Source organism: Nicotiana tomentosiformis, chromosome 3 (assembly GCF_000390325.3).
Source record: "Nicotiana tomentosiformis chromosome 3, ASM39032v3, whole genome shotgun sequence".
In the NCBI taxonomy this organism is placed as follows: domain Eukaryota; kingdom Viridiplantae; phylum Streptophyta; class Magnoliopsida; order Solanales; family Solanaceae; genus Nicotiana; species Nicotiana tomentosiformis.
Window position 1 is genome coordinate 80,070,872 of NC_090814.1, and position 72,089 is coordinate 80,142,960.

The 72,089-nt window shown below is 40.1% G+C and overlaps 1 protein-coding gene across 1 annotated transcript; it reads left to right on the top strand.

Annotated features, from left to right (window-relative positions):
- The first annotated feature begins 29,890 nt into the window (after positions 1–29,890).
- On the top strand, positions 29,891–31,123 carry LOC138908069 (uncharacterized). The gene is made up of 2 exons (XM_070198707.1): positions 29,891–30,401; positions 30,675–31,123. Exons 1-2 carry the CDS (start codon positions 29,891–29,893, stop codon positions 31,121–31,123), a joined length of 960 nt encoding a protein of 319 aa, XP_070054808.1.
- Positions 31,124–72,089: the final 40,966 nt, after the last annotated feature.

Here is a 72,089-nt window from a genome sequence, read left to right on the forward strand (position 1 = left end):
TACATCCGACGTCAAAACCTATCAAATCAAGTCCGATTGACCTTAAATTTTGCAGACAAGTCATAATTGACATTATGGACCTATTCCAATTTTCGGAATCAGAATCCGACCCTGATATCAAAAAGTCCACTCCCGGTCAAACTTCTCAAAAATTATCCTATTTTCTAACTTTCGCCAATTGACGCTAAAATGACCTACGGAACTCTAATTCAATATCCGAACACGCTCCTAAGACCAAAATCACCCTACGGAGCTATTGGAACCGTGAAAACTCCATTCTAGAGTTGTCTTCACATAGTTCAAACTACGGTCAATTCCTATGACTTAAATCTCCATTTTAGGGACTATGTGTTCCATTTCACTCCGACACCAAAAATAAATCCTCGCGGCAAGTTACATAACCACTAACTAAAGTAGAGGGAGAAATAAACAGGGGTTCGGGGCTAATTCTCTCAAAATGACAGGCCGGGTCGTTACATCCCCCCATCTTAAAGCATATATCCGTCCTCGAACGAGTATAGAGACATACCTGAAGTGGTAAAACATTGGGGGTAACTGTTGTGCATATCCTGCTCGGTCTACCAAGTCGCCTCCTCGACCGGATGACCCCTCTACTGAACTTTCATTAAAGCAATGTTCTTCGACCTCAACTTTCAAACCTGCCTGTCCAAAATGGCCACTGGCTCCTCCCTATAAGATAGGTTCTTGTCCAACTGGATTGAGCTGAAGTCTAACACATGAGACGGATCGTCGTAATACTTCCGGAGCATGGAAACATGGAATAATAGATGAACTGCAGAGAGACTAGGTGGTAGTGCAAGTCTGTAAGCCAACTTGCCTTCTTTCCGAACCTCATAACACCCTTCATGGGCGAAACCCAGAGAAAAACCTGCTCCCCAACCATGAATGCAATGTCGCAAACCTTCCGATCTGCATAACTCTTCTGCCTAGACTGGGCTGTACGAAGTCAATCCTAAATCAATTTAACTTTCTCCAAAGCATCCTGAACCAAGTCTGTACCCAATAGCCTAGCCTCGCCCGGCTCGAACCAACCCACTGGAGACCGGCACCGTCTACCATACAAAGCCTCATACGGGGCCATCTGAATGCTCGTCTGATAACTGTTGTTGTAGGCAAACTCCCCAAGTGGCAAGAACTGAACCCAAACACCCCCAAAATCAATCACACACACACGAAGCATATCCTCTAATATATGAATAGTGCGCTCGGACTGTCCATCTGTCTGAGGGTGAAATGATGTACTCAACTCCACACGAGTACCCAACTCACGCTGTACGGCTCTCCAAAACCGTGATGTAAATTGTGTACCCCGGTCAGAGATGATAGATACTGGTACTCTATGAAGCCTGACAATCTCGCGGATGTAAATCTAAGCCAACTGCTCCGAAGAGTAGGTAGTAACCACAGAAATGAAATGAGCTGACTTAGTCAATCTATCCATAATCACCCAAACCGCATCGAGCTTCCTCTGAGTCCGTGGGAGCCCAACATCAAAATCCATGGTGATCCGCTCCTATTTCCACTCTAGAATCTCTATCTTTTGAAGAAATCCACCTGGTCGCTGATGCTCATACTTCGCCTGCTGACAATTTAGGCACCGAGCGACATATTCCACTATGTCTTTCTTCATCCGCCTCCACTAATAGTGCTACTTTAAATCCTGATATATCTTCGCGGTACCTAGAAGAATGGAATACCATGAATTGTGAGCCTCCTGGAGAATCAACTCATGCAAACCATCTACATTAGGCACACATAACCTGCCCTGTATTCGTAATACACCGTCATCTCCAATAGTGACTTCCTTGGCATCACCGTGCTGAACCGTGTCCTTAAGGACAAGCAGATATGGTCATCATACTAACGCTCCATGATATGATCATAAAGAGAAGACTGAGAAACCATACAAGCCAAAACTCGGCTCTGCTCGAAAATATCCAATCTAACAAACTAGTTGGCCAAGGCTTGAACATCCAAGGCTAAAGGCCTCTCCGCTACTGGTAGATATGCTAAACCTCCCAAACTCTCCGCCTTGCGACTCAAGGTATCGGCCACCATATTGGCCTTCCCGGGATGATAGAGAATAGTGATGTCATAATCCTTAAGCAACTCCAACCATCTCTGTTGCCGCAAGTTAAGAGCAATCTGTTTAAACAGATGCTGTAGACTCCGGTGATCGGTGAAAACCTCACAAGGAACACCATACATATAGTGCCTCCAGAACTTCAAGGCATGAACAATAGCTGCTAACTCGAGGTCGTGGACAGGATAATTCTTCTCATGCACCTTCAATTGTCTAGACGCGTAGGCAATCACCCTACTGTCCTGCATCAATACCGCACCGAGACCAACATGAGACGCATCACAATACACCGTATAGGACCACGATCCAGTAGGAAACACTAACACTGGGGTTGTAGTCAAAGCAGTCTTGAGCTTTTGAAAGCTCTCCTCACACTCCTCGGTCTGGGTCAACCTGGTCATGGGTGCTGCAATAGACGAAAAGCCCTCTACACATCAACGGTAATACCCCGCCAAGCCAAGAAAACTCTGGATCTCTGTAGTTGAGGATGGTCTGGGCCAACTCTGCACTACTTCAATCTTCTTCAGGTCTACCTTGATCCCCTCACTCGATACTACATGACCTAAAAATGCCACTATGTCTAGCCAGAACTCATACTTCGAAAATTTTGCATATAACTTCTTCGCTCTTAAGGTCTGAAGCACAGTCCTCAGGTGCTGCTCATGATCCTCCCGGCTCCTGGAGTACAACAGAATGTCGTCAATAAACACGATGACGAAGGAGTCGATATAGGGCTGAAATACATTGTTCATCAAGTGCATAAATGCTACTGGGGCATTGGTCAGCCCAAAAGACATCACAAGGAACTCGTAATGACCATATCAAGTCCTGAAAGCAGTCTTCAGGATATCTGGCTCCCGAATCTTCAACTGATGATAGCCTGAATGTAAGTCGATCTTAGAGAACACTCTGCACCTTGAAGCTGATCAAATAGGTCATCAATACGTGGCAATGGATACATGTTCTTCACAGTAACCTTGTTCAACTGGCAATAATCAATACACATTCGCATAGAACAATTTTTATTCTTTACAAACAAGACAGGAGCACCCCATGGCGACAGACAGGGCCGAATGAATCCTTTATCGATGAACTCTTGCAACTCTTCCTTTAACTCCTTCAACTCGGACGGGGCCATACGATAAGGTGGAATAGAAATGGACTGAGTTCCCGGTAACAAATCAATGCCAAAGTCAATATCTCTGTCGAGCAGCATGCCCGGAAGGTCCGCTGGACATATGTCTACAAAATCCCTCACTACCGGAACTTACTCGACAGTAGGAGTATCAACACTAACATCTCTCACGTAGGCCAGATACGCATCACACCACTTCTCAACCATTCACTGAGCTTTAAGAAATGAAACAACCCTGCTAGGAACATAATCCAAGGTACCTCTCCACTCTAGTTACGGTAAACCTGGCATAGCCAACATCACTATCTTGGAATGATAATCAAGGATAGCGTGATAGGGTGACAATCAGTCCATGCCCAAAACAACATCAAAATCCACCATACTAAGTGATAATAAATCGGATCTGATCTCAAAACCACTAAGAACAATCAAACACAACCGATACACTCGGTCAACAACAATGAAATCACCCACATATGTAGATACATAAACAGGTGAACTTAGAGAATCAAGGGATACACCCAAATACGAAGCAAAATAAGATGACACATAGGAATAAGTGGATCCTGGATCAAATAAGACTGATGCATCTCTATGACAGACCGGAACAATACCTGTGATAACAGAATCTGATGCAACTGCCTTCGTCCTAGCAGGAAGGGCATAATATCTGGTCTGACCTCGCCCTCTAGGGCGACATCTACAGTCTGACCTCCACCTCTAGCTGGCTGAGCAGGTGGGGTGGTAGCTAGTGTTATAATCATAGCCTAAGGACCCGGTGGAGCATGCAGTGCCTGTGAAATCTATGGAGGTGCACCCCTCCTAAATCTGGGGCAATCCCTCACCAAATGACGAGTGTCACCACACTCAAAACAAGCTCTCAGAGGACGTGGCTGCTGCGACTGGTTCTGGACAGATCGACTAGACTGGCCACTGGAAGCACCCTGTACAGGAAGTATACTAGACACTGGCGGTGCATAATAAGGATCCTGGGCCTAGTGGTGGCCGGAGCACCGCTGGCAGCTGGAAGTGCTGAATGAACAGGACGACCCATATAACCTCTACCCCGACTAGCTATAGCTAGGGCACGAGTACCACTATAAGTGCCAGACTCTCGAGACCTCTCTATCCTGAGTCAGCATACCCTCCAACCTCCTAACAATCCCTACTACCTGCTAGTACGTAAGATCCATCTCCAACTTGCGGGCCATGCTCAATCTGAGACTGGGGTTGAACCCATCAATGAATCGACGAACCCGCTCTCGAAAAGTAGCGACCAGGGTTGTTGCATGCTTGGCCAAATCACTAAATCGGACTGCATACTCTGACACGGTCATAGTACCCTAGCGCAAATGCTCAAACTCCACTCGCCAAGCATCCCTGAGACTCTGGGAAACATACTCCCTCAGGAACATATCTAAGAACTGCGTCTAGGTGAGTGAAGCTACCTTAGCCGGACTATCCAACTTTTATGTGCACCACCACTGGTAGGCCACTTCTCTAAGCTGGAACGCAGTGAAAGAAACCCTACTAGTCTTCGCAACACCCATAGTACGGAGGATACGGTGGCACTCTTCAAGAAAACCCCAGGCATCATCTGATGCCAGGACACTGAAAGTAGGTGGGTGGTACATCTTGTACCTCTCGAGCCTGAGCTGCTCTGCCTCAGAAGCTGCTGCCCTAACCTCGAGCTGAACTAAAGCTACTGGTTGTATCAGTATGATCTTTGGATCCTGATCTACCTGAACCCACTGCTCTGGGGTACCGGCGACGGGAGTCTGTGCTCCTCCCCCGGCCTGAGATATGGCAGGAGCAAGAGGTATCAATCATGCTTGAGCCAAGATGCTGAACATACTCAGAAACTGGGCTAGAGTCTCCTGGAGAGCTTGTGCAGTAACGAGCGTCTCGGGTGCATGTCCTCCAACTGGAGCTACTGGTGGCTCCTCTGTAGTAGCTCGTGCGGGTGCTCTGGCTGCACCATATGGACGTCCTCAGCCTCTACCCCGGCCCCGGCCTATCGTGGCTCTAGCATGGGGCGCGAGTGTCTGATCGTCCAATTCAGTTGTACCTTACCTCACCATCAGTGAGAGAATAGAAAGGTAGATGTTTAGAGTCCGAAGTCAAAACCTTGCACGATAAGGAATCAAAGAAAGTGAAACTTTTCCTAATAGTTCCATAGCCTCCCATAGATAAGTACAGACATCTCCGTACCGATCCGCGAGAATCTACTAAACATGATTGTGACTCATAACACCTATGAACCTAGAGCTTTGATACCAACTTGTCATGACCCCATTTTCCCCTCCGTAGGATGTCGTGATGGCACATAGTCTCTAAGACTAGGTAAGCCTAAATATTTGCGGAATCAATGAATAACAAACTGAACTCCAATCTCAACACATGAAATATAAATATAAAACTGCCATTCAATAACTAAAACTCCCAAAACCCGGTGGAAATAAGTCACAAGCTTCTAAGAGCAAATACTAAGTGTCTCTATATATCAGAGTCTAAAGAAAAATAAGGAAAATAACATATTAAGAATAGAGGGGGACTCCGAGGTTTGTGGATGCTGGAAGATATACCTTGAAGTCTCCCGTGCGGTCCAACTCACTGGTATCTGGTCTGGTGGAAAGAACCTGGATCTGCACAAAATGATATGCAGAAGTGTAGTAGGAGTACACCACAACAATACCCAGTAAGTGTCAAGCCTAACCTCGGTACGGTAGTGATAAGGTCAGGTCAGGACTGTCACGTTCCGAACTCGGGGAGCGCGACCGGCGCTCAACCAAGATAATCCTGGCCGAGCAAGGCTATTAGATTTCCTTCTACCCAAATTCAACAATGAATAAAGAAAAAATATATCTCATTAATCAAACACTGAGGGGATTTCATTAACAAACCCAATTTCCATTAGCAGTTTCATTTATAATTTTTAAATTATTACAAGTTTATATATATAATGAAAAACATGATTGCCAAAATACCAACACATCTAGTTTAATTCCCAACATCAAACACCACCCACAACCTGTCTACGGAGCCTCTAAGTATGACAGAAGAATAGCATGAAAGTGTCGGCAACAAGGCCCCGGCTATACCTCAAGATACAAAGTGTAACATCAAGTGACATCGGGCCCGGAATAGAGTAGGGCCCACCAAAACCTGCTGAATAGGGAGTAACTACTAACGAGTACCAAAGTTGCCCGCTGCTGAATCACCTGCATCTATTGAAGATGCATCGCCCCCGGCAAAAGGGACGTTAGTACATATGGAATAGTACTAGTATGTAAAGTTAACTGTCCTCTTTCAAAATAGAATGCCAACATAAAAGGGAAAATAATGGAAACAACAATCAACAATGAATGATATCCAATTTCCAAGTTAAAACATAATAATTTCCAAAATACGAAGATAATATTATTTTTGGTTAGGAGATCTTTAACACCAATATACCACCATTCACGATACCAATACAACTGTACTTTTAGCAAGGAGTCCGATCACGACCCGATCGGCTAGGCCGTCTCATCCGAGACATAAACCACAATCATAATTTCAATTACAATTTTCAGCACAATCACCACCATGTGTGCGACATGGTGTCCGATCACGACCCGATCGGCTAGGCCATCTGACCTATATGTCGTGTGGATCGACATCATCCTTTTCTATCAATCATCTCATCCCAATTAAGGGGAATAATTGTATCACATGGATCTCATCCCAAATAAGGGGAATAATTACAATCCACTCCTACACCGGCACGTGTAGTTTCGAGGTTAGGTTATTTTAACCTACCCTTCCTCGGTGACTATCTATACTCCCAAAAATATTACTGATTTGCTTACAAAGGAAACAACAATACAAATGCATTTACCTCGTCACCTTTCATACCATATATAGCCTCACTGGCACTTTCAACAACTTTTAACATCATTATTTCATTGGCTCTCTTGGCCATACATATGATTCTTTATTCATGGCATAATGGCCGTATTTCATATTCCACACTTTCATTTATTCCCTTTCATGGATCATCATCATAAATATCAACAAATAGAATATTCCGGAAATTACAACTTTAGGTTCACTAGTAATGAAGACTTTAAACACAATGGATTTCTTTCCAAGAAATGGAGTAAAATGATTGGCAATCGAAGCACAAGTTAAAATCATAAATGAGTAACACATTATTTATTCTTGAAATACTTTTCCCCAAAAAGAGCAATACACAATTTCAGCTTACAAATGTGTAAGAACGCAAAACACATCGAAACTACTTACAAAGCATAGCATTAGTTAAAACAGTCGCATATGGGCATCACTTGAGTTCATAAGCTTTTAGGAAATTCTATTTTCGAAGTTTTGGAACAGTTGAATCAAAGCTCATTTCATAATCTTTCTCACGTCATCTCATTTCATTGGAACCATTGGCCACAAGTATAACTTTCACTCTTGGCACGTTGGCCATACTTTATATCCCCAATTCACCTATTTCACTTCCAACCATCTTTATAGATTATCAACAATAATAAATTTCCAATCAAGAATTTAGGTACACATATGAGTAATTAAGAGTCTTAAGCATATTGAGATTTTCTCACACAATTTGGCATCATAGTCTTCATTTGAAACATGACTCAAAGACATAGCATTTTAATACACATATCATTGTTGAACACATTCCCAAAGGATAACATAATGTGGTAGGAACATTCGTGACACGTTTTGAATACATAATTCTCGACACTTTGCTTATTTGGGACAATCAAATTTATTGAGAACAATCAAATTTATTGAGGCAACCATACTTGAAACTTACGGGAACATCATGAAATTCAATTCTAAGAGAGTAATTTAGCCAACATACCTCGCTTTGAGCTTTTCTTAAATTACTACAACGTCCCGAAAATTCTAGCACTCCCAATCTATTTTGAGACATAACAAAATTGAACACAAATTAGGAAGGTATTCATGGTTTCAGCTCATTTGAGTATTTTATCAAACACTAGGTGTGCAAATTTGGCTACAAGGTTCTTCTGCAAGATTTTCTTCACTCCACAACCCAATCCTTACTTATTTGAGCTCAACAATCTTCCCACAAACCTTATTAGTACAAGCATGTATAAATAATACTATGTTAATTACCCAACATCATCAAGTCACTATTCATTGCTTTCTCTAACAAAACTCTAGGTTCAAGAATATCTATTTCAAGAACTAGTGTTGTATCTTATCCAAATGGTGATTCCCAATTAAATTAGTTCATCAATTAAGTTATCAAGTCTATTGGAATCATTAGAAACTCAAGACATATGTATTTATATCAATTCATCACTATTCATCTTCTTTTTTACCCAAAAATGACATTCTCAAGACCCACCCTTAGGGTTCATACAATATCCCATTATAACTTCAAACAAACTCATAACGATGATACTCGTACTCCAATATGACATATATATGAAGCTCAAGTGAAGGGATTACCTCTTGGTGGAAGAATCTCACTTTTTCTCTTTTTGGTGTTCTTGAAGGTTCAACCTATTTCCTATGGATTTGATCCATAATAATGTTAGTGTTATCACTAATTGATGTTATATAATCATCCTTGTGCCAAAACAACTTACCTTGAAGTGTATACATGGTGGAAGAGCTCCTCTTTCTCTATAGAAATCAATTCCAAGTTGAAGAACTAATGTTTTCTCTCTCTAAACCCCTTGTTTCAGCCCCTTTAAAATGGCCCCTAAAACTGCGTAGCCTCCCTGCGTAGGCTACGCACAAAGGATACGCAGGGTGGACTTCTATCCCCCTTCAGTTGGAAGCTTCTGGATTTGCCTACGCAATAGTATGTAGGCTACGCTGCTATGCTGTGTAGGCTACGCTACTATGCTGCGTAGGCTACATAAGACTCACATAGCTGTTCTGCCACCCTTTAGTATAAATATCATAACTTCTTGTAGGAATCTCCAAAGTATAAACTGTTTGTAGCATTAGAAAGTAGACACATAGACCTTTCTTTTGATAGGTTATACACCATATAAATCTTCATATCTTGATATTTATTCTTGTTTGAAGTTAGGTCTTGTGCGAACTCACTTGAAACTTTATCCCATCATATAATTTTCAACTTGACTTAGCCTTAGGGTTCTTCTTAGACCATAAACCATTCTTAATGAATCTCATACATATATTATCATGATCAATTGATATCATTCAAATTATCAGTCTTGCTCATACCCGAATTAATATAATTAGTACCTGCCAATTTTCTTAATGGTCTTAAAACACTTCAAAATTTTCTAGGGTGTTACAAGGACCCTACTGGTTTAAAACAAAAGTAAGACAGAAGATATAATAATATTTTGAAATGACTGAGTGTTTAAACAATAAAAAGTTGAGAAAATATCAGCATAGTAAATAGTTATAAATAACAGAGACACTCCTGAGGTACCGCCTCGTAGTCCCAAATGTAAATATGCACGACAGGGGGATCTCCTGAGGTACTGCCTCGTAGTCCCAAAGTAAATATGCAAGACAGGGGAATCTCCCAAGTAAACTTCTCGTAGTCCCAAAGTAAATATGCAGTACATGGGGATCTCCCGAATAATTTCCTCGTAATCCCAAAATACAAACACCCACTCGACCATGAGTTCACCCATACCGAAATTACCAAAATCCGACACCAAATCGTCACTCAATTCCTCAAATTATCTCTCCAAATCCCTAACCTCAAACTCCCAATTTTTACCTTAAATACACACTAACTAGGTGGGAAATCAATGGGAAAACAAGATTATTGATAAAAAATAAGAACAAGAGAATTATCACAAAAAATCCCTCAAACCTGCTCTTGAGAATCGCCAACTCCCGAGCTCAAAATGTCCAACAATGATAAAAATCCCGATCCCTTAACTTAATAGAGTCTGCCCACTGTTTTCGCTTCTGTGGATCACTTGACCACATCTGTGGTTTTGCCCAGGCATCCTTACCTATGCTTCTGCGATTTCCTATCCGCTTCTGCGGACACGCTTCTGCGAGAAGTTGTCAGCTTCTGCGGTTCCAGCGCACCTGCGACCTCCTTGTCCGCATCTGTGGTCTCGCAGATGCGAAATTTTCCTCGCATCTGCAACTTTTGCCCACACTGCTCCAGCACGCTTCTGCACCCAAATGCCCGCTTCTGCAGGCTCGCACCTATGGTAAATCTTGTGCAGGTACGATTACACAAGAGCTGGTGCCTTCAGCCATTCTCCCAAGTCCAAATTTCATATGTTAACCATCCTGAATCCACCCGAGGCCCCCGGAACCTCAACCAAACTTACCAACAAGTCCTAAAATATCATACGGACTTAGTCGAGCCTTTAAATCACATTAAACAACGCTAAAAATATGAATTGCACATCGATTCAAGCCTAATGAACTATAAAACTTCAAACTTCTACATCTGACACCGAGACCTATCAAATCAAGTCCGATTGACCTCAAATTTTGCACACAAGTCATAATTGACATTATGGACCTATTACAACTTCCGGAATTTGAATTCGATCCCAATATCAAAAATTCCACTCACAGTCAAACTTCTGAAAAATTATCCCATTTTCTAACTTTCGCCAATTGACGCTAAAATGATCTATGAACCTCCAATTCAACATCCGAACATGCTCCTAAGACCAAAATCACATTACGGAGCTATTGGAACCATCAATACTCCATTCCATAGTTGTCTTCACATAGTTCAAACTACGGTCAATTCTTATGACTTAAACCTCTATTTTAGGGACTATGTGTCCCGTTTCACTCTGAAACCAAAAATAAATCCTCCCGGCAATTTACATTACCACTAACTGAAGTAGAGGGAGCAATCAATATGGGTTCAGTGTGAATTCTCTCAAAGTGACCGGCCAGGTCGTTACAAAGGAGACTTCTGATCTGAGCTTCCATACCAAGGAATTGAGCATCTCTAAGTCTTTTTTTTCCTTGGCCGCTTCTAGCTCGGATGTAATCTTTGTGATTATCTCCTACATATCCGAGAGGCTCTCCCTATTAAGTGCCTCGCTCTGTGAGGAAGTCCCTATTCTTTGCATTCCACATCTGTAACGATGGAATTTTTTATAACGACCCGACCGGTTGTTTCGAGAGTTATAGCCCTGTTTTCACCATTTATGCTTCTTTTGTGCTTTATAGCTGTATTATCTCTTACCGGGTTAGTTGGTTCGAGTCCGGACTGGTTTTGTAGTGAATTGAGACACTTAGTCTCTTAATTGGGAGCTTAAGTTGGAAAAAATTGATCGGATATTGACATGAGGAAAAATGACCTCAGGTTTGAATTTTTATTGTTTTGTTAGCTCCGTTAGGTGATTTTGGACTTAGGAGCACATCCGGAATGTGATTTGGAGGTCCGTAGTAGAATTAGGCTTGAATTGGCGAAAGTTAGAATTTTGGCAATTTTGGCCGGCAGTGGAAATTTTGATATCGGGGTCGGATTGGATTTCCGGAAGTTGGAATAATTTTTTGGTGTAATTTTTGACTTGTGTGTAAAATTTGAGTTCAATCGACCGTGGTTTGGTAGGTTTCGGCGTCGTTTGTGGAATTTGAAACTTTAGAAGTTCTTTAGGCTTGAATCCGGGTGTAATTGGTGTTTTGATGTTGTCTTGAGTGATTCGAAGGTTCTACTAAGTTCGCATGGGGTTATATGATTTGTTGGTATGATTGGTTGAGGTCCCAGAGGCCTCGGGGTGATTTCGGGTGGTCAACGGCTTGATGGGAGTTGAGGAATTGCAACTGAAGCTGCTGCTACTGGTGTAACCGCACCTGCGGAGTTGGAAGCGCAGGTGTGAGCCCGCAGAAGCGAAAGAGGAGCTGCAGATGCGGCTAAGGAGGATCTGGGTAGAGGATGCAGGTGCGATGGAATTCCCGCACCTGCGATGGTCGCAGAAGCAGATTTAGGGGGGCACGTGCGAGTTTGGACTGCAGGTGCGATGTAGTTCCCGCACCCGCGAAGAGTGTAGATGCGGTCACTTGATCGCAGGAGTAGAGGCAGTGTGTAGGTACTTTTCCGCAAAAACGGGTCTTTGCCCGCAAACGCATCTCCGCAGATGCGGAAATGGAGCCGCTGGTGCGAGAAGTCTGGGCAGAACCTATAAATAGAACACCTCGAGATTCTTCACCATTTTCATCATTTTTGAGCTCGGATTTTGGGGAATTTGAGAGAGATCTCGATGTAATCACTGAGGTAAGTTCCTTGTACCTATTTATCTTCAAAATTGGTATTTCTCCACTGATTTTACACCTAATTGGTGAGTGTTTGAGGTGAGATTTGGGAAATTAGGGCTTGGGAATTAGAGACTGAATTTTGGGGTTTTGGAGGAGCAATTGAGGTCGAATTTTGATAAATTTGGTATGGTTAGACTCGTGAGTGAATGGGCTTTCGGATTTTGTGACTTTGGTCGGGTTTTGAGAGGTGGGCCCGGGGGCGGGTTGAGCCTATTTCGGATTTTGGACTATATTTTAGTAGTTTTCTTGTGGAATTGATCCTTTTAGCCAATATTGATTATCTCGTACTGTTTGTGGCTAGATTCGGGGTAGTACGCCGCAACAATATTAGATCGAGTTGCACGCCGCAACAATATTGGATTGAGTTGCACGCCGCAACAATATTGGATCGGACTGCGCGCTGCAGCATTATAGCGCTTGGGCTGAAGGAGCCCCTCCGGAGTCTGTACACCCCCAGTGAGTGCAGGTACCTATTGAGAGTGTGTAATGAAGGCTGAGAGCCGAGAGTATGAGCTGTTGAGATAAGTTGAGTGACTGCTGCCTTGAGAGGTTGTACTTGCTTTTATTTATTGTTGCACTTAGTTGTTATTCATTGTTGTTGTGAAATTTCTAGAAGATTCATATCTGTTTTACTTGAGCTCGAACTGATTTGACTTATACCACCGGATTTAAAAGCATGTTCACTCTTTACTGAAAACTTTTGAAATGATCTGTATTTTTATAGTTCGTCACTGCTTCTCGGTCCCTTATTTTATTTTGTTACTTGCTGAGTTGGTTGTACTCATGCTACACTCTACACTTCATGTGCAGATCTAGGTGTGTACGGATCTGGCGGTCGCTGAATTTGTGCACGGGCTGATAATTAGAGACTTACGAGGTAGTTGTCGGCGTCTGCAGTCCTTGTTTCTCCTTTCTTATTATCGTTTCTCTCTTATATTGGCATTTGGCACAGGCTGTAGTAGACTCTGGTTTCTAGATTGGTTGTTAGATGCTCATGACTTAGTGACACCCCGATCTCGGGCTATCATTCCGTACTTGTCTTTTGGGTTTTTACACCGTTATTATGTAAACCTTTAGTTAGTTTAATTGCTTTAGCTCACTTCAGTTATATATTGAAAGCATATTGAGAATGTCGGCTTGCCTAGTTCCACAATAGGCACTATAACTACTGGTTAGGTATTTGGGTCGTGACAAGTTGGTATCGGAGCCTAGGTTATATATGTCTCACAAGTCATGAGCAGGTTTAGTAGAGTCTTGCGGATCGGTACGGAGATATCTGTACTTATCTTCGAGAGGCTGCAGAACCCTTAGGAAACTCCACATTCTTGAATTCTTGTCGTGTGAATTTGTTGATTCTAGTAACTAAACATTTGTTGTTTCATTCTCTCACAGATGGTGAGGACTCGTACTATCGGGCATGATGGACAACTACCAGTACCACCAGCCAGGGCCGCGAGAGGCCGAGGTCGCGGTAGAGGTCGCGATAGGGGCAGAGGTGCAGCCCGCACAACAACTGGGGCAGTACCTGCAGATCCACCAGTTGCCCCAGATCAGGACCAGATTCCAGTTGTTGATGCACCAGCTCAGGCACCACCTGTGCCTATTGTGATTACATGCCTTCAGGAGGCCTTAGCTCAGATTCTGACTGCGTGTACCAATCTTGCTCAGGCGGTCTCTGTCCCAGCCACAGCAGCCACTTCTCAGGCCGGGGGAGGTTCTCAGACTCCCGCTGCCCGCACACCAGAGCAGGTGGTACAGGCATTCCAGACACCGGGGGCACCACCAAACCAGCCGGCTGCAGCTGCTCAGGACTATGTGGTTCCTGCTATGCCTGAGGATGAGAAGCGTAGATTAGAGAGGTTTGGGAGACTCCAGCCTCCATCTTTCAGTGGTGCAGAGGGAGAGGATGCACAGAGTTTCTTGGATAGGTGTCAGAGGATACTCTATACAGCAGGTATTCTGGAGACCAGTGAGGTCTCGTTCACTACCTTTTAGTTCTCTGGGGCTGCATTCAGTTGGTGGGAGGCTTACGAGAGTCGTAGGCCGGTCGGCACAGCGCCCCTTACCTGGCAGCAGTTCTCCGTTATCTTTCTGGAGAAGTTCGTGCCTCATTCCCGCAGAGAGGAGCTGCACAGACAGTTTGAGCAGCTTCATCAACGTGATATGTCTGTGATGCAGTATGAGATGCGATTCTTGGAGTTGGCCCGTCATGCTATCTGGTTAGTTCCCATATACAAGGAGAGGATTGGGAGGTTTATAGATAGCCTCACTTATCATTTGCGATTGCTTATGACCAGAGAGAGAGAGTGTCTGGTTCTACTTTTGATGAGGTTGTCGACATTGCTCGTCAGATTGAGATGGTTCACAGTTAGGAGAGGATTGAGATAGAGGCGAAGAGGCCTCCTGGACAAGGAGGATTTAGCGGTGCTCCTTTTGGGGGTCAGTTCCAGCATGGCAGAGGTTGTCCTTTCAGACATGCTCAGACGGCTCGTCCAGTTCACCATGGTGCATCATCTGGCCATGGTTCTCAAATTTATCAGTAGGGTCGTTCATCTCTCGGTGCCCTCCCAGTGCATAGTTCATCCCGTGCTCTATCGGGTCAGGGTTCGCCTATACCAGGTCCTTCTGCTAGTTATCCCGGTGCTCGGGGCTCCCTTCAGTCCCCTGCACTAGCACCGGGGAGTTTCTATGAGTGTTAGGAGTTTGGTCACATGAGGAGAGAGTGTCCCGTATAGTGGGAGGTCTTGCTCCGTAGAGGAGCCAGTCTATGTCATCAGCACCAACCCCTCCACCACCAGCTCAACCAGCCCGGGGTGGAGCCCAGTCAGCTAGGGGTGGCCCGAGAGGGGGGCAGATCAGGGGGTGGTCAGGCCCATTTCTATGCCCTCCCTGCCAAACCAGATGCTATTGCTTCAGATGTTGTGATTATAATTATTGTCTCAATTTGTCACAGAGATGCCTCTGTATTATTTGACCCTGGTTCCACTTATTCATATGTTTCCTCGTATTTTGCTCATTTTATGGATATGCCCTGTGTGTCTTTAGTTTTATCTGTTTATGTATTTACTCCTGTGGGTGATACTATTATTGTGGATCGCGTATATCGGTCATGTGTGGTGACTATTGGGGGTCTGGAGACCAGAGTGGATCTTTTGCTGCTCAGTATGGTCGATTTTGATGTGATATTGGGTATGGATTGGTTGTCTCCATGTCATGATGTTCTAGATTGTCACGCTAAGACTGTGACGTTGGCGATGCTGGGGTTGCTGCGGGTTGAGTGGAGCGGTTCTATAGACTATGTTCCCAGTAGAGTGATTTCATACTTGAAGGCTCAGCAGATGGTTGAGAAGGGTTGTCTATCATATTTGGCTTTTGTGAGAGATGTTAGTGCAGAGACTCCTGCCATTGATTCTTTTCCGATGGTACGTGATTTTTCGGATGTGTTTCCTGCATACCTGCCGGGCATGATACTTGACAGGGATATTAACTTCGGTATTGATTTAGTATTGGGCACTCAGCCCATTTCTATTCCACCGTATCGTATGGCACTGGCGGAGTTGAAGGAGTTGAAGGAACAGCTTCAGGAACTCCTTGATAAGGCGTTTATTCGGCCTAGCATGTCACCTTGGGGTGCACCATTTCTATTTGTAAAGAAAAAAGATAGTTCTATGAGGATGTGCATTGACTGCAGGCAGTTGAACAAGGTCACAGTCAAGAACAAGTATCCTTTTCCACGTACTGATGATCTATTTGACCAACTTTAGGGGGCGAGGGTGATCTCCAAGATTGATTTGAGGTCAGGGTATCACCAGCTGAATATTATGGATTTGGATATTCTTAAGACAACTTTTAGGACCAGATATGGCCATTATGAGTTCCTTGTGATGCCTTTTGGGCTGACTAACGCCTCAGCAGCATTCATGCATTTGATGAACAGTGTGTTTCATCCTTATTTGGACTTGTTCATTATTGTATTCATTGATGATATCCTGGTGTACTCCCGTAGCTAGGAGGAACATACCCAGCATCTTAGGATTGTGTTACACAGATTGAGGGAGGAGAAGCTTTATGCAAAGTTCTCCAAGTGTGAGTTTTGGCTCGGTTCAATGGCGTTCTTGGGGCACATGGTGTCCAATGAGGGTATTCAGGTGGATCCGAAGAAGATAGAGGCAGTGCAGAGTTGGCCCAGGCCGTCCTCAGCCACGGAGATTGTGAGCTTTCTTGGTTTGGTGGGCTATTACCATCATTTTATGGAGGGTTTTTCATCTATTGCATCTCCCTTGACCAAATTGACCCAAAAGAGTGCTCCATTAAGGTGGTTGGATGAGTGCGAGGAGAGCTTTCAGAAGCTCAAGACTGCCTTGACCACGGCCCTAGTTCTAGTTCTGCCATCAGCTTCTGGTTCTTACACAGTATATTTTGATGCCTCGCGGATAGGTATTGGATGTGTTCTGATGCAGGAGGGTAGAGTGATTGCTTATGTTTTGCGCCAGTTGAAGACCCATGAGAAGAACTATCCTATCCATGATCTTGAGTTAGCAGCTATTGTTCACGCCTTGAAGATTTGGCGGCACTATCTCTACGGGGTTCATTGTGAGATCTACACTGATCACCGGAGTTTGCAGCATCTGTTCAAGCAGAAAGATCTTAACCTGCGTCAGCGGAGGTGGTTGGAGCTTCTCAAGGACTATGATATCACCATTTTGTATCATCCCGGGAAGGCCAATGTGGTGGTCGATGCCTTAAGTCATCGGGCGGAGAGTTTTGGGAGTTTAGCGTATCTTCTAGTAGCAGAGAGAACCTTGGCATTGGATGTTTAGGCCTTAGCTAGCCAGCTTGTCAGATTGGATATTTCGTAGCCGAGTCGGGTATTGGCCTTTGTGGTCTCTAGGTCTTCTCTTTATGATCGTATCAGGGAGTGTCAGTATGATGACCCCTATCTGCTCATCCTCCAGGATAGGGTTCGGCGAGGTGATGCCAGAGATGTAACTATTGGTGATGATGGCGTGTTGAGGATGCAGGGCCGGATATGTTTTCCCAATGTGGATGAGCTTCGGGAGTTGATTCTTGTAGAGGACCACAGCTCGCGGTATTCCATTTATACAGGTGCCGCGAAGATGTACCAGGATTTGAGACAGCACTATTGATGAAGGAGGATGAAGAAGGATATAGTTGGGTTTGTGGCTAGGGGTCTCAACTGTCAGCAGGTTAAGTATGAGCATCGGAGACCGGGTGGCTTGCTTCAGAGGTTAGAGATCCCAGAGTGGAAGTGGGAGCGGATCACCATGAATTTCGTAGTTGGGCTCCCATAGACTTCGAGGAAGTTTGATGCTATTTGGGTGATTGTGGATCGGCTGACCAAGTCTGTGCACTTCTTTCCAGTTGGTACTACTTATTCTTCAGAGCGGTTGGTTGAGATTTACATCCGAGAGATTGTCTGCCTTCATGGTGTCCCAGTTTCCATTATTTCAGATAGAGGCACACAGTTTACATTTCAGTTTTGGAGGTCCGTGCAGCGAGAGTTGGGTACGCAGGTTGAGTTGAGCATAGCCTTTAACCCTCAGACAAACGGACAGTCCGAGTGCACTATTCAGATATTGGAGGACTTGTTACGTGCTTGTGTCATTGATTTTGGGGGTTCATAGGACCAGTTTCTGCCGCTCGCAGAGTTTGCGTATAACAACAGTTATCAGTCGAGCATTCAGATGGATCCGTACAAGGCTTTATATGGGAGACGGTGTAGATCTTCGGTGGGATGGTTTGAGCCGGGTGAGGCTAGGCCCTTGGGTATAGACTTGGTCCAGGATGCATTAGACAAGGTGAAATTAATTCAGGAGTGGCTTCACATGGCGCAGTCTGGGCAGAAGAGTTATGCTGACAGGAAGGTCCGTGATGTGTCTTACATGGTCGGGGAGAAAGTCCTGCTGAAGGTATGACCCATGAAGGGTGTTATGAGGTTTGGGAAGAGGTTCAAGTTGAGCCATCGGTTCATTAGGCCTTTTGAGGTACTTCAGAGGATCAGGGAGGTGGCTTACAAGCTTGCCTTGCCACTTAGCTTGTCGAGTATGCATCCAGTATTTCATGTTTCTATGCTACGGAAGTATATCAGCGATCCCTCCCATGTTTTGTATTTCAGCACGGTTCAGTTGGATGGTGATATGACTTATGATGTGGAGTCGGTGGCCATTTTGGAATGGCAGGTTCGGAAGTTAAGGTCAAAGAATATAGCTTTAGTGAAGGTGCAGTGGAGAGGTCAGCCTATGGAGGAGGCCACTTGGGAGACCGAGCGGGAGATGCGGGGCAGATATCCACACCTATTTGAAACTCCAGGTATGTTTCTGGACTCGTTTGAGGACGAACGTTTGTTAAAGAGGGGGAGGATGTAATGACCCGTCCGGTCGTTTCGAGAGTTATAGCCATGTTTTCCCCATTTCTGCTTCTTTTGTGTTTTACAACTGTATCATGTCTTACCGGGTTGCTTGGTTCGGGTCCGGTGTGGTTTTGGAGTGAATTGAGACACTTAGTCTCTTAATTGGGAGCTTAAGTTGGAAAAAGTCAACCGGATGTCGACTTGTGGGAAAATGACCTAGGATTTGGATTTTTATGGTTTCGTTCGGTGATTTTTGGACTTACGAGCACTTTCAGAATGTGATTTGGAGGTCCGTAGTAGAATTAGGGTTGAATTGGCGAAAGTTGGAATTTTGGCAATTTTGACCGGTAGTGGAAATTTTGATATCGGGGTCAGATTGGATTTCCAGAAGTTGGAATAGGTTCGTGGTGTCATTTTTGACTTGTGTGTAAAATTTGATGTTAATCAGACGTGGTTTGGTAGGTTTCGGCATCGTTTGTGGAATTTGAAAGTTTAAAAGTTCTTTAGGCTTGAATCCGAGTGTAGTTCGTGTTTTGATGTTGTCTTGAGTGATTCGAAGGTTCGACTAAGTTCGCATGGGGTTATATGAATTGTTGGTATGATTGGTTGAGGTCCCGGAGGCCTCGGGGTGATTTTGGGTGGTTAACGGCTTGATGGGAGTTGAGGAATTGCAGCTGAAGCGGTGTAACTGCACCTGCGAAGTGGGAACCACAGGTGTAAACCCGCAGAAGTGAAGGAGGAGCCACAGATGCGGCTAAGGAGGATATGTGCAGTGGACGCAGGTGCGATGGAATTCCCGCACCTACGATGGTCGCAGAAGCGGATTTAGGGGAGTAGGTGCGAGTTTGGACCGCAGGTGCGATGTAGTTCCCGCACCCGCGAAGAGCGCAAATGCGGTCACTTGACCGCAGGAGCGGAGGCAGTGTATAGGTATTTATCCGCATAAGCGGGTCTTTGCCCGCAGATGTGTCTCCGCAGATGCAGAAATGGAGCCGCAGGTGGGAGAAGTCTGGGCAGAACCTATAAATAGAACACATCGAGATTTTTCACCATTTTGATCAATTTTTAGCTCGGATTTTGGGGATTTTGAGAGAGATTTCGGAGTAATCACTGAGGTAAGTTCCTTGTGCCTATTTATCTTCAATAATGGTGTTTTTCCAAAGATTTTACACCTAGTTGGTGAATGTTTGAGGTGAGATTTGGGAAATTTGGGCTTGGGAATTGGAAAGTGAATTTTGGGGTTTTGGAGGGGCAATTGAGGTCGGATTTTGATAAATTTGGTATGGTTAGACTCCTGAGTGAATGGACTTTCGGGTTTTATGAATTTCGTCGGGTTTGGAGATGTGGTCCCGAGGGGGCGTGTTGAGCCGATTTTGGATTTTGCACTATACTTTAGTAGTTTTCTTGTGGAATTGATCCTTTCAGCCAATATTGTTTATCTCGTACTGTTTGTGGCTAGATTTGGGGCAGTTGGAGGCCGATTCGAGAGGCAAGGGCATTTTGGATTAGGATTTCTGTGTGGTTGAGGTAAGTAACAGTCTTAAATATGGTTTTGAGGGTATGAAACCCCGAGAATTGATATAATGTGAATATTTGGAGGTGACACACATGCTAGGTGACGGGCGTGCAAGCATGTATCGTAAGGGATTGTGACTTGGTCCGTCCCGTGAGACTGCAAAGTCGAATAGCCATTATTATTACTTGCTTTTCCTTGTCTTTGAGCAATTGACTGCCTTTCATGTTAGAAACCATGCTTAGGCCATATGATATCAATGTTGGGACCCGCATTGGTCGTATACTTGTTGAATTGACTGCTAATTGTTGTCTTGTGCTCAGTCACAGTCTTACTTGTGTGTTATATCTCTGTTTCCTCTTATTTCTTGTTGATACTTGTTGTATTCTCTGTTTGGGCTAATTATTATGATATTCTGTGAGCCCAAGGGGCTTGAGAGGTTAGTGACTGAGATTAGGCCTGAGTGCCGAGCTGCGAGCTGTGAGGTATATGGATCGGGTTGCACGCCGATATATATATATATATATATATATATATATATATATATATATATATATATATATATATATATTATTGGATCGGGTTGCACGCCGCAGCAATATTGGATCGGGTTGCATGCCGCAAAAATATTGGATCGGATTGCACGTCGCAACAATATTGGATCGGGTTGCACGTCGCAACAATATTGGATCGGGCTGCGCGCCATAGCAATATAGCGCTTGGGCTGAAGGAGCCCCTCCGGAGTCTTTACACCCCCAGTGAGCGCAGGTACCTATTGAAAGTGTGTAATGAGGGCTGAGAGCCGAGAGCATGAGCTGTTGAGATGAGTTGAGTGACTGCTGCCTTGAGAGGCTGTACTTGCTTTTATTTATTGTTGCACTTAGTTGTTATCCGTTGTTGTTGTGAAATTTCTGGAAGATTCATATCTGTTTTACTTGAGCTCGAACTGATTTGACTTATACCACCGGATTTGAAAGCATGTTCACTCTTTACTGAAAACTTTTGAAATGATCTGTATTTTTATAGTTCGTCACTACTTCTCAGTCCCTTATTTAATTCTTTACTTACTGAGTTGGTTGTACTCATGCTACACCGTGCACTTCATGTGCAAATCCAAGTGTGTACGGATCTGACGGTCGATGAGTTCGTGCGCAGTCTGATTATTGGAGACTTACGAGGTAGCTGCCAGCATCCGCAGTCCTTGTTTCTCCTTTCTTATTATCATTTCTCTTTTGTATTGGCATTTGGCACAGACTGTAGTAGACTCTATTTTCTAGATTGGTTGTTAGATGCTCATGACTTAGTGACACCCTGATGTCCGGCTATCATTCCGCACTTGTGTTTTGCGTTTTTACCCCGTTATTATGTAAACCTTCAGTTAGTTTAATCGCTTTAGCTCACTTTTGTTATATATTGAAAGCATATTGAGAATGTCGGCTTGCCTAGTTCCCCAATAGGTGCCATCACGACTGGTTAGGTATTTGGGTCGTGACAGTTTTTCTCAAGAAGCCCATATACCTTCCCTTTTTTTTGGACCGCCAACAACCTCCAACCATATTCTTTCAGCATCCTCGTCCGAAGGTTGGGTTGGCTCGCCCGATTCACCAGCTCGCTGACTACGAATGAAGTCCTCCATGGTAATTTGGTAGCAACCCTACGTTATTTTAAATTACATTAGTATGTAAAAGTCTTATAAGTAAATTATAATACTTATGAAAAATTGAAAGCTTACATATGAAGTCTCTACCCGGTCCTTGACCCACTTATCTGTATCCCTCTCTTTCTTCTTCTTTAAAATATGTGTCTCCTTGAATAGGTTATCTTGGTGCATTGGACGCCCATACTTTTTTTCCTGAAAATAAATTAATTTGGTTAATAAATAGAATTGATATACTTAGAAAAGTAAAGACGTAATAATTTAAGCAATTACCAATCTTCTTATTATTGTCCCGATGCTGATAGCACCCCCAGTGTGTAAGGAGCCTCCTTTCTTGGATGAGCAAGCTTTCTTTCCCAGTTCGCTCTTCTTTAAGAAGTCCTCGGTCTGCCATTGCCTTAACAAATCATCTCATAAATGCTGCAGACACCAGTCAAGCCTCTTGTTCTTCTTTCTACCATCCGAGAAATGATCCTTCAATCTCTTGCGGGTTTTAAGATAAAAATTTGTAGCCACTTCCTTGCTATAGCGGTCTTCCCATACACACTTACTATGCATTTGAAAAGTTAAATATTAGATGGAAACATCATAAATATAAATTATTAAACTGCTTAAAAGAAAATTTATACATTAAACTGATTGAAAATTTGCTCCTTCTATAATAAAGTCATCAACCCCTTCTACAAAATCTTCCCTTAATCCCCGCCGATTAGGATAATTCCTATTGTACATCCAAGTATGATGTTACATCTATACAAATAAAACAAAAATAAATTGAGATATTTCCATAAGTATTAGAACTACTTAATTTATTGTACAATTATAAATTAATTAAATTATTTTTAGTTAATTAAGATAATTAATTTTTACTAATTACACCAATATTAAATTATAGTAAATATAATTAATTAGATTCATTCAATTTAAACATAAACTATAAGTTCACTTCATACCCAAAAAGTTCAACACTTGTCCCTAAAAGTTTAATTCATATCCAAAACGTTTAACCATTACCCCTAAAAGTTCAATCAATATCCTAAAAGTTCAACCAATACCCTAAATAATTCAATTAATACCCTAAACAATTCAATTAACCTCACAAAACATAAGCTCTATCCAAAAAGTTCAACACTTACCCCTAAACCAATTCAATCCATATCCAAAAAGTTCAACCGATACCCTAAACCAATTCAATTCATACCCTAAAAGTTCAATTCATACACTAAAAGTTCAATTCACAATGACCAAACCCTAAAACTCAATTCAATTCAAAGTTAAACATGCAATTCCTAACTAAACTACTCAAGTCAGTACAAACTTAAACATTCAATTTACACCCTAGGTAATCAATTCAATGCAATTCAATTTTAACAAGACCTAAACCCTAGATTTCAATAAAATTCGAAGTTAAACAATCAATTTAAGCAATAATTAACTAATTCATAACTAATTAATAAAATATTAAAATTATACAAACAATATAAGTTCAAATCAAAACCTGAAATTTTTAGGAGGTGGAGGAGGAGGGGCAGTGGGGGCAGTAGCAGCCGCTGGGGCAGTGGCGACTTGGGGTGGCACGGAGAAGTGGGGAATGGGATGTGTGAGAGGGAGAAAGTCTGTGGGTGTGAGGGAGAAGAGACAAGAGTTAGAAAACTTGGAGGGGAGAAGAAGAGAAATGAAGGGGAAACCAGCATTTCAAATCTGAAATTAAAAAATACCGACTGAAGTCGGTCGGTACACTTAAGTGACCATTGACTGTGTTTGACCACAGTTAACCGACCGACTTCGTTCGGTTATCTTTAAAAAAAACTAAATTAATTTTTTTGTGTTATTATTTCTTAAAAATTTATAAAATTTAAAAAATAATATAAACTATAAACATATATCATATTCACATATATATTACTAATAAATAATTATAAACTATAAGCATAATCTTTATAAATAATTATGTTAACTAATTACTTTTAATAAACTATAAGCATATATTTTATTCACACATATATATAATTAATCAATCATAATAAGCAAATAAAAGTATATATATGAGACGTTTATGTTATTCAAATTTCACGTTTCGTCTTATATATTCATTCATTTTATAACTAATTACAAATCACATAGATTAATAAATATCGGCCAAGACGTTTTATCTTTTGTATTTATCTATCTAAGTTAATTTTCTAAGTTATAATTAAGTATATGAGTCATTTCACACATACACACATACATTATATTATAATTGATGATCAATCACATACATTACTACGCACGAAAACTTGATCAATTGATGAATTGGTAAACCAATATTATTTTATTTTAAATATGTTTAGTCGATTGTTATATTAACTCGTTTACTTAATGCTAATAGCTTCTTTTGTTTATTTAATTTGTGATATATATATACATGTCAAAGAAGTTTAGTAGTGTTCTATATTTTATTCATTCATAACTAATAATGTATGACATAGATTAATCGATATAGGTCGAGACGTTTTGTTTTTAATATTCATCGATGCATCTAAGTAAGTTATAAGTCGATGAATCAATTTACAAATAGATATTTTTGATGATGATCAATTATATATACTAATTAGATTATTGCTTCTTCACAAGTCTATGCTCAAAAAAAACCGACCTTGTACTACTTTAATTATATATAGCTTGTTATAGTATATGTTAGTGCATTCATTATTTGTATTACAAAATAAAGTGTTAATGGATTATATTTATATTATTTAGATAGTAAATTTTAATGTGATTTAAAAGTTTGACCATGTTTGACCTATGAACTAACCGAAGTTGGTTGGTTATTTTTCAAAAATTACAGCTACCGACCAAAGTTGATCGTTAAAATATTCTCCTGTAATAACCGACCCACTTTGGTCGGTAACTTCAATTATGAATTTTATAAAATATTTTAAATAATAATATAATTAATAAAATTTAAAAATGTGGACCTAACCGATAATTAAAAAAGTATTTTGACTAAGCAAGTCTGACCATTGCGGTCAAATGTTTGACCAATATACCGACCGATTTTGGTCGGTATGTAATTTAAAAAAATGTAAAATATTTTTTGGTAGTTTCTGTCCGCCTTGGACGGTTTTTTGGTCGTTTTTCTCCGTCGGATCTTACCGGATTTCTAGTAGTGCAACTTGACAATCTCCGTGTGGTAATGCCACATTGTTATTAGCTGTTCCGAGGAAACCAAAGCGCTCAAATGTCTAATTAGTTTCTGCCAGTGCTGTGCCACCCAGCTGGAAATTTAGTTTTTCAGCTTTTAGAGAAGAAGAAGAAGAAGAACACAGTGACTCACTACCCGCGCCTGAGTAAATGACATTGACAATTTACACCTGAACATGGAGTCCAGTTAACCTTATGATTTATGGGAATACGAAAGAAAAAAAAACCGATAGAGAATCGAGTAGAAGAGACTCAGGAGTTAATGTGGTAATTAACTGGTCAATTTCTACATCAATTCTTGCCGCAAAAGTAAGGAGGAAAAAAACCAACAGTAGAAGTCTATAGATAAGTACTATAACAATACCTTCTGCATCACAGTATCAAGTGTGTGTAGGATTAAGCAGAGATAGTAACAGGGCAGCTCTCCTTTGGCGTGTCAACTGAAATATATATATATGTGATAGAGTCACTATATATACATAATTAAGTGCATGCCAATAGAGAGTAGCCCTACCACTATTTCCCTTATTATCATTCACCAACTCTTCTTTCTCATTTTTCTGCTTCTGCTTCATCACAACAGATCACTTCCACTCTTTATAGAGCATGCCTTTCTCAGTTTAACAGGCGGAATAAACCCCTAGAGAATCGGCATATCCTGAAATTTTTTATGCTGTGGCCCTGTTGATATATATCTTCTTGCATTAGAGGGGTAGCTTTATGTACAGTAGTCAGAAAATGGGGTAACTTTATTATCCTTTACCATTCCATTTTGTGAAAGCAGCTGCTTTAAAAAAATATTTTCATCATATTCCCCAGTTGCCTTGTCCATGTTTGTAGGTGATCAGCTGCAGAAAAAAGTTGCTGAAAGCTGGAGATGCTGCATATGATTTTATTCCTATGAAATGTGTCGTCACTTTTCTCTTGAGAGAGTTCAGACTAAGGAGGCAAAGGACCTTCAAAACAGCATATCCTTCCTCATATTCCTCATTTTCCTGATCTCCTTGTTTTTTCCATCTACATTTCTATGTCCTGGGTTGTTCGTTTTTGTTTTACCCATATGGCTTTTGAATTTCTCGAATGCCAGTCTTGCTTATGATCTTAAATATTTAAGATTAATTCCAAGTCTTTCAGAGGTGAGGATATCAAAATTAATGCTTCATTTGACTGACTTCGACATAACAATAGTTCGCTGGCGCTTGTTGATCGAGCTTACATCTCATACTACTCAGGCGTACTTACTAAGAACAGTAGCGAAGCAAGAAATTTTGCTATGAATATTCAAAGTTTGGAGATGAAAATAAAATTCATTTCAATGAATGAGTGCACCAAAAACAATTCAGTGTGCACAATCCAACCGACTAAAAATTCACATTAGCTTAAATAACTTTCTCAACAATTGCACGACAACTGGAAAAAACTCTTGTCAAAAACAAGCTTAACTAAGCGGACATAAGAGGATAATTAAAATACTTCTTTGTTTCAACTAATTTTCTTGAAACATCACCAAATCTATACATATTAAAGAAAATAAAAAGTTGGAATAATTAAAATGTCCACGAAAGCTACTTAAAAAACAAGAGAACAAAAGTTTTAGAAGAAAATAAGTGATTGCTATAGGTGGAGGAAATGATCAAAATGTTCCTCAATGTATTGGGGTTGCTTTAGGTTTTAGGGTTTCAACAATTCAGTTCAAACTGGTAAAATAAACCCAAACACAAATGATAGGGGAAAAATCAGAAATAGCAAGATTTACTTACTGGTAATTGAAAAATAATCACAGTTTCAAAAGTAATCGAAATTTAGCCACTTTTTCATATAAAGATAAAATCTGAACAAAAATACGCTTAAAAATCCGGAAATATTCCAGCATAATATGCTTAAGTTCGAATTTTTTACATATGAGATTCCAGCATAATGTGCTGAAATTTTATAATATGCTGGAGTTCTAACATAATCTGCTGGAAGTTTATACAGAGGAACTCCATAATTCAGTATATTATGCTCGAACTTTCCGTGTTTTAGCAAAATAATGGCTATTTTTTAATGACTTTGCAAGTGTTGGCTATTTTTTAATTACCAGTTTGTAAACTGGCTAGCCCATGCTATTTTCACCAAATGATGATCCAAATTACAATTTAGTTTATAAGTTGGTACTTGAAAGCAAACAAAAGGAGAAAAAGAGAAGAGAGGAGAATTGAACGTGGTTTCCTTGTTTAATTTTTGTTTGTTTTCCTTTTGTTTAAAGAAGATAATGTTTGAAATCTTTTGCACGTTTGATCGCTTTGTAGAAGAACACACAGCACAATGAAGAGAATAGGGAATATGTACTCTCGGTTATAATTCATGTGATCCTATCTTTTATTTTGAAAAATGATCATTTTCTAAATTGGAAATATTTTCATTTTAAATTTCATATTTACTTTTAATGTGAACTTTTTATATCCATAAAAATAATGTCATATTTAAGACTTACAAATTTCAAAGGTCTTATAGCTATATAAATATTATGGCATATTTAAAATATAAGTATTAATAGCTTTCGTTTTTTTTCTTAAACTATTAAATTTTATGCCCAATCAAATTGAATGAAGCGATGGGGTATGATATTTAATATTCGGCTTAAAGTATGCATATTTTCATGTATATTGCCTCGCATTGTGCTCATGTCTCGTAGATTTCGGATGTATAATATAATGATTTGTGCTAATTTGTGGTATTTCTATGTGTAGGAATCATTCAGATGTAATTTGGGACGAAGGTGCACTAATTGAAGCGAAAATGGGAGGAAAAGGCAAAAGTGCACAGTTGAGCGCCACAGGCAGCGTGGGGCGCTACCTGTGGCACACAAAACAGAATGCCCAACAAACCCAGCGCCAAGGCTAGCGCCCGACGCTGCCCTGCGCGCTGGTGACGTGAAAGAGAAAGTGTCCTATTGCTACCGGTACTCGGGTATTTTGACCCCAAGACGCCCCCAACTCATATAAAAGCCAACCTAAACCTATTTTGGGGAGGATGCTACTTTGAGGGAGGAACAAACACTCGAGAGCACGGATTTGATCAATTCTTTCATTCTTCTTCTAGTGTTCATTGATTTTATGTTTGAAAACATTATATTTGATGATTGTATGAACATGAGTAGCTAAGAACCCTATTATTCTAGGGTCATGGGTGCTAAATGAATGTTGACGTGTGAAGTTTAAATTGACGAGTTTGATTTTTATCATATTGGGTTATTTATTTAATTTTGTTCTTAATTATTTTGCTGAGTAGCTAACAGTGAAATACTATATACGAATCAAGAGTTGAACTCGAAAGTGGGAATTCTAGATTGCATATAGGATTAACTAGAGCAAGTTCTTGAACCCAGGCATCGGGGAATGGATTCGCAATTAGAATAGAAATATATCTAATTGTCTTGCTTGGTTGAAATACAGGAAGTGTAAATGCATTCTTGTTAGTCTTAATTCCATAGACATATAGGCATTAAATTAGCTTGAATAGGAGAGTAAGAACTCGACAAATTCTTATGAGTAATATCAACCCTGTCAATCAACAATCCAGATAAATCAATTAGTCATTTTAAGCCAAGAACGCAACAAGATTGTTAGCTAGCCTATGACCCTGGAATATCCTCTCCTACTGATTTTTATCCGAAATTGCATAAGTGTTGTGGTTGATCTCTCGTTATTTCATTGCTTGATAGTTTCTTAGGTTGTAAATTAGTCACTTACACATTTTGTGAGAAATCTCTTGAATCGATAACTTGTTTGAGTTTGAATCAGTCAAAAGTTAATCATAAGATTCTGTGAAAAAGATACTCTACTCACTACTCTATTACTTGACGACCACGTATACTTGCATAAATATGGTTCTATCTCATGAAGACCTGCAGCTGCACATTCAGAACTTCTTGGAAATTACAGACACTTACAATTATTCGAACGTTTCCAAGGACTACGTCAGGCTGACATTGTTTCTCTTTTCACTGCTGGGGGAAGCTAAATAATGAGGTGTTGGGTCACACTTTCGTTGATGGGTTAGGCGAGACATCAAAGATGAATCTTGACTCAGCTTGTGGGGGTAGTTGCATGGAGAGGCCGTATAGTGAAATTCAACTCCTGCTAAACAACTTCACTGCTAATGATTATAATTGGCAAGGAGATGGGGAATCGCGAAGAGCACTTAAACAGAAAGCAGTTGGTGTAATTGAGCTTGATGACTTCTCAGCCATGAGAGAAGATATAGCAAAATTGGCAAATCAGATAAATAGAATGGCAATGCACCAAACACAACAGATGCAACATGTACAACAGAATTCTACTTGTTGTGACTTATGTAGTGACAGTAACACGAGTGACATGTACCCCACGAATCCTGAATCTATTTACTATGTGGGGCAACAGAGCAGAGGTCTGATAAATCAGCATGCACAATATGGGAACACTTACAACCCAAATTGGAAGAATCATCCTAACTTCTCATGGGGTGGAAATCATACGACTCAGAATTATTATAGACCACAAGGAAATTTTAATCAACCTCAAAAGCCATCCCAGCAAGTAGAAGAGAGTACGAATGACTTGTTGAAGAAGTTGTTGCTTGACAATCAATAACTCAGGACTGATTTCAGAAATCTTGAGAGACAAATGGGGCAGTTAGCGTCAAATCAAAATACTAGGCCTGCAGGCGCTCTTCCCAGTGATACAGAGAAGAACCCTCAAGTTAATACAGTCACACTCAGAAACAGGAGGGAATTAGAAGAAGAGCCAATGAAGAGAAGGGATAAGCCTATACTTGAGGGGAAGTTGATTCCTAAGGCAACACACGAGTCAAAGAAAGATGATGCAAGTTTAGAGCCAGTGAATGCTGCAAGGCCACCACCACCTTTCCCCCAAAGATTACAGAAGAAGAATTATGATCACATGTTCAACAAATTTCTTTCTATGTTGAGCCAAGTTCAATTAAATCTTTCATTTGTGGATGTACTTCGTGAAATTCCAAAATATGTTAAGTACATCAAAGATATAGTGGCTCACAAGAGGAGATTGACTGAATTCGAGACAATTGTACTTACTAAGGAGTGCACTTTGAGGGTCCAAAACAAACTCCCTCAAAAGATTAAGGACCATGGCAGTTTCAACATCCCTGTACGGATTGGTAATATTGATGTAGGCCGTGCTCTTTATGATTAGGGGGAGAGCATAAATACGATGCCCATGTCTTTGTTCAAGCAATTGGGTCTGGGAGCTCCAAGACCAACCACTGTGATATTGCAACTAGCTGATAGATCCATAGCCTACCCTAAAGAAGTGATTGAAGATGTGTTGCTGCAAATCGAAAAATTCATCTTCCCAACGGACTTCATTATCCTAGATTATGAGGCTGATGAATAAGTTCCAATCATATTGGGACAACCACTCTTGGCTACAGGTGATGCAATTATTAAAGTGATAGAGGGAAAAATGATTATGAGGGTGGACAACGAGGAAGCAATTTTTATTGTCTATAGGGCGATCCAACTTCTCCGCCATTATGAGGAGCTCTCTATGATATTTGTTGTGGAGGTGGATAAGCAACTTATCGACACGAGCATATATCTAGACAATTCTCTAGAGAAAACACTCATGTTTTTCTATAGCTTGGAGATTAATGACGAGGTTGAGGAGGTGATGCATATACTAGATGCATCTTATGCCTACATGCAGGGATTAAATCCCTTTGAGACCCTAAATAGGCCAAGTAGGCCTCCTCCAAAGCTGTCGATTGAAGAAGCTCCAAAATTGGAACTGAAACCCTTACCCCCTCACCTTCAATATGCTTATCTGGGTGGTTCTGACACTCTATCTGTTATTGTTTCTTCTGACTTGTCTAAATTGTAGGAAGAAAAGCTGTTAAGAGTGTTGCGTGAGCACAAGCGAGTAATTGGGTGGATGATGTCTGACATTAGAGGCATTAGTCCGGCCTTCTGCATGCATAAAATCCTGATGGAGGAAGGGCACAAGCCAAGTGTAGAGCACAAACGTCGCTTAAATCAAATCATGAAAGAGGTAGTAAGAAAAGAAGCGATTAAGTGGCTTGATGGATGTATTGTATTTCCAATCTGTGATAGCAATTGGGTAAGCCCCGTCCAATGTGTGCCTAAGAAGGGGGATGACTATAGTGGTTAATGAAAATAATGACTTGATTCCCATAAGAACTGTGATTCGGTGGAGAATTTGCATAGATTATAAAAAATAAAATAATGTCATCCACAAGGATCACTTTTCCCTCCCCTTTATTGACCAAATGCTTAATAGATTAGCTGGACAGGAAAACTACTATTTCCTAGATGGCTATTCAGGGTATAAGCAAATTGTTACAGCACCACAGGACTAAGAGAAGACTATATTTACGTGTACCTATGGCACGTATGCATTTAAGAGAATACCCTTTGGTCTCTGTAATGCACCTGCAACTTTTCAAAGGTGTATAATGGCTATTTTTACTGACGTGGTTGAAAGATTTGTAGAAGTGTTCATGGATGAATTTTTTGTATTTGGGTATTCTTTTGATAATTTTTTAAAGAACCTTGATAAAGTGCTTGCCAAGTGTGAAGAGACAAACTTGGTGCTTAACTGGGAGAAGTGTCAATTCATGGTACGAGAAGGTATAGTCTTGGGGTACAAGGTGTCCAAAAATGGTTTGTAGGTGGACAAAGTAAGGGTGGAGGCGATTGAAAAATTGCCCCACCGACATTCGTCAAGGGCATTCGCAGTTTCTTGGGCCATGCAGGTTTTTATCGTCGTTTCATTAAAGATTTTTCAAAAATCACTTCTCCTATGTGCAGGCTTCTTGAGAAAGATGCCCCCTTCAAGTTTGATGATGCCTGTCTGAAAGCATTTGAGGAGCTGAAGGGAATTTTGGTGACTCCGCCAATTATCATTTCCCCGGATTGGTCCCAACCCTTTGAGTTGATGTGCGATGCGAGTGACATAGCAATTGGAGCTGTTTTGGGGCAAATGAGGGATAAAAATTTTCACTCCATTTATTACGCGAGCAAAACTCTGAATCCAGCCCAGATAAACTACATGGTTACTGAAAAAGAGTTGCTTGCAGTGGTGTGGGCATTTGACAAGTTCAGATCCTATCTAGTGGGAACCAAAGTCACCGTCTACACAGATCACTCAGCTATAAGGAACGTGTTTGAAAAGAGAGACGCCAAGCCGAGGCTAATTCGATGGATCCTCCTCTTGCAAGAATTTGACTTAGAGATCCGAGATCGAGAAGGAATAGAGAATCAAGTGGTTGATCACCTGTCTAGATTACAAAATCGGAACCATGTAGCTGGGGGGGTCGATCAAAGAAACCTTTCCATATGAGTAGTTATTGGTTGTTACCTCGAGCGTAGCCCCGTGGTATGTGGACTATGTGAATTTTATTGCAAGTGGGTTCTGCCACGAGAATTGACACTCAATAATAGAAGAAAATTTCTACATGATGTGAGGCTCTACATGTGGGATGAGATATTCCTATATAAGCAGTGCGCAGATCGGTTGGTACGAAGATGTGTTCCTGAGGAGGAGATGAGTGCAATATTGCATGACTGTCACGCTTCTCCATATATAGGTCATCATGATGGGGATAGAACCGCCCAAAAAGTGTTGTAATCAAGTTTCTATTGGCCAAAATTATTTAAGGATGCACACGCCTTTGTTAAACAGTGTGAAAGGTGCCAAAGAACCGGAACAATAACGAAGAAGCACGAGATGCTTTGCAAAATATTATGGCAGTGGAGATCTTTGATGTTTGGGAGATTGATTTCATGGGACCATTCACATACTCTAATGTGCACAGATACATCTTGCTGGTAGTCGACTATGTGTCTAAGTGAGTGGAGGCCATTGCTCTTCCTACTAATGATGCAAAGGTAGTGGTAAACTTTGTAAAAAAACACATCTTCACACGCTTTAGGACTCCAAGGGTGCTGATAAGTGACGGAGGAACTCACTTCTATAACAAGTTGTTGAATAACGTTCTAGCAAAGTATGGAGTTAAGAACAAGGTTGCCACCACCTATCATCCCCAAACAAGCGGTCAAATGGAAGTATCAAACAGAGAGGTGAAGCAAATTCTGGGGAAAACAGTAAGTGAAAATAGGAAGGACTGGGTCGTAAAGCTTGACGATGCATTATGGGCGTATTGAACTGCATACAAGACACCCATAGAAACATCTTCGTATAAGTTGTTTTATGGGAAGGCGTGCCACGTGCCCGTCGAGCTTGAACACAAAGCCTAAATAGCGATTAAAAAGCTAAATATTGATATGGACTTAGCCGGCGAGAAGAGGTTGTTACAACTCAACGAGCTTGATGAGTTTCTATTGCACGCGTACGAAAATGCCAAATTGTATAAAGAAAAGACCAAGAGGTGGCATGATAAGCACATCTAATATCGTGAGTTTGAGCCAGGTCAAGAAGTTCTCTTGTTTAATTCGAGGTTCAAACTTTTCCCCGGAAAGCTTAAGTCTCGATGTGCAGGCCCTTTCGTGGTGGTAAGTGTGAGGCCTCATGGAGCGATGAAATTGCGTGATATGAGCTCAAGTGGTACCTTCCTGGTAAATGGGAAGAGAGTAAAACATTATTGGGGTGGTGACATTTCACGTCACAAGACCTAGGTGGACTTGGCCGATGCTTGAAAAATGTGTTGAGTCGTGATGCGACGTTAAATCAGGCACTTGTTGGGAGGCAACCCAATTTCTTTTTATGCTTTCGTAGCTTAGCTTTTTATATTTTTTTAGTTAGAGTAGACTAGTTTTTTTTTTTCTTCGTAGTTATTAATATCATATGCGGGAATGGTATGGGGTGTGTAGAATGTAAGTATTAAGTTCTCGGGTAAAGGAGAATTTTAAAAAACAAATTGGCGAACCAGCGTCCAGGCCAGCGCCCCATGCTACCTGGGGCGCACTTTACAGTGTGTTCAACGCCGCCAGCGCCAGGCCTAGTGTGAAGCACTGGGCTGGGGGTGAGGTTAGTTAATTTATTCTTTTTTGGTTTTATTTAATTATTTATTTGATTAACTCAACAACCCATAAAACCCGACCCATATACCCATATACCCTCACATTATAATCCATGCCCATACCCACCTTAAATTAAAACACAACTCAAACATCTTAACTCTAAAATACTCCCCCTTTCACGAGCTCTCTCTCTCTCTCTCTCACGCTCTCACTCTCTGCCTCTAACCCCTCTTCCTTCTCTCTCTCAATTTTCTCAAGCTTCTCTCTTGCTCTCATCTAAATCATACAGGTATGTTCTCTTCTTCTTCGTCTTCTTCTTTTTCTTTTAATTGGTAGATGATAATAAACATACCCCTCCCAAACGCCCTAATCCCCAAATTTTCCCCTAAGTTGCTTCTTAAGACCTTTCTATGGTAGGTGGCCCTATTGTGCAATCAAATTGTTTGTGATAACTTTATTGTTGGGTTGCATACGGTGTAGTAAACTAGAATTTCTTCTACTTCGTTGAAATTTGGGAGGGACACTATATTCCACCATTGTTGAACTAAGTTGTACACACTTCATGCCCACAATGTGTTTGCAAAAATGTTTGAATGAGTATTTTGTGCACCGGTGAAGTTTGAGTAACCGAGTGTACTTATATGTGACATCGGGCTAAGAGTGGGGTGTTTGGGGATGATTTTACATAATTCGGAGCTTGGTTTTAACATGCACATGTCACCCACACCATGTATCTTGGATTATGTATGTTGTAGCACTTTGTAGGATTAGCTAATGCTGTATCGTAGTTGTAGAGGTTAATGATCGACCACTTGATTTGTGTGGCATAGCCCGTGAGCTATCATTGTGCGGCATGGGGAAGTCTTGAGTACCCATTTCCTTGTGGTGCAACACTTGGTCTTCTTAAACCACGATTGTGAGTATCGTACATGGAGCCTTCGGTTTTAAGTGTGGGGTCATCTTTGACTCTCACGACAACCTTAAGCGAATTCTTTTATTCATTCTCACATTCATACTTAATTGTGTTGTAGGTTGCTATGACTCGTGATGGTGTAAACAAGGGCAAGGGAGTGGGGAAGTCCTCAACCACTGCTCCCGCACCTAAGAAGTGCAAGCAAGGGGAAGGATCATCTAGGTAAGCTAAAGGGAAACAAGTTGTCAATGGATCACAACAGGCACCATTGCAACCGAGGCCTCATTTAAAACTAGTCAGTGATGCTACTATCGCATGGCATAGGGACTTCGTGCCATATGGGCGGAATGTCTCCGAGATGGGAATTAATGTGAAAATTTTAGAAAAGAACTTCCCGAACGTGCTTGGCCGGTTGCGAGCACTGAACATGGAAAAATTCCTAAAATGCCCCGCCATGCAAATTTGAGCATGGTGCGAGAACTGTATGCTAATTGCAATGCGGACTTGTTTAGGTCACATGTCCGTGAAAAGGACATGCCACTGAATAGGCGGGCCTTATGTGAACTTTTGGGGGTTGATAACTCTGACCCACGGAGGCTACAAAACTTTGTCAAAAGCCCAGGCTACACGGCGATACGCCACACTCTTTGTGGCATCGATTCGAATGCCAAGTGGACCAGAACTAAAGGCGATATCCATCTTGAGATGGTTCGCTCTGATTTCAACAAGACCGCCAAAGTGTGGTAGAATTTTGTGCAGGCCCGACTCATGTCAATTGAACACAACAATGAATGCACTCGAGCTCGAGTGTGTATTATATTCTTTTTGATGACTGGGAGACCCATAAATGTGGGTGAGATTGTGCTCGGGGAGATGAACCGGACCCGCTTTAGGCAAAGGATAAAAAGGTTCTTCTTTGGCCACCTCCTGAAGTAGTACATGCTATCTCGTGAGGTACCGGAGTACCCTGGCTATGATGAGGTGGTGGAGGCACCAAAGGCATTTCTAGACATTACATCCTTGTTGGAGTGCACATCAAAGCTAAGCCAGGCTGCGAGGAAAGAGAGGGACGAAAACTTCAACAGGTATCTTTATAGTTCCCTCATTGTGATAATGAGCATGCTAGGGGTGTCGAATAAGGAGCGTATGCATCTGCGCAATGATCTCTCCAATTCTTCCAAGGAGATGTTGGAAATTGCACCGGAAAGTCCCATTCACCCGTCTGAGGATGAGAACACTCACAAAGGATCCGATAATGAGGATGAGATTGGTGATGAAGTCACGGGGACCATGGCTTTGGTGCCCCTAGGAGCGGATGATGATAATGAGCCCAGAGCTGCTGCTAGTGGGCATTCGGAGGAGGCGGACTCTGACTAGCAGGGAGTTCTTTCTTTCCACCTTACTTTGTTTTGAATTTATTATGCATTGGGGACTATGCATTATTTAAGTGTGGGGTGGGGAGAAATACTTCCTGACTTGTAATTGTATAAAAAATTTATTTATTGTTATTGTTTTTAGCTTAGTTTAGAACTCACATAGTCTAATTAGCTAGTGAAAAGAAAAAAAACATAAAAAGCTCAGACTTTTCCTGACAATGGATCTGTTGGACATTTTTCTTGAGGGATTAAAGTCCGATTAAACACTAAAAAGATTTTATTTTAGGATAGTTAGGTAGTATCCCTTGGTTTTTCTTTGGGCACTGGTTCTTTTCCAAGGGTGTAACTCGAACTGGGTGTTTTGTTTTTTTATATATATATTTTTAGAAGTAGGATAGGGAGAAAACCGAGGTTCTCTGAGGTACATGTTTGGTGTTGGCACATTAAGCTATGGCATGCGCTCTGCCTTCCTGAATATTTGATTTAAATTATAATACCTAAGTAAATTAAGTAGCCTACTCTGTGATGCCTTTTTCTCAATTGGTTGACTTGTATGCCACCTAGTGTATTATTGCTTAAAAATTCTCAACTCGCTATGCTTGCTTGACTTGAGAGTCGAATAGAAGCGTCTTGATTGAGTCAAGTACAATGTGTGTATAAGGACTGGTGATATTCTGTGCTATCGTGTGTAGTCTATAACTTGCCCTGTGTGCTAATCGAAGTAAAATCATTAAGTTGTGCTAGTCTAGGAGATGACGTATACATTTCTTGCTTGACCATAGAGGTGCTTGTCACTCACAAATAAAAATTTTCCGTTGCTAGCCCCTTTGAGCCTATAGACCTTTTTTTGGCACCCACACTACAAGCCGTATCCCTATTTTGTTCTTAATTTGAGCTTGTTGAACCTTTACCTCTTAAGGTACTTAGTCGCTAAAAGAAGTAAGATAAGAGATTGGGGAGTAGATTTTGAAAGAACCATGGAAGGGCCCTTAAAGTGCACTAAAGTTGTGAAAAAAAGGTCACTAGCCGATGAACCTTAATGTATGGAGTTTAATGTATGGAGTGTGTTGAGAAAAGAAGAAAGAAAAAATTGCAAGAAAAAAAAATAATAGTTCAAATAATGTATAAAAATACATACCTCCTAATCTTACTAATTCGTGCTAGTGGAAATATAGAGGTGCTTAATTGAAAAGAGAGCTATGTTATATATGGTGTATGACAAGTGAAGTGGTTGAGAAGAAGATGTGCTCAATTTGTGAGTGTAGTGTATTAAAGTGCTTAGGAGGGTTAGTCATTATTCCTAAATGTATCATACTTATCCCTTAGCCCATATTACAACCTTAAAATCCTAATTGATTCTAGATTTGGCTAGCTTAGATTAGTAGAGATGTACACTACATGCAAGCTTATGGTATGGCCACGGATGCACATGAATTCTTTATGAGAGTGAGCGAATTTTGTTCAATTGTGTGATGTCCTTAATTTATGTTCAACGGCATGTTTGAACATATGGGATACTTCTATATTCACTCTTTTGCTTGTGGTGAGGGCACTTGGTCTCATGACGGATTGGTGATGTTGTACACTTCTTATGTAGGTAAGTGGGTGAGTGCGTAAGTTGAGGATGCTTAGTGGTAACGAGTCATCTCTTGAGGTAGGGTGGTTGTGGAGAGGTTGTTTGAGTTGGTTAAATCGCATTGTGTATACTTGGGCTAGTCTAACAATGGGGAGAATATGAAATTCATGTGTTCATGCTTGATTGTCGGTATCGACCATAGTCAAAAGGTAGAGTGTGTGATTGAGTTAAATGTGAATTGCTCTTTCATAGTGAGATGTACGTTTTGGGGTGTTAATATATGTCATGACCCAATTTAGGATCATGACCGGCACTTGGGTGTAAGTGCCCCCAAGTAAGCCTCATCGGTATTTTATAGAAAATCGAACAGATTTTTTCCTATTTTAAGACTATCCAAAAGTTTTCCTGTCTCATAAATAATTAACAACCAACCAATATTCACCCAAATAAGTCACAATCTTCATTAACTAAACAAAATGAATTTTCACCAACATTACCATTACCAACATAATAATACTAAACACATCACAAAATATGGAGAGAAAGTGTAATACTAGAAACTAGTCCAATATAACGAATGAATCAGCATGACACCAATATGAATGACTATGGAGAGACTCTAAGAGTTCAAAAAAAAAGACAATAACAATAAATAAACTCTTCGCCCACGCGAACAAGTGCGGGGCTCACCAGGAATTAGCAACTCGTGTACTCTAATTAATGAAATCCTCGCTCGCATCATCTAGTGTCTCTGTAAAAAGATAGCGGAGAGTGAGTCGCTAGATCAGTGAGTAATAACACTTAACCACAACTATTTTTAATTGGGAACAAGTCAAAAAACTTGCTTATTAACCCAAATATATAATAAAAATACCCTTTCAGAAATAATAAATAATAATCCGTTTCATCATGTGTTTCATATAAATAAAAGTCAATTAACAATTCTATAATAAACTCGGTAAACACTGTCTCATAGAAAATCTTTATGTTTGGGAGGTTTTCAAGGAAGGAACATGTAACTGTATCACTGTGTAGACCCCTTCGTAAAAGGAGTCAAATATAATTGTAGGTCCCTACTCGAGGAAAACTGTAATTGTATGCTAGTTCTACCTTCCCACTAGCGAGGGCTATAACTGTACTCGGCAATCAGTAAATACAAGGTGCATCAGGTCTAACGAACCCGCTGTTAGCTATGGGATCCTTCAAAGTCTCCTCCCATTTATATTCTTTCTTGTAAACAGTAAATACTCGTACGAAAGCATTTTCAAAATAGCAAAGGGCATGTCATATCTCTTAAATCTTGTAATTTTATTTCAGGAACGGTAATCATATCTCATGTAACAGTAAAACATATCTAGTTACGGTGAAAATATTTAGATTAACCGGTAAACATCTCAAGTAAATTGTTCGATACCATATCAAGTAAAGGACTTGTCCCACATGCAATTTCAAAGCATCAGTAATATATTTATTTTCAAAATCATATATAAATCATGCAAGTTATGAAAACACAAATTGTGGTAAGATTACTACTCACAGGACTCATATCAAATACCAAACTCGTCACCTCGAGCGGTCCATACAACTTCCTCCGATAAATCTAATATCACATCATATCAATCTCGTATCAATTTTCTAGTTTTAACTAATTCACAACTAATTTAAAATATCCAACCATCAGGGTTCATGTTTGAGTCTTAATTTATGGATTTATATTTAATCATAGAAGTAGTCCATAATTCTATCAATTTCAAAATATTTAGTATAATTTATTCCTCTAAAATTAGACTTATCAGTGCTTAAACCAAACCTTTATATCCTTACTATCCATAGTAATTATATATTTTTTTTTTTATATAAAAAAAAACTGATATTGAATTCTTTTGTACTGCATGAAATCGCATAGATATAGTGAAATAATTCAACAGATGAGAAGAAGAAGAAGGTTAACCTCTTGAGTCGAAGGAGAACTTTAATACTTTTAATTTCAACTCCCAGTTCTTCTTAAAGCCTTTGTCCTAAGCTTTCTTCTTCTTTTTCTCTTTCTTTCTTTCTCTACTTTTGGTTTTTTTTTCTTATGTTTCTCGTTTTCTCCAGAAGCCAAAAGCTTCTTTTCTTTCTAAACCCTTTTCAAACCTTGGTAGGTTACTTTCTAATGAGCTTCGGCCCTTTTGTTTCCATTCCTTTTTTTTGTTTTGTTTTGTTTTGTTTTATTTGTTTATTTTATTTTAAATAATTTGCTAAATGTCCAATATGTCCTTATTTAAAATATTGGGCCCTACATCCTCCCCACCTTATGAAATTCGGTCCCGAAATTTAACTCTAGTACGTATCTGTAGACTGAAATAAGTGAGGATACTTGACTCGTATAGCATCTTCCACTTCCCACGTAGCTTCTTCAACTGTATGATTTCTCCATTAGACTTTCACGAACAATATTTCTTTTTGACCGTAGTTTTTTTACTTGTCTATCAACAATAGCCATCGGCTCATTCTCGTAAGATAAATTCTTATCAAGCGGTATAGTCGGTGCTTCAAGAGCTTGAGAGAAGTTCGATATATATTTTTTTAGCATACAGATATGAAACACTGGATTAGTAAAATACAACTCAGAAGGAAATGTCAAACGATAAGTTACAGCTCCCACTCGGTCTAGTTTTCATATGGTCCTATAAACCTAGGGCTCAACTTACCTCTTTTCCCATACCGCATCACACCTTTCATAGGGGAGACTCGTAGGAACACTGTATCCCTGATTGTGAACACTAACTCTATTCTCCTCTTATCTGCATATGACTTTTGTCTATTATAAGTTGTGAGCAATCTGATCACTGGACCTTGTCAATAGCTTCTTGTACTAAGTCGGGTCCTAAAGATTTAGTCTCATAGGCTTCAAACCATCTGATAGGGGAACAACATCATACACTTATACAAGGCTACATATGGTGCCACCTAAATACTAGACTGAAAGCTATCGTTGTAGGCAAAATCAACTATCGATATATAAGCGTACAAGCTACCTCCAAACTCAAAATGTAAGTTCTCAACATATCCTTCAAGATCTGTATGGTACATTTAGACTGCTCGCCCGTCTGCTGATAAAATAGAGTACTAAGATCTACTCATATAACCAATATTTCTTGGAAAGATTTTCAAAATCGTGCAGTAAATTGTGATCTTCTATCATAAATGATGGATATACCCTGTATAGTTTAACAATTTTTCATTCATGTATATTTGAGTATATTTATCCTCAGTGTGAGAAGTTTTAACTGGCAAAAGTGTGCCTACCATGTAAGTCAATTTTTAATTACCTTATTACCACATATAATTATAACCTCTAATTGTTTTAGGTATTGTCACAAAATTCACTTTGATTCTATTCAATTTTCACTTTGGAATCCCGAGTTGTTGTAGTGCGCATGCGAGTCATACATTTTGACATACTAACAAGTAAAACTGTTAGAACAAGGTTAAGTTAATATTCCTCCTTTTTTCAAAAATATAATTTTCTTCTAGTCATGGTACATCTTACTAGCCTCTGAATGTACAACGTATTTAAAGTTGTAAGTTCCTCATGAATAACTCATCTTAACACATCTACGTCTAGTACACATATCTAAGTACCTAGTTGAGAATACAATTTCTGTCAATAGTTATATCCTTATTTTTACTAGCTAGAACCTCATCTCGATGTTTGCACAATAGCTCATCTTTATATTAAGTGGCCTTTATGTACTTTACTAATGAAGATCTTACTTGAACACAAGCCAACAATGGCTCTGAAATTTTTTACACTAAATCTGACGCCTATACCATTTAGTTTGTGCATATTCTTAACCAAAAGTCTCTTTATAGGAGCTATATTCGTCGAACTACCGTATTTTTTTTTTTTTTTTGCATTAGCCACAACAACGGACATTCCAAAATGATATAGAGTAGTACAATCATAGTCATTAAATAGTTTTATCCATCTATGTTGCTGAAGGTCTAGATATCTCTACTGGAAAACGTACTTCAGACTCTTGTAGTCTATATAAATCTCGCACAAATAGTGTCTCCGGACCCTCAGAGCAAATACAATTATAGCCATCTCCAAACTATAAGTGGGATAGTTCTGGAAATGTTTCTACAGTTGTGTTGAAGCATAAGCTATCACGTGATCATTCTACATGAGAATATATCCTAATTCGACATTGGAAGTATTATATAACACTATGAATCCTATAGAACATAATGGTAAGGCTAATACAGGTTGCCAAACATATTTTCCTTTTTTTGTTTTCGAAAGTTAATCTCATATTACTTCATCTGCTGGAACTTTACATTTTTCTAAGTTAACTTGGTTAGCGGCGCTGCTATTAAAAAACATTCTGCAGAAACTACCTAAAGTAGTTTGCAAAGCTCGAGAAGCTACGATTTATGAAGGAGTAGTGGGTTTTGACTATTTTTTTGAACTGGTTCTATCTTTTTAGGACCTACCATAATCTTATTTTTCTGATACAATATTACCGAGGAATACCAAAAAAGTCTAGCCAAATCTCACACTCGGAGAACTTGGCATAAGTCAAATTTTCTTGCAGCATCTACAATATAGTTTCACATAATCCTCGTATTCTTCCGGGCTACGAGGTAAGATCATCAATAAATACTATGACAAATCTGCCCAAAAACATCATGAATGCCATATTCATTGTAACGACCCGACCGGTCGTTTTGAGTATTACAACCTTGCTTCCCCCTTTACTACTCAAATTGTACTTTACAGTTGTTGTATGAATTTCCGGGGTAAATGGTTCGGGTCCGGTGAGGTTTTGGAATGAATTGGAACACTTAGTTCCAAGGTTTAAAACTTAAGTTAAAATAGTGACCGGATGTCGACATATGTGAAAACGACCCCAAAATAGAGTTTTGATAATTTTAATAGCTCCGTATGGTGATTTTGGACTTAGAAGCGTGTCCAAAAAATTATTTGGAGGTCCGTAGTGGAATTTGGCTTGAATTGTCGAAAGTTGAATTTTTGGAAAGTTTGACCGGGGGTTGACATTTTGATATCGAGGTCGTAATCCAATTCTGAAAATCTTCATAGCTCCTTTATGTTCTTTATGACTTGTCTGCAAAATTTGAGGTCAATCGGACGTGAATTGATAGGTTCCGGAGTCGTTTGTATTAACTAGAAATTTCAAAGTTCATTAGGCTTGAATTGGGGTGTAATTCATAGTTTTAGCATTGTTTGAGGTGATTTGAGGGTTCGACTAAGTCTGTATGATGTTTTAGGACTTGTTGGTATATTTGGTTGAGATCTCGAGGGGCTCGGGTGAGTTTTGGATGGTTAACGGATCGTTTTTGGCCTTGGTGAGATTGTTGATATCTGTTCCTATATTTTTCGGATTTTCTCTTTCGCGTTCACGAGTGGGCCCTCGCGTTCGCGAAGTGGAATTTCAGGCAGGCAGGATTTACTCTTCGCGTTCGCGAGGGGGTCTCGTGTTTGCGAAGAGTAGCTGGGTTGTGCATCGCCTTCGCGTATGGGGTATCGTATTTGCGAAGAGAAACATAGTGGGCATGGGTTTTTGCCTTCGCATTTGCGAAGGGGAGCTCGCGTTCGCGAAGGGCTCCGTTAAGCGTCGCGTTCATGAGCAGTGTCAAGCGTTCGCGAAGAGCAAATGTTGGGAAGCACATTTTGTGCTTTGCGAACGCGAGGGACCTGTCGCGTTCGCGAAGAAGAGAGGTCTGGACAGAAAGTTTAAGTTCAGAAAATGGGGCTTCATCCTATTTTTCATTTTTAACGATTTGGAACTCGGATTGAAGCGAATTTTGGGTGATTTTCAGAGAAAACAATGGGGTAAGTATTCTTAACTTAATATTGGTTAAATTACCTGAATCCATGGTTGTTTTTAGCATTTAATTGGTGAATTAAGTTGGAAAATTTTGTGAAAATCCTCTTGGTTTAATTTGGAGATTTGAGGGTCGAGTTGATGTCGGATTTGAGTAAAATTTATATGGTTGGACTCGTGGTTGAATGGGTGTTAATATTTTGTAACTTTTGTCAGATTCCGAGATGTGGGCCCCACGGGTGATTTTTGGGGCGTAATTTCGGATTTTGTGAAAATATTAGTATTTTGATATGGAATTAATTCCTATAAATTTTGTGGGCTGAATCAAATTAATTGTGACTAGATTCGGGCCATTTGGAAGTTGATACGCGCATAATGGGATTTCTGGAGCATTGTTTAGCTTGCTCGACATTGGATTCGGCTTGTTCGAGGTAAGTAACTCTTCTAATCTTGGAGTTGAGGGTATGAACCCTGAATATATGTATTTAGTGAATTGTTGGGAGGTGAGGCACATGCTAGGTGACGGGCGTGTGGGTGTGCACTATAGAAATTGTGACATAATTATTTCTGTGGAATGTTATAGTTAAACAATCTTGGCATTTTTCATGCGGTTTTATGTGTTAAAGAAATTGAGCTGAAAAGCATATTAAAAATCATATTGAGGCTATGTGCCAGTATTATTGGGACCCATAGAGGTCATATTTCTGTGAATTATTGTGTTAAATTGAAAATTCATACTCAGTCATATTCATTTCATTGCATATCATAACTCAGTTTTATGACTCTATTTTGATGCATATAAATGTTTTGGGCCGAATGCCCTATTTTACTGAAATGCCCGAGTGGCTTGAGATGTTTATGACTGAGTGAGGCCGAGGGCCTGATTTGTAAGGATGAGTGTGGATCAGGGCTGCCCGCCTGCAGCATATTTATGACTGAGTGAGGCCGAGGGCCTGATTTGTGAGGATAAGTGTGGATCGGGGCTGCCCACCTGCAACATACTTTATTATTATAGCACGTGAGTTGTTAGTGCAGCATGTGAGTTGTCCGTGCAGATTATAGTGCTTGGGCTGAAGGAGCCCCTCCAGAGTGTGTACACACCCCTAGTGAGTGCAGGTATCTACTGAGTGCGAGTGCCGAGTGCTGAGTGACTGGGAGGCGTAAGTGATTGTGAGGTATGCGCGAGTGGCACGAGTGACTGTGAGGTTTCCCGAGGGGCAGTATATGAGTGATGTTCTACCTGAGGGGCTGTTTTATGATTTTATCACTGAATTGCATCGCATTGGCATGCACACATGACATACAGGTATAGAGATGTATTTTTTCTCATGCTGTACAACATCATATCATTCATGATTTCTCACACATTTTTTATAGATGGGCACAGTGATGCATTTATTTTACACGGTTTATCCGGAAGGAAAATGAAATATATTATTTATTATTGAGAATATTTTTGGAGAAATTTATTGTTTTCAAGCTATTTATATTATTGGCAACTTCGGAAAACGATTTGGGTTTTCACTGAGGTATTTTAAAGGAAGAACTATAATTTTTTTGAAATCATTATTTTGGTTGAGTATTTTATCCCTGAGTTACTTCTGGTATTATTTGCTTTATGTTGTTATGGATTGTTGTGGACTATTGATTTTGGACCCGACTTGGTGGAAGCTCGTCACTACTTTCAACCTACGGCTAGGTTTGTTACTTACTCAGTACATGAGGTCGGTTGTACTGATACTACATTTCTACACATTGCGTGCAGATGTTGGCTGTTGTTGTTGTTGTGCTTGATGGTTGCGGGACTTGAAGATGTACCTGTGCTCCTATTGTAGCTGCATTTTGTTTAGGGTAGCCTTAGATTTATAAAAGCTTTGTTTATGTATTATTCAAACAGACTATGTATTTATTTCATTTTCGCTTTGTATACTCTATTATTAGAAGCTCATGATTTGTACTACCAGTTCTTGGAGAATGTATAAGGTTAAGATAATTATTTACTTAAATTTCTTTAATAATTGTTATTGGAATTGGATAGTTGAAAGTTGGCTTACCTAGTGGGTTGCGTTAGGTGCCATCACGACTCGTTGGATTTTTGGGTCGTGACATTCATTAAGCCCAACAATGCAGCTAGAGTATTTGTAAGTCCAAAATATATCACAAGGAACCCATATAATATAATACCGAGTTTGGAATGCTGCCCTAGGAATATATTATTCTCTGATACTAAGAAATTCATTAAGCAGATCATTTCTATGAGGCAATAGGTACTTATAGCGCATCGTTACCTTTTCAATTGCTTTTAGTCGATGCACACCCTTAATGACCCATCTTCCTCTTTCACAAATAGTACTAGGGGTGCATCCCATGAAATTATACTCAATCTAATAAAACTATTGTCTATTAGGGCTTGCAACTGTTCATTTAGCTCTTTCTAACTCTGTTGTTGTCATGCCATATGGGAGTTTCGATATTGGTTATGGTAGGTATCAAATCGATGCCAAAGTCTATTTCTGCTACTGAGATAATCCTGGTAAATTCTCAGAAAATACATTAAATAATTCTCTAGCTATTGGTACCTTTTTCAAGTTAGGTGTCTTATCCGTTATGTCTCTCATCATAGGCCAAAAGACTCCAACAATCATTCTTTAGTAATGTTGAGCTTTGATACATGATATAATATAACCTTAATTATCTTTGGACCTTGTTTACATTTTAGGATGAAACTAGGTTAATTTAGTATCCCAAACTCAACTTTCTTTACATGGATATCAAGAGCGGCATGGCAAGAAGATATAACCGATCTATTCCAAAGTAGACCATATTAAGTAATATCAAGTTGACTAGGATATCTTTATGTTCAACTTGAATTTGACAAGCTTATTAAACATATTTGGTTAAGTCAGATTCTCCCACATTATTAACAACCCCGAAAGGTCATTCAAAATCTCACCGTTTATGTTTCCGGTTGTTTGACTCGCACTAAAATACTCATTGACAAAATTCCCAGTCTTGTACTTCCTCCGTAAAACTTTGTTCCATGCCTATCATGTCTATATTTTCAATATCTTTAGCAAGCTAGCTATCATAGAATTGGTCGTACTTTTTGTATACGAGGTTACTGTCTTATTTAAAAGGTTAAGCACTCCTTAGATAATTCCTTAAGGTTGAGATAATGTGTATCTAGCTACCTGAGGAAGTCTAGTGTCATATATCGGTATCCTAGTGTGTTAACCAATTTCTTACCTAGTAGATTCACGCTTTCGGCTTCCAAGAAGGAAGCAATTCATGAATAGTTTAGAAACTTGTTCCAAATCAATTGTGTTGCACCTATTTATGTTCCTAACAGTACGATATCATACCATATATTTATTGACCATGCTCCCCAGGCTGTAAGTTTCTAGCTCCATGAGTATCTTAGTAGAGCATCTTAGAACTCGTAATGCAAGTATTTCATCGAGAACCTATGAGGTTCCTCCGAATAATCAGAAACGTTAAACATGGTGGTTTCAATTTTTAGGAACTTTATTAAGGATATATCTTTGTTTTCGACCATCTTAGTTAATGTAGGTGCTTGAGGCCTTTAGGAGCTCATTTGTTTCCCATTCTTCCCTGTCCACCCATTATACCCATCAAGATGAGGTAAGTACCTCAATGGTAACACTTCCATATGGCTATATTAGTGGGATAGTACTTATTTCAGGAGAGGATCCTACTAGGAGTCTCGTGGTGGTAAGAAATCCTCTCATGGTGGCTTAAGAATCCTTTCATCGGCCTTTTAAGGAAGCTTTACCTCTTCCCCTTGACGGTTATCTTCCAAGGGCCACATTTGATGTCCCCTGAACCTCTCGCCTATTCATATAATCGAGTGATCAAGATCGAGTCTTATGGTAATAAGATAAACAGTGAAAGATTCAGTTAGTTGACCCTAATCGTCACACATGTAAGAAAAAAAAATAAAGAAAGATAGACACATCCTATCACGCTCTTGTAGAATCACGATTATGGAAATGGCCGGCTACATAATCATAATTGAGATTCTACTACTGACGTGTGCTCCATTAGTCACAAGAATAACCTAGGGCTCTGATACCAACTTTGTCACGACCCAATTTAGGATCATGAACGGCACTTGGGAGCAAGTGACCCAAGTAAGCCTCATCGGTATTTTACAAAAAATCGGACATAGCTTCCCCTATTTTAAGACTATCCAAAAGTTTTTCTGTCTGATAAACAATTAACAACCAACCAATATTCACTCAAATAAGTCACAATCTTCATCAACTAACCAAAATGAATTTTCACCAATATTACCATTACCAACATAATAATACTAAACCCATCTCAAAATATGGAGAGAAAGTGCAATACTAGTAACTAGTGTAATATAACAAATGAATCATCATGACACCAAGAAGAATGACTATGGAGTGACTCTAAGAGTTCAAAAGAAAAAATAATAACAATAAATAGATTTTTCGCCCACACAAACAAGTGCGGGGCTCACTAGGAACTAGAAACTTGTGTACTCTAATTAACGAAATCCTCGCTCGCGTCATCTAGTGTCTCTGTAAAAAAAATAGCGAGGAGTGATTCGCTAGCTCAGTGTGTAATAACACTTAACCACAACTGTTTTTAATTGTGGACAAGTCAGAAAACATGCCTATTAACCCAAAAATATAATAAAAATACCCTTTCACAAATAATAAACAACAATTCGTTTCATCATGTGTTTCATATAAATAAAACTCAATTAACAATTCTGTAATAAACTCGGTACACACTGTCTCATAGTAAATCTTTATGTTTGGGAGGTTTCTAAAGAAGGATCATGTAATTTGTATCACTGTGTGGACCCCTTCGTAAAAGGAATCAAATATAACAGTAGGTCCCTACTCGAGGGAAAACTGTAAATGTATGCTAGCTCTACCTTCCCACTAGCGAGGGCTATAACTGTACTCGGTAATCGGTAAATACAAGGTGCACCAGGTCTAACGAACCCGCCATTAGCTACGGGATCCTTCAAAATCTCCTCCCATTTATACTTTTTCTTGTAAACAGTAAATACTTGTACGAAAGTATTTTCAAAATAGCAAAGGGCATATAATTTCTTTCAAATCTTGTAATTTTATTTCGGGAACGGTAATCATATCTCAAGTAACAGTAAAACATATTTAGTAACGGTGAAAACATTTAGATTAATCGGTAAACATCTCAAGTAAATTGTTCGGTACCATATCAAGTAAAGGACTTGTCCCACATGCAATTTCAAAGCATCAGTAACACATTTATTTTCAAAATCATATATAAACCATGCAGGTTATGAAAACACAAATTGTGATAAGATTACTACTCACAATACTCGTGTCAAATACAAAACGCGTCACCTCGAGTGGTCCGTACAACTTCCTCCGATCAATCTAATATCACATCATATCAATCTCGTGTCAATTTTCTAGTTTAAACTAATTCAAACTAAATTAAAATATCCAACCATCGGGGTTCATGTTTGAGTCTTAATTTGTGAATTTATATTTAATCATAGAACTAGTCCATAATTCTATCAATTTCAAACTATTTAGTATAATTTATTACTCTAAAATTAGACCTATCAGTGCTTAAACCAAACCTTTATAGCCTTACTATCCATAGTATATATATATATATATATATATATATATATATATATATATATATATATTTGTAATGATCTGGTCAGTCGTTTTAAAAGTTGTAGCCTCGTTTCCCTATTTACTGCTCATTCTGTACTTTATAACTGTTATGTGACTTTCCGGGGTAGTCGGTCTAGGTCCGGTAAGGTTTTGGAATGAATCGGAACACTTAGTTCCAAGGTTTAAAGCTTAAGTTCAAATAGTGACCGGATGTCGACTTATGTGTAAACGACCCCGGAATTAAATTTTGATAATTCCAACAGCTCCGTATGGTGATTTTGGACTTAGGAGCATGTCCGAAATTTTATTTGGAAGTCCTTAGTTAAATTAGGCTTGAAATGGCAAAAATAGGACTTGTTGGTGTATTTGGTTGAGGTCCCGAGGGCCTCGGGTGAGTTTCGGATGGTCAACGGATCAAAAGTTGGACTTAAATAGCTACTACAAAAACTGCTGCAATTTCCTTCTGCTGGGAATGCAGAAAAATCGAGCCCAGGGTCGAAGCTCAGAAAAATCGAGCCCAGGGTCGAAGACCATGATCGAGGCTCTGGGTCGAAGCCCAGAAATTGAGCCCAGGGTCGAAGGCCATGATCGAGGCCAGGATCGAAGCCATGACCAATGCCCAGGATCGAAGGCTACGATCGAGGCCCAGGATCCAAGGCCATGATCGAGGGCCAGAATCGATGCTGGACCGAGGGCTGCCTGGACAGAATTATAAAACGGGGGACTTCGTCCCATTTTTCATTTTTGACAAATTGGAGCTTGGGGAGAGGCGATTTTTGGGAGATTTTCAGAGAAAATATCGGGGTAAGTGTTCTTAACTCAATTTTGGTTAGATTACCCGAATCCATCATTTGTTTTTACCATTTAATTAGTGTTTTGACATTTAAATTTGGAAAAATTTTAGAAATGTCATAAAATCGAATTTTTGAGATTTCGGTATAGATTCGGAGTCGGATTTGAGTGAAACTGGTATGGTTGGACTCGTAATTGAATAGATTATCGAATTTTGTGAGTTTCACCGGATTCCAAGACGTGGGCTCCACAGGCGATTTTTGAGTTAATTTCGGATTTTATTGAAAAATATAGTATTTTCTTATGGAATTGATTCTATAATTTTTGTTGACTGTATCGAATTAATTATGACTAGATTCATGTTGATCGGACTCAGAAAATCGAGGAAAAGGCATACTACTTAGTTAAATTGAAGCAAATCTAGGTAAGTGACTTGTCTAACCTTGTATGGGGAAAATTTTCCCTAGGATTGGTATTGATATGATAATTGTAATGTGATGAAAGTCGTGTATACGAGGTGACGAGTGTGTACACGGGCTAAATAGAAAAGATTATACTTTTAAATTGTGTAGATCACTTTTGCATATTAATTAAATTATTAAATCTTGTTATATTCTCCATCATTGATCTGATTTATATACTTTAAATTTGCTAGAATTTCTCCTGCTAATTGTTTTTACCTGTTTAGCTGAAACTTGGTTTCTTTTATTCTGTGCATTATTTGAAGGTGGAATTTTTTTAATTTAAATATTATTAATATGAAGTATTTGATATTTTAAATTTGGAACTGAGGCAACTTATAAAAAATATTTTAAATATTATTTGTTTTTGCTGAGTTATTTAATTTTCGAATATTTTGTGAGATTTTGTACTCATTGTGATTGAGCCGTGAGCTCCCTGTTGTGGAAAATATTATTGATGTTGTTTATTTTGGCAAATTGAAATATTTGGGCACTTGAGGTGCAAATTGTGATATTGATACGCATGCGGTGGTATAAGGTCTGGGTGTTGAAACGCATGCGATGAGATAAGGGTGGCTTGATACGTGTGCCTAGTATGGGAACTACTAGAAGTCATGCGGTGAGATAGGGGTGGCTAAAACGCGGGATGCTATTTCGGGGGAAAAATGTTTTTCTTTAAAATTAAATGTGAAGTCTCCCGTGGTGATATAAGGAAATGAGTTATTGTAAATTTATTTATGATTTGGGACTACGAGGCGGTACCTCGAGAGTGCCCTTGTTGATATTGATTTATGGCCACAGTTGCCTTGATTATTGTTTTGATTTTCTTAAAGTTGAAATGGAATTTCTGTTTTGTTTCCACGAGGTATTATTTGCCATTATTTTTGTGAAATTAAAGGGTGACATACTACTTGATTCATTTTCATCGTCATTTTATTTTATTATATTGTTAAAAATTTTACGATGCCATAATTATTGTCCAGTAGGGCCTGACCTGACCTCGTCACTACTCTACTCAGATTAGGCTTGGCACTTACTAGGTATTGTTGTGGTGTACTCATACTACGCTTTTGCACATATTTTTGTGCAGATCCAGGTACATCTTACCAGCCTAGACATCAGTGAGTTACCTGCGCACGGAGATTTCGAGGTATATCTGCCAGCGTCCGCAGACTCGGGAGTCCCCTTCTATCATTATTATGTTGCTTCCTTATTTTCTTTAAACCTTGATATATAGAGACATTGAGGATAAATTCTTAGAAGCTTGTGACTTATTTCTACCGGGTTTTGGGAGTTGAAATTATGTGAATTTGAAGATTATTTATTTCAGATTTCTATTGTTATTCTGCATTGATAGGCTTACCTAGTCTTAGAGAGTAGGTGCCATCACGATATTCTACGGAGGGAATTTGGGGTCGTGACAAGTTGGTATCAGAGCTCTAGGTTCATAGGTGTTATGAGTATACAGAGACGTCTGTACTTATCTTCTGGAGGCTATGGAACTGTTAGAAAAAATATTCACTTCTTTGATTCCTTATCGTGCGCATTTGTTGACTTCAAAGTTCTAAATCATTGTCTTTCTATTCTCTTACAGATGGTGAGGACACGCACAACTAGATCCGATGATCAGACACCCAAGCCCCATGTTAGAGCCGCAAGAGGCCGGGGCCGGGGCAGAGGCCGAGGAAGATCACATGGTGCAGCCAGAGCACCTGCACGTGCTGTTGCAGAAGAGCCACTAGTAGCTCTAGATGGATAACAGGCACCTGAGACGCCTATTACTACTCCAGCACTTCAGGAGACCCTTGCCCAGATTTTGAGCATGTTTGGCACTCTAACTCGGGCAGGGTTAATTCCACTTGTTCCTGCCATATCTCAGGCCGGGGGAGGAGCACAGACTCCTGCCGCCCGTACTCTAGAGCCACAGGCCCAAGTTGACCATGCCCTAGAGGTTATACCAGTGCAACCAGCTGTCCCAGTTCGGCTCGAGGTTAGGACACCTGTTCTAGAGGGTGAACAGCTCAAGCTCGAGAGGTACAAGAAGTACCACCCTCCCACATTCAACGGTTTAGCTTCAGAGGATACTCAGAATTTTCTGGAGGAATGTCACTGTATCCTCCGTACCATGGGTATTGTGGATTCCAGTGGGGTTTCTTTCACGATATTTCAGCTTAGAGGAGCAGCCTACTAGTGGTGGCGGGCATATGAGTTGGATAGTCCGGCTGAGGCAGTTTCACTTACTTGGACTCAATTTTCAAATATGTTCTTAAAGGAGTATGTTCCTCAGAGTCTTAGAGATGCATGGTGTGCATAGTTTGAGCAATTGCGCCAAGGTTCTATGACAGTGTCAGAATATGCGGTCTGATTCAGTGATTTGGCTAGGCATGCACCAGTCTTCGTTGCTACTGTTCGAGAGCGGGTTCGCCAATTTATTGAGGGTCTCCACCCTAGTATCAATTTCAGTATGGCCCGAGAGATAGATATGGAAATCACATACCAACAGGTGGTGTTAATTGCTAGGATATTGGAAGGTATGTGGATCCGAAAGAGGGAAGAGAGGGAAGCTAAGAGACCTCGAGATTCTGGCACATATAATAATTCTCGTGCCCCAGCTGCAGCCCGTCATGGTAGAGGTTATGTGAGCCGTCCTATTTATTCAGCACTTCCAGCTTCCAGTGATATTCTGGTTACTCCCAGACCTCAGATTCCATATTATGCACCGCCAATGTCTTCTGTACCTCCTGTACGGGGTGCCTTCAGCGGGCAGTCTAGTCGATCAGGCCCGAGCCAGTCCCAGCAGCCACATCCTCTGAGGGCTTGTTTTGAGTGTGGTGACACTCATCACATCATGAGGGATTGCCCCAGACATAGGAGTGGTGCACCTCCACAGATTTCTCAGGCCCCACCCATTCCACAGGGGCCTCAGGTTTCTCAGGCCATGATTACTGCACCAGTTTCCACTCCACCTGCACAGCCATCCAGAGGTGGAGGTTGGACAGGTAGAGGTCGCCCTATAGGGGAAGGCCAGGCCAGATATTATGCCCTTCCTTCTAGGACAGAGGCCGTTGCATCCGATTCTGTTATCACAGGTATTATTCCAGCCTATCATAGAGATGCATCAGTCTTATTTGATCCAGGCTCCACTTATTCTTATGTGTCATCTTATTTTGCCTTGTATTTGGGCGTATCCCATGATTCCTTGAGTTCTTCTGTTTATATATCTACACCCGTGGGTGAATCTATTATTATGGACCGCGTGTATTGGTCGTGTTTAATTGTTATCAGTAGTTTAAGACCAGAGCTGATTTATTATTGCTTAGTATGGCGAATTTCGATATTATTTTGGGCATGGACTGGTTGTCACTCTATCACGCTATTCTTGATTGTTATGCCAAGACGGTGATGTTGGCTATGCCAGGTCTACCGTGGCTAGAGTGTAGAGGTACCTCGGATTATGTTCCTAGCAGGGTTGTTTCATTTCTTAAGGCTCAACGGATGATTGAGAATGGGTGTGATTCATATCTGGCCTATGTGAGGGATGATAGTATTGATACTCCTACCGTGGAGTCAGTTCCTATAGTAAGGGATTTTCCTGATGTATTTCCAGCGGATCTTCCGGGTATGCCACCCGACAGAGATATTGACTTTGGCATTGATTTGTTACCGGGCACTCAGCCCATTTCTATTCCACCATATCGTATGGCCCCAGCAGAGTTGAAAGAATTAAAAGAATAGCTACAGGAGTTGCTTGATAAGGGCTTCATTCGGCCCAGTGTATCGCCTTGGGGTGCTCCTATATTTTATTTGTGAAGAAGAAGGATGGTTCTATGCCGATGTATATTGATTACCGCCTGTTGAACAAGGTTATAGTAAAGAACAGGTATCCATTGCCACGTATTGATGACCTATTTGATCAGCTTCAGGGTGCCAGGGTATTCTCTAAAATTGACTTGCGTTTAAGCTATCATCAGTTGAAGATTCAGGAACCTGATATCCCGAAGACTGCTTTTAGGACTCGGTATGGTCATTATGAGTTCCTTGTAATGTCATTTGGGCTAACCAATACCCCAGTAGCATTTATGCACTTAATGAATAGTGTATTTCAGCCCTATCTTGATTCTTTCGTCATTGTGTTTATAGATGACATTCTGGTGTATTCCCGGAGTCAGGAGGATCATGAGCAGCACTTGAGAACTATGCTTCTGACTTTGACAGAAAAGAAGCTATATGCAAAATTTTCAAAGTATGAATTCTGGCTTGATTCAGTGTGATTTTTGGGCCATATAGTTTCGTGCGAAGGGATCAAGGTAGATCCGAAGAAGATTGAGGCAGTGCAGAGTTGGTCCAGACCATCCTCAGCTACGGAGATCCGGAGTTTCCTTGGTTTGGCAGGGTATTATCACCGATTTGTAGAGGGCTTCTCTTCTATTACAGCACCTATGACCAAATTGACCCAGAAGGGTGCTCTGTTCAGGTGGACCGAGGAATGTGAGGAGAGCTTCCAAAGGCTCAAGACAGCTTTGCCTACAGCCCCAGTGTTGGTATTACCTACAGGTTCAGGATCTTATACTGTGTATTGTGATGCGTTGCGTATTGGTCTCGGCACATTGTTGATGCAAAATGGTAGGTTGATTGCTTATGCATCCAGACAATTAAAGGTACATGAGAAGAATTATCCTGTCCATGACCTTGAGTTAGAAGCTATTGTTCATGCCTTGAAGATTTGGCGGCATTATTTGTACGGTGTCCATTGTGAGGTCTACGCCGATCATCGGAGTCTACAGCATCTGTTTAAATAGAAAGATCTTAATTTGCGGCAGCGGAGATGGTTGGAGTTGCTTAAGGATTATGATATCACCATTCTTTATCATCCCGGAAAGGCCAATGCAGTGGTCGATGCCTTGAGTCGTAAGGCGGAGAGTTTGGGCAGCTTAGCATATTTACCGGTAGTGGAGAGCCCTTTAGCCTTGGATGTTCAGGCCTTGGCCAACTAGTTTGTTAGATTGGATATTTCTGAGCTGAGCCGAGTTTTGGCTTGTATGGTTTCTCAGTCTTCTCTTTATGATCGTATCAGGGAGCGTCAGTATGATGACCCCCATCTGTTTGTCCTTAAGGATACAGTTCAGCACGGTGATGACAAGGAAGTCAGTATTAGAGATGACGGTATATTACAGATGCAGGGCAGGCTATGTGTACTCAATGTAGATGGCTTGCGTGAGATAATTCTCCAAGAGTCTCACAGTTTGTGGTACTCCATTCATCCAGGTGTTGCGAAGATGTATCAGGACTTGAGACAACACTATTGGTGGAGGCGGATGAAGAAAGACATATTGGAATATGTAGCTCGGTGCCTAAATTGTCAGCAGGTGAAATATGAGCATCAGCGACCGGGTGGATTGCTTCAGAAGTTAGAGATTCCAGAGTGGAAATAGGAGCGAATCACTATGGATTTCGTTGTTGGGCTCCCACAGACTCAGAGGAAGTTTGATGCAGCTTGGGTGATTGTAGATAGATTGACCAAGTCAGCTCATTTCATTCCTGTGGGTACTACTTACTCTTCGAAGCAACTAGCTCAGGTTTACATTCGCGAGATTGTTAGGCTTCATGGTGTACCGGTATCTATCATCTCTGACCGGGGTACGCAGTTTACATCATGGTTCTGGAGGGCTGTACAGCGAGAGTTGGGTACTCGTGTGGAGTTGAGTACAGCATTTCACCCTCAGACGGACGGACAGTCCAAGCGCACTATCCAGATACTGGAGGATATGTTTCGTGTGTGTGTGATAGATTTTGGGGGTGCTTGGGATCAGTTCTTGCCACTTGCGGAGTTTGCCTACAACAACAGTTATCAGTCGAGCATTCAAATGGCTCTGTATAAGGCCTTGTATGGTAGGCGGTGCCAGTCTCCAGTGGGTTGGTTCGAACCAGGCGAGGCTAGGCTATTGGGTATAGACTTGGTTCAGGATGCCTTGGAAAAAGTTAAATTAATTTAGGATCGACTTCGTACAGCCCAATCTAGATAGAAGAGTTATGCGGATCGGAAGGTTTGTGATGTTGCATTCATGGTTGGTGAGCGGGTCTTGCTTCGGGTTTCGCCTATGAAGGGTGTTATGAGGTTCGGGAAGAAGGGCAAGTTGAGCCCTAGGTATATTGGGCCTTTTGAGATTCTTGAAAGAGTTGGAGAGATGGCTTACCGACTTGCACTACCACCTAGTCTCTCTGCAGTTCATTCGGTATTCCGTGTTTCTATGCTCCGGAAGTATCACGACGTTTCGTCTCATGTGTTAGATTTCAGTTCAGTTCAGTTGGATAAGGATCTATCTTATGTTGAAGAACCAATGGTTGTTTTGGACAGGTAGGTTCAAAAGCTGAGGTCAAAGAACATTGCTTCCGTGAAGGTACAGTGGAGAGGCTAGCCAGAAGGAGAAGCTACTTGGGAGACTGAGCGGGAGATGCAGAACAAATATCCACACTTATTTGACTCTCCAGGTATAATTCTAAACCCGTTCAAGGATGAACATTTGTTTAAGAGGGGGAGGATGTATCGACCCGGCCAGTCATTTTAAAAGTTGTAGTTTCCCTATGTACTGCTCATTATGTACTTTATAACTGTTATGTGACTTGCCGGGGTAGTCGGTTCAAGTCCGGTGAGGTTTTGGAATGAATTGGAACACTTAGTTCCAAGGTTTAAATCTTAAGTTCAAATAATGACCGGATGTCGACTTAAGTGTAAACAACTCCGGAATAGAATTTTGATGATTCCAACAGCTCTGTATGGTGATTTTGGACTTAGGAGCGTGTCTGGAATTTTGTTTGGAAGTCCGTAATTAAATTAGACTTGAAATGGCAAAAATAGGAATTTAAGTTTGGAAGTTTGACCAGGGAGTTGACTTTTTATATCGGGATCGGAATCCAGTTCCGAAAATTTTCATAGCTCTGTTATATTATTTATGACTTGTGTGCAAAATTTGAGGGCAATCGGACTTGATTTGATAGGTTTCGATATCAAATAGAAGTTGGAAATTCTTAAGTTTCATTAAGCTTGAATTGGGGTGTGAATTGTGATTTTAGTGTTGTTTGATGTGATTTGAGGTTTTAAATAAGTTCGTATGATGTTTTAGGACTTCTTGGTGTATTTGGTTGAGGTCCCGAGGGCCTCGGGTGAGTTTCGAATGGTTAACGGATCAAAAGTTGGACTTAAACAGCTGCTGCAATTTCCTTCTGCTGGGAATGCAGAAAATCAAGCCCAGGATCGAAGCTCAGAAAAATCGAGCCCAGGGTCGAAGGCCATGATCGAGGCTTAGGGTCGAAGCCCAGAAATTAAGCCTAGGGTCGAAGGCCATAATCGAGGCCAGGATCGAAGCCATGATCAATGCCCAGGATCGAAGGCTGGGATCGAGGCCTAGGATCGAGGGCCATGATCGAAGCTAGGATCGAGGCAGGACCGAGGGCTGCCTGGACAGAATTATAAAACGGAGGACTTCGTCCCATTTTTTATTTTTGACAAATTGGAGCTTGGGGAGAGGCGATTTTTGGGAAATATTCAGAGAAAACATCGGGGTAAGTGTTCTTAACTCAATTTTGGTTAGATTACCCGAATCTATCATTTATTTTCACCATTTAATTAGTGTTTTGAGATTTAAATTTGGGAAAATTTTAGAAATCTCATAAAAGTGAATTTTTGAGATTTCGGTGTCGATTCAGAGTCGGATTTGAGTGAAACGTGTATGGTTGGACTCGTAATTGAATGGATTATTGAATTTTGTGAGTTTCGCCAGATTCCGAGACGTGGGCTCCAAGGGCGATTTTTGAGTTAATTTCGGATTTTATTGAAAAATGTACTATTTTCTTATGGAATTGATTCTATAATTTTTGTTGACTGTATCGAATTAATTATGACTAGATTCAAGTCGATCGGAGTCGAAAAATCGAGAAAAAGGCATACTACTTGGTTAAATTGGAGCAAGTCTAGGTAAGTGACTTGTCTAACCTTGTGTGGGGGAAATTTCCCCTAGGATTGGTATTGATGTGATAATTGTAATGTGATGAAAGTCGTGTATACGAGGTGACGAGTGTGTACACGGGTTAAATAGGAAAGATTATATTTTTAAATTGTGTAGATCACTTTTGCATATTAATTAAATTATTAAATCTTGTTATATTCTCCATCATTGATCTGATTTATATACTTTAAATTTGCTTGACATTCTCCTGCTAATTGTTTTTACCTGTTTAGCTGAAACTTAATTTCATTTATTCTGTGCATTATTTGAAGGTGGAATTTCTTTAATTTAAATATTATTATGAAGTATTTGATATTTTAAATTTGGAACTGAGGCAACTTATAAAACAAATTTAAATATTATTTTTTTTGCTGAGTTATTTAATTTCCGAATATTTTGTGAGATTTTGTACTCATTGTGATTGAGTTGTGAGCTCCCTGTTGTGGAAAATATTGTTGATGTTGTTTATTTTGGCAAATCGAAATATTTGGGCACTTGAGATGCCAATTGTGATATTGATACGCATTCGGTTGTATAAGGTATGGGTGTTGAAACGCATGCGGTGAGATAAGGGTGGCTTGATCGCGCGCCTAGTATGGGAACTATTAGAAGGCATGCGGTGAGATATGGGTGGCTAAAATGCGGGATGCTATTACGGAAAAAAATATTTTTCTTTAAAATTAAATGTGAAGGCTCCCGCTGTGATATTAGAAAATGAGTTATTGTGAATTTATTTATGATTTGGCGCTACGAGGCGGTACCTCGGGAGTGCCCTTGTTAATATTGATTTATGGCCGCAGTTGCCTTGATTATTGTTGTGATTTTCTTAAAGTTGAAATGAAATTTCTGTTTTGTTTCCACGAGGTATTATTTGCCATTATTTTTGTGAAATTAAAGGGTGACATACTACTTGATTCATTTCCATCATCATTTTATTTTATTATATTATTAAACATTTTACTATGCCATTATTATTTTCCAGTAAGGTCTGACCTGACCTCGTAACTACTCTACCGAGGTTATGCTTTGCACTTACTAGGTACTGTTATGGTGTACTCATACTACGCTTCTGCACATCTTTTTGTACAGATCCAGATACATCTTATCAGCCCAGACATCAGTGAGTTACCTGTGCACGGAGACTTCGAGGTATATCTGCCAGTGTCCGCAGACTCCGGAGTCCCCTTCTATTATTATTATGTTGCTTTCTTATTTTCTTTAGATCTTGATATAGAGAGACATTGAGAATAAATTCTTAGAAACTTGTGACTTATTTCTACCGGGTTTTGGAAGTTGAAATTATGTGAATTTGAAGATTATTTATTTCAGATTTCTATCGTTATTCTGCATTGATAGGCTTACCTAGTCTTAAAGACTAGGTGCCATCACGACATCCTACGGAGGAAATTTGGGATCGTGACAATTTTTATATAAAAGAAAGCTGATATTGAATTCTTTTGTACTGCATGTAATCGCATAGATGTAGTAAAATAATTCAACAGATGAGAAGAAGAAGGTTAACCTCTTGAGTCGAAAGAGAACTTTAATACTTTCAATTTCAACTTCCAGTTCTTCTTAAAGCCAAAGCTTTCTTCTTCTTCTTTTTCTCTTTCTTTCTTTCTCTGCTTTTGGTTCTTTTTCTTCTGTTTCTCGTTTTATCCGGAAGCCAAAAACTTGTTTTCTTTCTAAACCCTCTTCAAACCTTGGTAGGTTACTTTTTAATGGGCTTCGGCCCTTTTGTTTCCATCCCTTTTTTTTATTTTGTTTTATTTTGTTTTATTTATTTGTTTTATTTTTAATAATTTGTTAAATGTCCAAAATGTCCTTATTTAAAATATTGGGGCCCTACAATATAGTTTCATTACTCGAGGACGAGAAAGAGTCTAAGTGTGGGGTGTTGATATTTGACTTAAAATATGCATATTTTGATGTATATTGTCTCGTATTGTGCTCATGTCTCGTAGATTTCGGATTTATAATATAATAATTTGTGCTAATTTGTGGTATTTCTATGTGTAGGAATCATTCGGATGCAATTTGGGATGAAGGTGCGCAAATTGAAGCGAAAATGGGAGAAAAAGGCAAAAGTGCACAGCCGAGCGCCACAGGCAGCGTGGGGCGCTATCTGTGGCGCACAAAACAGAATGCCCAACAAACCCAGCGCCAGGGATAGCGCCCCACGCTGCCCTGGCGCTGGTGACGTGAAAGTATCCTATTGAGACTGGTACTTGGGTATTTCGACCCCAAGACGCCCCCAACTCATATAAAAACTAACCTAAACCTATTTTGGGGAGGACGCTACTTTGAGGGAAGAACAAAAGTACAAAATACTCGGGAGCACGGATTTGATCAATTCTTCCATTTTTCTTCTAATGTCCATTGATTTTATGTTTAAAAATATTATTTTTCATGATTGTATGAGCATGAGTGGCTAAGAACCCTATTATTCTGGGGTCATGGGTACTACATGAATATTGACGTGTGAAGTTTAAATTGACGAGTTTGATTTTAGCATATTGGGTTATTTATTTATTTATATTTTTAATTATTTTGCTGAGTAGGAAATACTATCTACGAATCTAGAGTTGAACTCAAAAGTGAAAATTCTAGATTGCATATAGGATTAAATAGAGAAAGTTCTTGAACACGGACATCGGGGAACGGATTCGCAATTAGGATAGAAATATAGCTAATTGTCTTGTTTGGTTGAAATACAGGAAGTGTAAATGCATTCTTGTTAGTCTTAATTCAATAGACATATAGGCATTAAGTTAGCTTGAATAGGCGAGTAAGAACTCGACAGATTCTTATGAGTAATATCATCCCTACCAATCAACAATCCAGATAAATCAATTAGTCATTTTAAGCCAAGAACGCAATAAGATTGTTAGCTAGCCTATGACCCTGGAATATCCTCTCCTACTGATTTTTATCCGAAATTTCCTAAGTGTTGTGGTTGATCTCTCGTTATTTCATTGCTTGATAGTTTCTTAGGTAGTAAATTAGTCACTTACACATTTTGTGAGAAATCTCTTGAATCGATAAGTTGTTTGAGTTTGAATCAGTTAAAAGATAATCATAAGTCTCTGTGAAAACGATACCCTATTACTTGATGACTATGTATACTTGCGTGGGTGTGTTTGATCGCAACAGTATTTCAGTGTATTTTGTTCTTCTGATTTGCAGTCGATACTTGTACATGGCTCCTCTTTGTCTTTTTGCTTTTACAATGTTCCCTTTTTACTTTTTGGCAGAAGAAAAAAGTCTAAAGTGAGACATTCTCGTCTATTTTGTGTGATTGCACTTTGATTGGGTACGAAATTTAAGATAAAAAGAAAAACCTTCAAAATTTGTGATCTAAAACAAACCATAAATATTTATATGATTATAAATCATCTCATTAAAGATAAAATATAAGCTTAAAATTAAATCTTTCAAATACAAAAGGTATCATTCTTTTTGGGATAGACAAAAAGAGAAAATGCATCACATAAATTGGGGAGGAGGTTAAAGAAATATAATGTGAATAATTAGGCTGGTGTTAATACAAGGATTTGAAAGAAATAACATACGACTAATTCATCTACTAATTAATAATCCAACAGATTAAAGGTATGGTCTGTGTTAAAAGTTATAAGTTGAAATAAAAGACAAGTACATATTTTTATGAAAACTAACAATATTGCTCTCAACGACATAAAAGCTCTCTGAAGCAGAATCCATGCATTAAATCCCTCATGGAAAAAATTATCAGTTCTACCCAATCCAGCTTCCAACAGAATCGTAGAGCGGCAGATAATGTCATTATTGTGCAGGAAATCCTAGCACACTTTAAGCACAAAACAGGAAAGACTAGCTACATGCTTCTTAAGCTTGATCTAGAAATTAAAAAGCTTTTGACCGAATTGAATGGTCTTTTTTTTGTCAGGCCCTACAGTACTTTAATTTTCCTCCTCCTCTCATCAAACTAATCATGTCCTATGTCACCACTACTTCGCTATCCATCCTCATCAATGGTTCTCATACCCCGCTTTTCAATCCTTCACGTGGAATCCGTCAAGGAGACCCCCTATCCCCATACCTATTTATATTATGTATGAAATTACTTACTAGAAAAATCGATATAGCAGTAGACTATCAACGATGGCAATCTATTCGCTTATCCCGTCATGGACCACGAAACTCACACCTGTTCTTTGCAGATGATATCATCCTTACATCTACAACTTCCACCACCAGTTGACATGCAATCATTGATATCCTTAATGAATTTAATCAATTTTCTGGTCAAAAGATTAATTATCAAAATCAAAAGTTTTCTTTTTTCAAAATTTGCACTCAGCAGGATAAAATTTTATCCTAACTTCTTTACATATACATGAAGGCACATCTTTTGGAAAATACCTCTTCTCATCTTCACTTCCAGACCGTCCAAACGTGATTTCCAATTCCTTCTGTATAATTTTAAAACTAAACTCACTATCTGGAAAACAAACTTCCCCAGCCTAGTAGGACGCACCACTCTGATTAACTCCACCCTAAATAGTTTACCAAATTATGTGATGTAATATACTAAACTCCTTCAATATATAATCCACCAACTAGAACGCTACCAGCGCAATTTTCTCTAGGGGATGATTCCAAATTAGAAAAAAATACACCTTCTTAAATGGCGCAAAGTTACCACCCCGAAACAACACGGTGGCTTGGGCATCCAAAAGCTTTACCTTAATAATTAGACCTTATTAGTCAGTCAAGCTTGGCGCCTACTCAAACACCAATCTTCTTTATGGGCTGCCACTCTACTCCACAAATACTTCTATCACCGAATGGATCAAACCACCAATGGTTCCTTCATTTGGAATAACCTTATTACGGGCCGGCAACTACGCCAACAAGGAATAAAATGGATTATAGGTAATGGTTCTATTATAAAATTTGGACCAATAATGTCACGACCCAAAACCAACCCATTGTGATGGCATTTATCGTGGTACTTGGTAAGCCGACTATTCAGACATTTTTAATACTTTAAATCTTTGAAAGATATTAAAACAGTTTAAATAAAGAAAGATCTCTTAAAACATGATAGGAAATCATAACTCAATACATAAATTCTTCCCAAACTCGGGGTGTCACTGAGTACATGAGCATCTACGAAATGACAAAGTCTAGTACACTGTCAAGAAGTAAAACTGAATAAATAAACTGAAAGATAAGGGACGAGAGTCAAGTTCTGCGAACATCAAGAAACTACCTCGATGATCTCCAAAGGTCTGGCCTCTGAAAATCAACAACCGCCGTAACCGGAAGCACCTGCATCTGCACACAAGGTGCAGGGTGTAGCGTCAGTACAACCAACTTAATAAGTAGCAAATCTAACCTTTGGACTGAATGACAAGTCCAATTATTATGGTCCACTTTCACCATTTAACAGTATGAAAAGTTACAAAAAATATGACAATGATATCTCAGATATTTATATTCTACAAATAAAGGTACAAGAATTTAGACATTGCTTTCAACCAGAACTTAGACATGTTATTACAACCCATATTCACATACATTAGATCACGCGGTAAGTTATTCAACGTAAATCCGAGAAGAGATTATCATTGAGATTATAAGAAGTTAATCCTATTGGTCTTAAACAATACAAGGATGTATAAGAGTGGTTAACAAGCATTAGAAGTTAAACGAATCAAGGATGTTGTAACCCGTATTTTAGGGTAAAACTAGAGGTTCTTAATATTCCCAAGAGGTCATATTTTAAGGTATTTGACTCATATAATATCTGTATCATAAGTCTTGAAGTCAAACAAGTTATGAAACAAAAGTCGACAAATGTTGTCGCAACTTACGTTCATAATTTTATTTAAACTTTAGGTCAAATGTTACTAAGCTTTTCTCCTAATTTAATTGAAATTACGGGGTGATATACCCACCACATTGAATATCTATGAGTCTAATTTCCAACACATTAAACCGTTCGTCAATACTATCTCGGAGTAGAGAGATATTCGCATTTTCCCGAGACTGCGCCAAGCAGCTGTCTATGGGGCCCACATAAGCGATTGTGACATATGGATATATATAACACGCCTCAACCCCATTTTAAGTCATTATTTATTAGTATATTCAGATATTAAAACTCTAAAAACACTCTCTTAAGGTTCTCTCATGATCCAAGAACAAAACAAAGGGCAAACAACACAAATCAAGTGTCGGAAATCCCGTGGCGCTATTAAGTTTTTTGTTCTTCTTGTTGCTGATTTTTGTGTTGTTCCAACTAGTGTGGGAGGTTGTTTTAAGTGGTTTGTATTCTTTAAAATACTCTCTCAAGTTTTTAATATCAACCCTAGGTTATTTCAAGTCTTCTAAAGTGATTCTAGTGCTGAAAAACCCTAGTTGATTGCTAGTTTCGCTTCTTTGTTCTTGTGGCAGTATTGGAGGGATATTTGGTGGTCAATTAAGGTCAAATTGGAGTTGTTCTTTCTTTTTAAAGGTAATAAACATCTTACCCTACATGTATTTAAGATTATCCAAGTTACGTCTAAGTCGTTGAAGCTAGAACTTGTGAGATGTATATCGAAAGGCTTGTTAGTAATGTTGTTGGTTGGTGGACTGTTTTGGGAGGCTCAATATGATTATTATTAATGTTGTTTGGGATTTTTGGTGATTGTTTTAACTTGTGGGAAGTCATATAAATAGGAGAGGTGTTGTCCATTTCATCATAAAATAGGTTGCGGTCGATACATAATAGTTACGACGCCTAAACGATAATAATAGTGTCATTTCTCTTATTGTAGACTAAGGAGTGACATTTGCATAGCTTGAGGTTGGGAAGTATATACAAGATATGTGAGGCTATCCCTTTCCTTCTTTTGCACGACTCTGATTGTACATAATGTAATGAACGAGCTTCCAAAGATACTCCACTCTTAGAAGCTAGCAGTACTTACATTATTTCCCTTCTTATGGAATGATTGATGTTGATGTTACTTCTCTTATTCTTATGTTATCAATGTTGTTGGTACTTCCTGATTCTTATAAGATTCTTGATGAAGAGTTAATCCTAATAACGTGTACGGAGGATACCGACCTTACATCACTCCGAAAGGTTCAAAATATGATTCCAATGAGTCCAACACGCATCATATATATGTATCTCTTTTATTCTACCAAGCCACGCTATAGTCAGCCGGGTACGGCACCTATTGTGAAACCACTGATCAATTGGATTTTACCGAGCTCCACGTGGCCGAGTATGATTCTACCGAGCCTTATGATGGCTGGATATATTTTTAACGAGCCTATTATGGTCGGGTACTATATGATGATGATGATGCCCATAGAGGCCCACGTTTTTTAAAATTTATGTGTGTATATATTTATCATGCATTTCATGTCAGTAGCCCTCAGAGGTACTCAGATATTACAGGTTGTATATTCTCTATCCATGTCTACAGTAGTGTTCTTATTTATACTTTCCTGCCTTACATACTCAGTACTTTATTCGTACTGACGTCCCTTTTATTTGTGGACGCTGCATGCCATGCTGCAGGTCCTGATAGACAGGTAGGCAAAGCTCCCCCACCACAGTAGGCTACCCAGTTCAGCGGTTATTGGTAAGCTCCCTTCTCCGGACTTGCCGTGGTCTTGGTATGCACTTTTGTTACAGACATTATGGGTAAGTCGCGGCCCTATTCCGGCAATGTTGCAGCACTTATGTTCCTTTAGAGGCTCATAGATAGGTGTTGACTCATGTATAGTTTGGATTGCCTTGTCGGCTGATTTTTGTTATATAGTCTCTCATGGCAGCGTGGCAGCTCGTACCTTATATATATAGCCTCATGACAACCTTGTCGTCCCATGCTACGTATGTATCTGTCATTGTTGGTTGTTTATGATTCATGTCTACCATTTATGTTGATCTCGTCGGCCCTTAAAGATAATACGAAAGGTTAGATGATTCATGTCTAGCGCGGGTGCTAGTCATGACCCTCCAGTTTGGGTCGTGACAAACTTGGTATCAGAGCAAGTCTGTCCTAGGGGTTGTCTATGAGCCGTGTCTAGTAGAGTCTTGATTATGGATGTGTAGCACGCCACATTTATAATCAAGAGGCTACATGACATCTAGGGTTGTTACCTTTTTCCTGAATCTAGATCGTGCGTAGAGTTGAATCGTAAGTGTTCATCTCTAATATTCACCTTATTTTCTTTCAATGATGCCTTCGACTAGGAAGCAAGCGATTGGTAGACGGCTTGATACAGTTGTGGGAGAGGGTACCAGTCGGGTGCCTCCAACCAGATCAGGCCAAAGTGAGGCTCAGAGTGAGATGCCATCTCATACCTCATCTACTCCATCTCCTCCAGAGGATATTAGGAGGGACACAGCACCTCCAGTTCCTCCGTCTGGCACTACACACCAGGATATGCGGAGTGCAGTGCAGTTGTTGACTAGCTTGGTAGTTGCTCTGGCTCAGAGACAAAATACCAGTGCTGCTGATAAACCAGTTAGTGCGAGAGTTCGTGATTTTATTAATCTAGACCCTCCAGTATTTACCCGATCAGACCGCAAGGAGGACCCACATACTTTTATTGATCAGGTTCATCGTACATTGCGAGTTATGCATGCTAGTGATACAGAGGCAGTAGAGTTGGCTTCTTATCAGTTACAGGATTTAGCAGTTTTCTGGTATGATAGTTGGGAGAGATCCAGGGGTCCGAACGCTCCTCCAGCTGTGTGGAAGGAATTTTCTGAGGCCTTTCTTCGTCACTACTTGCTAGTTGAGATACGACGAGCTAGAGCTGATAAGTTCTTAAACCTTCGCTAGGGTAATATGAGTGTGTAAGAGTATAGTATGCAGTTTGATTCTTTAGCAAGTTAAGCTCCCCATATGGTGGCCGAGATGAGCGATAGGGTGCACTTGTTCGTGAACAGTTTGGGACCACATCTGATAAATGAGTGCACGATAGCATCCTTGGTAGAGGGCTTGGATATTTCCCGTATTTAGGCTTATGCCTCGACACTAGAGGATCATAAGCGCCAGCAAAGTGCAGATAGGGAGCAGTATAGGAGCCAGCATAAGAAGGTGAGGTTTGCAGGGTATTCTGATGACTTCAGAGGTAGTATTAGGCCCCAGTCTTCGAGGAGTTTGGTGCCACCTGTAGCTAGTGCTCCTCCACAGTTTCAGAGACCTCGGTATGAACAATTTACCTATTTTGGTTTAGGTCAGAGTTCGCGGATATCAGGCTCACAATATCATAGTGATACTAGTCAGACGAGACCCCCAACACCTCATTGTGATAAGTGTGGCAAGGCACACTTTGGACTGTGTCGTCGAGGTTCCGATGCCTGCTATTCTTGCGAATAGCCTGGCCATATGATGTGGAATTGTCCTAACATAGGAGGTGGTGGTATGGCTTAGCCGACTGGATCTGTGTCTGGTTCTTCCTAATCATTTCGACCTCAAGCAAGGGGTTTTCAGCAGTCGACAGGTAGTGGTAGAAGTAGAGGTGCAGTGCCGAGTTCGAGTGAGTACTCAAAATCGAACGTATGCTCTAGTAGGTCGACAGGATCTCGAGTCATCTACGGATGTTATTACAGGTATATTGTCTGTGTTTTCTTATAATGTATATGCGTTGATTGATCTGGGATCTACATTATCATATGTTACACCCTTTGTGGCTAATAAGTTTGGCGTTGAACCTAAATTGATAAGTAAATCACTTGCAGTATCTACTCCGATAGGAGATTCTGTGATTGCTAGAAGGGTATATAGAGGTTGCACAGTGATGATTTGTAGTCGTCAAACCTCGGCAAATTTATTTGATTTAGAAATGGTTGATTTTGATGTGATAATAAGAATGGACTAGTTGGCCTCATGCTATGCAAATGTTGATTGTCGTACAAAGATGGTTAGGTTTCTGTTTCCTGGTGAACCTATCATCGAATGGAAGGGGAACATTGCTACGCCGAAAGGCAGGTTTATTTCCTATCTTAAGGCAAGAAAGATGATCTCAAAAGGTTACATTTATCATCTCGTTCACGTTAGGGATGCGGAGGTGAAGCCGCCTACTCTACAATCAATCCCCGTGGTCAATGAATTTCCAGATGTTTTCCTAGATGAATTCCCAGGCCTTCCTCCTGAAAGGGAGATTGATTTTAGCATTGATGTGTTGCCTGACACTCAACCGATCTCTATCCCCCCATACAGGATGGCCCCGGCAGAGTTGCAAGAGTTGAAGGTGCAGTTGAAGGATTTACTGGATAAGGGCTTCATTAGGCCTAGCACTTCACCTTGGGGTGTGCCAGTCTTGTTCGTGCGGAAGAAAGACGGGTCATTAAGGATGTGTATCGGTTATCGACAGTTGAATAAGTTTACTATAAAGAACAAGTATCTACTTCCAAGGATTGACGACTTACTTGACCAACTACAGATTTCCAAGTATTTCTCCAAGATTGACTTATGTTCAAGGTATCATCGGGTGAGGGTTAAGGAGAAGAATATTCCAAAGATGGCCTTCCCCACAAGATATGGGCACTTTGAGTTCTTGCTGATCTCGTTCGGGCTAACAAATTCCCCAACAGCTTTTATGGATCTCATGAATAGTGTATTCATGCCCTATATTGATGTGTTCATGATCGTATTCATTAATGACATTCTGGTATATTCTCGTTCGGAGGCGGAACATGCAGGCCACTTGCGGATAGTATTACAAACCCTTCAAGATCGTAAGTTATATGCTAAACTTTCCAAATATGAATTTTGGCTAAACTCAGTAGCATTCCTTGGCCATGTGATATCTGACGAGGGTATTATGTTGACACTCAGAAGATCAATGCAGTGAATAATTGGCCGAGACCTACAACACCATCAGAAGTTCGCAGCTTCCTGGGGCTAGCAGGATATTTTAGGTGGTTTATAGAAGGTTTTCCTCTATATCAACACCATTTTCTAAGTTAACACAAAAATCTACCAAGTTCCAGTGGTCTGACGCTTGGTAACGTAGTTTTCAGGAGCTAAAGAATCGATTGACATCTGCGCCAATGCTCACTCTTCCAGAAGGAACAAAAGGTTATGTGGTATATTGTGATGCCTCAGGTATAGGTTTGGGGTGCGTATTGATGCAACGTGGGAAGGTGATTGCTTATGCATCAAGACAATTGAAGAAGCATGAAAAGAATTACCCGACTCATGATTTGGAATTGGCTGCAGTAATATATGCTTTGAAGATATGGCGGCACTACTTATACGGCGTCCATGTTGACATCTACACAGATCACAAGAGTTTACAATACATCTTCAAGCAGAAGGAGTTGAATTTGAGGCAGCGTAGGTGGCTTGAATTACTGAAAGACTACGATGTCGAGATATTGTACCATCCCGGTAAAGCTAATGTTGTGGCAGACGCTCTCAGCCGTAAGTCAATGGGAAGCTTAATACATATTGAGGCAGGTAGACAAGGGTTGACCAAAGAGCTTCACCAGCTGGCCAATATGAGAATCAGATTGTTGGACTCTGATGACGGAGGTGTTACTGTACAGAATACAGCAGAATCATCTTTGGTAGCCGAGGTAAAAGCACGGCAATATGAAGATCCTACCTTAGTAAGATTGAGAGAGGGAATTCAGCAGTGTAAGATTACAGCTTTCAAGATCGGAGGAGATGGGACACTAAGATACCAGGGCCGATTATGTGTACCTAGTGTGGCAGGGTTGCGAGAGAAGATTATGATTGAGATTCACCAGTCCCGATATTCTATCCATCCTGGCTCGACAAAGATGTATCATGACGTTAAGGAGCAGTATTGGTGGGATAACATGAAGAAGTCTATTGCAGAATTTGTAGCCCAGTGTCCTAATTGTCAACAAGTAAAGATCGAGCATCAGAAACCTAGTGGATTGATTCAGAATATAGAGATTCCGACCTGGAAATGGGAGGTGATTAATATGGACTTCATTATTGGATTACCTCGCTCTTATCATAAGTTTGACTCCATCTGGGTGATAGTTGATCGACTTACAAAATCTGCCCATTTTCTGCCAGTTAAGACAACTTACACGGCTGAAGATTATGCGAAGTTGTATATCAAGGAGATTGTTAGGCTTCATGGTGTGCCGGTATCTATTATATCAGACCGAGGAGCTCAATTTACGGCTAACTTTTGGAGGTCTTTTCAGAAGGGTTTAGGCACACAAGTAAATCTCAGCACTGCATTCCATCCGCAGACTGACGGACAGGCTGAACGTACCATCCAGACGCTTGAAGATATGCTACGAGCATGTGTTCTAGATTTCAAGGGGAATTGGGATGACCATCTGGCACTTATAGAATTTGCCTACAATAATAGCTACCATTCCAGTATTAAAATGGCCCCGTATGAGGCACTGTACGGGAGGAGATGTAGATCACCAGTTGGATGGTTTGAAGTCGGTAAGACAGAATTATATGGGCCAGATTTGATTCACCAAGCCATTGAGAAGGTGAAAGTGATACAAGAGCGACTGAGGATGGCACAAAGCATATAAAAGTCTTATTCTGATGTCCGACGTCATGATTTGAAATTTGAGGTTGGTGATTGGGTTTTCCTGAGGATCTCGCCGATGAAGGGTGTTATGCATTTTGGGAAGAAGGGTAAGCTGAGTCCGCGGTATATCGGGCCGTACGAAATTCTTCGACGAATTGGACAGGTTTCTTATGAGTTAGAATTGCCATCCAAATTGGAATTTGTCCACCCGATATTCCATGTATCTATGTTGAGGAAATGTATTGGAGACCCTTCTCGGGTTGTCCCTATCAAAGATGTACAAGTTATAGAGGATTTATCTTATGAAGAAGTGCCAGTAGCTATATTAGATCGACAAGTCCGCAAGCTGAGAACAAAGGATGTAGCTTTCGTCAAAGTATTGTGGAGGAACAAGAATACGGAAGAAATGACATGGGAAGCATAAGAGGAGATGAAGTCTAAATATCCTTACCTGTTCCAAATTGAAGATAACGAGGATGTCGGGGGAACGCAAGATGTATTAGAAGGTGAAACGGCTCTATGAGGTAAGCAATAGCTTGAGAATACTCTTTCTTAATACAAAATGGTGATATGCAGATAATGTACATATCCTTAATGCTTTGTATAACCTTGTAAGGCCATAGGTTGGGTTTAACTGCTTGCAAGTTTGGCTAGTATCCATTTTATAGGGAAAACTCATCCGAAAA

Excerpts from the sequence above, each read along its gene's own strand:
- LOC138908069 (XM_070198707.1), top strand. The coding sequence starts at position 29,891 with ATGGGGCAGTTAGCGTCAAATCAAAATACTAGGCCTGCAGGCGCTCTT. Across the intron at positions 30,402-30,674 it reads CAACATCCCTGTACGGATTG|GTGATGCAATTATTAAAGTG; the intron begins GTAATATTGATG and ends TCTTGGCTACAG.